This window comes from Triturus cristatus, chromosome 8, assembly GCF_964204655.1.
Source record: "Triturus cristatus chromosome 8, aTriCri1.1, whole genome shotgun sequence".
NCBI lineage: Eukaryota > Metazoa > Chordata > Amphibia > Caudata > Salamandridae > Triturus > Triturus cristatus.
This window is the reverse complement of record NC_140591.1, coordinates 190,509,407-190,581,495: the sequence shown is the minus strand read 5'-3', so window position 1 is coordinate 190,581,495 and position 72,089 is coordinate 190,509,407. Positions and strand designations below refer to the sequence as shown.

The window sequence follows — 72,089 nt, the reverse complement described above, 5'->3', positions numbered from 1 at the left end:
TGATGACCTTGTTCTCCTCATTACTGTGGGGTTGTGGGAAGTCTTTGGTCAATGTTAAAATTTTTCCCTCAAAGTAGTCTGCAATAGTGTTGCAGAGACTCTGTGAGGGGGGGATATCTTTCTGCATAGTTTGGGGGTTAATGAATGTAGTAACAATATTGAAAATTTCTCTTTGTTTGTTCTTACTATTGTTAATGGCTTCCTTGTAGTATTCCCTTTTGGCCGTTTTAATCGACCAGTGGTATTGGCGTCGGGCGATTTTGTACAAATCTTGGCCATGCTCTGTATAGTTGAGTCGCCACTTTCGTTCAAAAGCCCTAACTTTCCGTTGTTCCTCTTTTAGAGTGATAGAGAACCACGGGGCGATAGGTCTCTGTTTTCTCCTGGTCCTCAAACAGGGAAGGATGGACTCCTGGCCCTTTATGAGTGAGTTGATCCATTCCTTAAAGGCCTGACTGTCTTTGTCGGGGGCTCCCGACAGAGTCGGTCTAGATATGTCGGCTCTTATCAGGAAATCTGGTTGTCCTATCAGATCTTTCCAACGGGGTCCTTTCATGTCAGACCCTGGGAGGTCGTTGGTTTTCTTAGTCCGAGAATGAAATGTTACGGGGAATTCGAACGGAATATAGCTATGGTCTGTCCAAGTTAATATTTGTGGGGTATCTACCTTAAGTGTTTCAATATTGGAGCAGATGCAGTCAAGTATATGTCCCGCCTTATGAGTGGCGGAGGTGGTAAGAGTTTTCAGACCGAGTACATTCATAGTATCGGTGAAGCAGATTGTAGCCTGATCTGAGTGGGCGTCTAGGTGTATATTGGCGTCTCCCAGGATGGTAAAATTGGCTGATTTGAGGACTAAGTTGCATATGGCTTCACCGATACTATTAATGAAGTCAGTATGTGAGCCAGGTGGTCGATAAATCAGGGCCCCTGTAAAGGTGAAAGAGTCATGTATTTTTAGAGCAAAGCCAACATTTTCCGCCCCTTTGAAGTCGGGTATAAGGAAAGTTTGGCAATTCAGGGTGTCGCGATAGACAATAGCAATTCCTCCACCCCTCTGACAAGGTCTATCCTCTCTAGAGATTAGATATCCTGGGGGTAAGGAGTTTGTTATGTCAGGGTTACTATTAGGTGTCAGCCAGGTTTCCGTCATAAAGAGACAGTCAAGTTTATTCTCCATTATGAGATCAAATATATGTGCGGCGTGCTTTCCCATAGACCTGACATTGATCAGTCCACATCGTAGATTCCTAGCTTGTACGGGTGGCTGATTACTTGCTTTGAAGCCTAGACTGTACCTACAGCACCTGCAGGTCCACGAGCCAGACCAGGTGGTCAGGTCAAGGGATCTAGTGCAGGATGTTGGATCTGGTTTGATTTTTAGTAGGGCTTCTCTTGAATAGATGATTTTTTGTGCAGGGGGGGTGGCACTGGGCACGGGCGAGGCGCGGACGGGCGCAGACGGGCTTGCCTTTGGCGCGCCTTCGGCGCGCCGGCGGCGCTTCCGCTGCGCGACCGGAAGATGCACATGATTATGAGGGAGGTGGAGGGGTAGATGGGGGCGTGTTCACACTAAGGGGACGTGGCCTGAGGGATCGAGCGGTGATGGCGTGCGAGGTGTGCGAAGCAGGTCCTACAGCGGCGCCAAGAACCGCCACGAATCCCTGTTAGAAGGCGAGTTTGGAGCCCTAATTAGTGCCCAGGAACAAGGTAAAAACAGTTTAAGATACAATGATTGTGACACTCAAAGTTTTAAAAACAACTAGACTTACTCCCGGCTTCCGCCTCAGGAGGATACAGTTCTCTGACTGGTTCTGAAGTCGGAGACCCTAAATAGTCTCGGTAGGGGGCGTGTCCACACTAAGGGGGCGTGGCCTGAGGGATCGAGCGGTGATGGCGTGCGAGGTGTGCGAAGCAGGTCCTACAGCGGCGCCAAGAACCACCACGAATCCCTGTTAGAAGGCGAGTTTGGAGCCCTAATTAGTGCCCAGGAACAAGGTAAAAACAGTTTAAGATACAATGATTGTGACACTCAAAGTTTTAAAAACAACTAGACTTACTCCCGGCTTCCGCCTCAGGAGGATACAGTTCTCTGACTGGTTCTGAAGTCGGAGACCCTAAATAGTCTCGGTAGGGGGCGTGTCCACACTAAGGGGGCGTGGCCTGAGGGATCGAGCGGTGATGGCGTGCGAGGTGTGCGAAGCAGGTCCTACAGCGGCGCCAAGAACCGCCACGAATCCCTGTTAGAAGGCGAGTTTGGAGCCCTAATTAGTGCCCAGGAACAAGGTAAAAACAGTTTAAGATACAATGATTGTGACACTCAAAGTTTTAAAAACAACTAGACTTAACTCCCGTAACACTATCTAGTACGTTACAGTGTCTCCTACACGGAGATAGATACAAAGCACACAATAACTTAGCAAATAAACCACGATTAGAGTCAGGACAATGTCAAGAATTGCTGGGGACCATATAACCACCCAAGGTAAGTAGATAGGGACCCCACGGAGAGCGTGTGCAGTGTGTGAATACGGGTGTGTGCTCCGTACAGGCCTATGGGCAAGTTGCGGTTAGAGTTTTAAAGGTTAGGGACCCTTCCCAGTGGACCCTGAAGAAACTCCATGGAAGACAGAAGGTTGGAGAGCCACCCCACCTGTGAATACTATGGTACCCAAGTTACCTATCCAAGGAAGCCGGGTGCATAGGTGTGAAGTGGCGTCAGAAACCACAGTTGAACCCAATGGAGAACTTCAGGAAAGTGCCGCCGTTGGAGGAGGAGGAAGTGTCCGGAGGAATCCAAATGTGGATTCTTGAAGAGGAGTACCTGAAAGCAGAGAGGAGAGTGTCTATGTCACGCAGGGGTGCCCAGGAGATTTGGAAGACGGATGTCCTCTGATGTTGGGTGCTACAGATAGGATGACGGTGACCTTGACTCTCCAGCTGCGGGGTCCAGGTGATGCTGAGGACAACCAGGATCCATTTAAGCGCTGTCCCACAAAGGATGTCGAGTGCTGAGGGCTCGGTATCCAGCGTGAGCACCAACAAGCCTTGGCAAATGCAACCCATGCAGGAAGTAAAGTAGGTGCACGGTTGGGATCGGCAAGGTCCAGGAGACTCACCACATGCAGGGGAGTCAGGGCAGGCCCTGAGCAATTAGGGGAGCCCAAGAGAAATAAAGGTGACCCTCAATTGGACCCACAGGCCAAAGGCACAGGAGTTGCAAGAGGACCACAAGCAGCTCACAAAAGAGGCAGGTCACGATGCACACGATGCGGTGTGGCCAAAGATTCTGGTCACTGAAGATGCTCGAGGTTGGGGCTACTTGGAGCCTGAAGATCTTCTTGCAAAGATGTCAGCAAGCCTTTGCAACTGCAAATAGGATGGGGTACCTAGGGGTTTGGTTATTGCAACCCCCAAAAGGACTACTGGCCTCAAACTTGGTAAGAGGGTAGATCAGACCTCAGGAGCTGAGGGAAAACCACCACCTGTGTGCTCAGGATCTGCAGACCAGTCGACTTAGTTGCGGTGCCTGCAAATGCAGGGGAGTGACTCCTTCACTCCAAGGGAGATTTCTTTGGTTGTCCTTGATGCTTCACAGGCCTTGGAAGGTTCCTGTATGATGCACAGGCACAGACGATGCAGCAGACTGGAAGGGAGACGAAGTCAGGCCCAAACGAAGTCCAGATTGCCCAGACGGTGGAAGTGCAGTGGTTTCGGTTCTGAATCTTATCCCACGACAAATCTAGGGACCTACACCCAGGTAAGCCCTTAAGTACCCTAAGGAAGGGGTTTGGAAGATTCAGGGGACCCTCCCAGGGCAGGGTCTGGACCTGGAGAGGTTACTCTCATGTCCTTTGTCCGGTTTCGTGCCAGAGCGGGAGCCAACGGCTCCCAGGAATGGTTTGAACTGGACTATGCACAGGGACACCAAATGTGCCCCTCATGCAGACTTTCAGGCACTAGCAAGCACACCCACCCAGCCCTAATACACTAAATCCTGTCTGGAAGGTGGTCACACCTCCCTGTGACAGGGTGCCTATTGTTCAACCTTCTTCTGCTTGAGCTTGGCTCAGCAGCAGAAGGGCAGAAATGTGTCTCTGGTCGGCAGCAACCATTTTGTGCTGTCCGGGACTAGAAGTCTGGTATCGGGAACACTGAGAGCCTAGCGGAGGGCTCTTCCACTGCTTGGAATCATACCCCCCACACCATTATGGTGTGGGAGTATGATTCCAACATGTTTCATACCAAACATGATAGGATTCGTTGCAGCCGTTTTCGAGATGGTCATCACGTGATTATGCGGTGCCCCTCTATATAGTATATGGCTGCTTCACTGACAACCCGAGAGAATGGACTCCATAGGCTGCAGGGGTGTCCTGCTCATGCAAGGGAACCCTCTCACTTAGAACCAAGCACCCTGCCCTCAGGATTGTACAGGCCTGCTTTAGGGGTAACTTATAGGTTTTAAATGCAGTGACCCTTAGACATAGTAAACCTATATCTTTAGTAAGTGGTGCATGCACCAACTTACACAGGCTTCAATGGCAGGCCTGTAGTTTCATTTTGAATGGTCCCTCATGGGTGGCATAATGCATGCTTCAGCCCATGGGAGACCCCTGGGGTACCTATACCCTGGGTACTTGGGTACCATATACTAGGGACTGACAAGGGTACCCCAGTATCCAATCTGGGATGTACCTAGGTACTGAACACAACAGTTTAGGGAGAAAACAAATAGACTGGGGTCCTGATTAGCAGGATCCCAGTCAGACTAGTCAAAAACCAGCATAGCACCAGGCAAAAAGTGGGGGTAACCATGCAGAAGGATCCTACCTTCCAACATTATACAGTTCTATATTGGCAGACTGTAGACTGCACAGCTATCTCAATCCTTAATCCTTCTTGTTGCAAAAGGTAAACAGGCTGAGAAATTGGTTTCAATGAACTTGCCACCCCCCACCGCCGATGTCTACTAAATGAGGACAACATGCCACTGATGTGAACACTCATGCACCTCAACATAAAATCCTGTACCGCAGCATAAACAAGCAATAGAGAAGAGCAGGCACTAACAGTTGTGCACAGAAACCAGGGCAGAGGGAGACTGATTGGAGCAAGCAAGTGAAACGTTAAGCATTGGTAATTGAATTAGGTTTCGCCCATGTGATTAACAATAAGCTGTTTATTGTTGTAAGCTGTATCTTGCTGAGTAGTTGTACATTATAAGTTACAGAAAGTCTGTTAAAGTGTTATGACTTTTTTTTATTTTTTTTTTAACCTTTATTTATGCTTGAAAAACAAAACAATACAGAGATTTCGGCCGTGTGTTCAATAGATATCAGTTGGAGAGATACATTACGACAATTCCGTTCCCTAGACCATAGATAACACATAAGCAAGGCTCAGGGCAGCAAGGCCCCACCAACCAACGCAGCAATCCCATCCGTCCAAACCCAAACAGGAATACCTTAGAACAAGGACCCTCCATACGCTCCCCCATGCCACCCATACCCTCGACCTTCATATTTGCACTAGCCAATTCATGCACAACCCACAACTCCAGACCCGAAGTGAGGATGTCCACAGCGCTGCACCCACCCCACGACCTCCCCGAATGTGTAACTCCGCTGCTGTATAGCCTATCCAACCCCCGTGGGTACTATCCCCGAGCTGGAGTGTGAATGAGAGGAGCTCGGCAGGTTTGCGATATATGCTTTATATGGGCCCCAGATGTCTTTGGGCCGTGCCACGGTGGGGAGGAGACTGGAGTAAATCTCGCTGTTCGTGTTGCAGAAAGCCATGGCCGTAAGCCACGTCCTAGCCGTGGGAGCTGTTCTATCACCCCAGCGCCTAGCAATTTCCCGCTTGGCTAGCAGCAAGCCCAGAGACGCAAGCCTCCGAACTGTCTTGGGGAAATTTACTGTGTAGCCCAGCAACGCAACCTCAGGAGTGGGAACCAGCGCAAGCCCCAACATCTCCTCTAGGATCTTGTGCACCTGCGTCCAGAATGATTGCAATCTCGGACATGTCCAGGTCATGTGTGCAAAGTCAGCATGAGGTGCAGCGCATTTCCAGCATGTGTGAGGCCGCGTGGAATCAATGGAATGGAGTCTATCAGGGGTCATATAGCTGCGGCGGAGAAACTTATAGTGCAGGAGTTTATGACGACTATTGAGCGATATCGTGTTAGTGACCTTACAGCAAGCGGACCATTGTTCGTCCGTAATAGGCCTACCCAAGTCCGCCTCCCATGCCGCCCGCAACTGGTCATCCGCACAAGGAACCAGTGCAGCACATGTCCTGTACAGTTTAGAAATGATGTGTGCCCCTGTATCCTTGTCAATGAGGATAGTGAGGGGTTCAAAGGAAGCCGGCTCGAGGGGGAATCCCTTAATTTCCGACCTAGCCGCAAAATAAAGCCGGTTAAGGATGAATTTGTCCATGAACGTAGCCTCACTGAATCGATACCGAGAATATGTGCCCCCGGGGTATAAATCCCCAATCTTGGTAAGGTTAAACTTTGTTAAAGTACGTTGCACAAGTTTTCCGCCAGTGCCCGGTAACCAACCTGGGTTGGGAAGCGGGAGAGAAGAGGAATAAAGGATAGGCTGGTCCAAGTAGCGCGAAAGTCTATTCCAGGCCCAGCTGGTGGTGGATACCATTTGAATATCCACTGGACTCCTAGGGACACCCTTGGGCAATACCGCCGACAAGCGACCCGGGAGAACAAAGTCCGCCTCCGGACGAAGAAATGGGATCCGTGCGTCAGGGTGGTACCAGGCATAGGCGTGCGCACACTGAGCGACCAGATAGTATAAATACAAATCCGGTACTCCGAAGCCGCCCCTATCATGCGGGAGCGTGAGAGTCCTCCAACGGATCCAGGGGTGTTTTCCGCCCCAGACCAGTCTAATCAAGTGGGACCGTAGGGTGGCGAAAAAGGCCCGGGTGAGGGGAATGGGGATATTATTAAAAAGATACAAAAATTTAGGAAGTACTATCATTTTTATAATGGCTATTCTGGCTGACATGGAGAGCGGAAGCCGCAGCCACCCATCCACCTGTGCCTCAAGTTTCGCAATCGCGAGGCCATAGTTGAGGCGGATAATTTCGTCCGTGCTCAGGTGTATATGTATGCCCAAATATCGTACCGAGTCGGAGCACCACTCCAACGGAAACTCACACTGCCAAGGGGAGGTGCCGCTAGTCAACGGGAAAATTATAGACTTATGCCAGTTTATGCCCAACCCCGAATGGTGACCAAAGCGAAGGATTTCCTGTATCAGGGGAGCAAGGTTTACCTGTGGCTCTCTGACATACAGTATGGTGTCGTCCGCATAGAGGGAGACCAACAGGGTACCCGTCCGGAACTGGAGACCCCTGTGGAGATGTCGTTCCTGGAAGTGCCGGATTAAAGGGTCCATGGCAAGTATGAACAACAGTGGCGATAGCGGACAGCCCTTTCACGTGCCGTGAGTCAGAGTGAATGGGCGGGACAGCGTACCATTAATACACAGGCGTGCCATGGGACGACTATAGAGGAGCCTCGTGGTGGCGATGAAGCCCGCTGGCATGCCCATTCGATGCATTACGGAAAGAATGAAAGGCCATTCTAAGGAGTCGAAAGCTTTTTCGGTGTCGAGGAGAATCGCCGCCGTGGGTGTGGCCGGATTGATTCTATGTAATACTGTGAATAGCGTCCGCAAATTTAATGACGTCGAACGATGGGGAATAAAGCCAGATTGCGCGGGCGCTATCATAAATTCCATCAATTGGGAAAGTCTGTTGGCCACTATTTTGGCAAGGATCTTATAATCGATGTTTAAGAGGGATAGGGGCCTATATGACCCACACAACGCCGGGTCTTTGTTCGGCTTTGGGAGCAGAACTATGACTGCCTCACTAAGGGTAGGCGGGAGGGTCTCCCGCTCCAAGGCCTCTGCGTACACCTCAATGAGCTTGGGCGCCAGAAGATCAGAAAAGGTCTTGTAAAAATCCCCGGAGAAACCATCGAGGCCCGGGGCTGCGGAGCTCTGAAGCACCTTAATCGCCCCTCGAACCTCAGTCACCGTTATGGGCTCCGCCATGAATTCCTGCATTCCCCTGTCAAGGAATACTAGCGCGATTTCCGATAAGTAGGCCTCCCGAGAGGCCGAGGCGTCACCTAGCTTGGTCGTGTATAAAGCCGAGAAGTAGGCCAGGAATTCGTCCCGAATCTCGGCGGGCGTCGTGCGGAGTGTGCCGTCCTCGCCCCTAACCTCGGCTATAAAGGACTTATTATACGCGGTCGCAGAGCCTGCGCCAACGTGCGCCCCGGTCTGTCCCCCTCACCGTATCTGCGGGCGGTATGGTATTTACCTAGATACAGGATCTCCCTGTCTGCGGCCTCCCGATAGTCGGCTAGGAGGCGCAGACGCCTAGTAAACACGTCGTCAGACGGAGCCTGCCGCGCCTCAGCGTCAATCGAGTCTAGCTGAGCCTCTAGCTGAGAGATTGTCATGCGCAACGCCTTTAGGACCCCAGCATGTTTAGCTATGCAAATCCCCCTAATGTATGCCTTAAACCCCTCCCAGAGCACGGCCCAAGAGTCCACCGAGCCGGTGTTAATCGTGAAGTAGTCTTCAATCGCCTCGGAAACCTCGTGGACAAAGAGGTCGTCTAAAAGCGCTCTCCCGGGGAATCGCCACTGTCGCTCAAAACCCTCGGGCCGTGGAACGTCCAAACACAGTAAGACCGGAGAATGATCTGAGTATGTTCTAGGGAAAGTCTTCAGTGTACGAAACCAGGGGGACAGGCCCGGGGACAGGAGCCAGTAGTCAATCCTGGTCCAAGTGTTGTGTTGACCCGAGAAGTGAGTGTAATCAGTGGTGCCCGGATTGCGCCTGCGCCAAATGTCAGTCAGGGAAAATTGGTGGCAGAGGTCTAAGAGTGCGCGCTGCGCCCTGGGCTTAGAGTCAGTGGCCCCTGAGGTACTGTCCAACCCCACATCAAGCAATAGGTTAAAGTCGCCGCCAATTAGGAGCCTGGCCGGTTCAAGGGTTGCGAGCTGGGCGGCAAGCGTGTGGAAAAAATCCGGGGAATCAGTGTTAGGAGCATACACACATACAAGAATGACCACGTGACCCATCAACACCCCTCTCACTATGCAGTAGCGTCCCTCTCTGTCCCCTAGAAACTTCTGGCAATGAAACGGGACTCTCTTATGAATCAACACTGCAGCACCTCTAGCATAATTACTGAAATTGGAAAAGTATCTGTGTGCGCCCCAGGACGCCGCAAAGCGGGCGTTGGCAGAGGAGTGCAAGTGTGTCTCTTGAATAAAAGCAATGTCTACTCGGTGCCGATTCAAATAATGTAGCACCTGTTTGCATTTACGCTGGTTATTCAGGCCCCTAACGTTCCAAGACATTAACGATAGGTTGAAGTTTGAAGTTTCATTCAAGCCTATTTGAGCCATCTAAACCACGGAGCAAGCAGTGGGAAACAGAAATCAGTCGTATATCCATATATCAGCAAGTTCAACACACACCAATCAATGTTAATTAGATCAAAATAACCTACCCCTACCCCCCACCCCCCACCCAGCCAGATCACGCAAACGTGAGGCGAACCCAGACCTGCGAACCAAAAGAAAAGCTCCAAACAGCATCGCCAGTTGCAATCAAACAATAACAAGCGGAGCATCATAACCAAAAGTAGTCCCAGCGGTTTCCACCAAAGGGGGGTGACAACGACCCGATATCAACCCAGCACTGCAGAACAGTTGTATAAAAAGTGTTCCATAGTCCCCAGGTAGCAAGAGTTTAGAAGGAACGAAGCTTGGACGTAGGCGCTATCTCACCCGACCCCGGAGCCTGCAAACAAGTCCTGGCTGACCGCCGATCCACTGTGTGGGGAAGACTGCCCATCCTCCTCCCCCCTGGGAGGGCTCTTGCTTGGCTTGTACGTGCTGCAGAATTCCTGCACCTCAGTAGGATTGTCAAAGAGCCTAACCCGGCCGTCAATCTCAACCCGCAGCCGGGCTGGGTAGAGCATGCCATACTTTAAGCCAAGATTGCGGAGCGCAGCCTTCGCCCCCACGTACTTCCGTCGGGCCTCCTGGACCATAGCGATGAAATCAGGGTAGAACGAGAGTCTCGAGCCCTGCCAGGTTATATCACCTTTCTCCCTAGCCAGACGCAGGGCCGTTTCGCTGTCCCGGAAGTTCATGATGCGGGCAATCAGCGGGCGAGGCGGGAGCCCCGGATTAGGCCTCGGTCCCAGGGAGCGGTGCGCCCTCTCAACCACAAAGCCCGGTGTGAAGGATTCTCTCCCAAAAATGTCTGACAACAGTTTTTCCACAAATACGTCCAGTCTGCCCGTAGCCGTGGACTCCGGGACCCCAGTAATTCGCACGTTGTTGCGCCGACTGCGCGATTCCAAGTCCTCGTTCTTGATGGCCACTTCTTTCAAGATGCGTTCCATTCTATCTATTCGCTTGGTTTCTTGCACAGCGCTATCTTCTATGGCTGAGATCCGGGCCTCAGCCTCAACCAAACGCTTGTCATGGGCCTGGATCTTGGCCCCCATTGTCTCCAGCGTTTTATCTAGAGCGTCAAAGCGACCATCAATGGACTTGAACCCAGCTCTCATCTCCTGCAACCAGTCTGGGGATGGGGCACGAGCCGCCGGTCCGCCGGACGCGCTCTCAGCCGGAGCCGTCATGTCGGGGCGCCTCTCCGCCGGTTGCTCAGCGAGCTTTTCAAACGGCAGTGTTTTCTGCTTCGGGTCCTTGCGACCCATGCCCCCAAATGACCGACTGGAAACCAGCCAGCTCCCCTCAGATCAAAGGTGGCCCAAAGATGATGCAGCGGCAGCTCAGCAAGGCGGCCCAATCCACAACCGCTCGGCACAGCTCCTCGGACGGCGTAGCCCTCTCAGGGGCGTCAGTCAAGCCCCGACTCTGCAGTATTCCGGGCAAGGGCAGTGGCTATGTCCAGGCTAAGCAGCACGGCGACACCCCCACCAACTGGACAAGGGAGCACCTTCACGGAGCTTCAGGACCCAGGCAGGACAGGGGAGCAATCCACAATGTTGCCACCAGCAGCTGTGGTGCCGCGGCCTCTGCCCGGTGTTGGAGGATGGGGTGAAGGAGGACAGCCAGCACAGCCCGCGGAACACAGGACCCCCTCAGAGAGGGCCCGAAGACAGGGGCAGAAGCAGCCCGGGCGCCCGGCCCAGCCCGGAGTCCCCCCCGCCCCCCCCCCCGCCGCTAACAGGCCTTTCCACTCCCCCCTCGGCCCCCCTGCCCGGGTTAGCAAGGGGCCCAAGGGAGGAAGACGAGCGAGGCCGCGCCCGCAGCGCCGGGCCAACGCCGAGCGCCCGGCCGGTCCCAAACCAGCAGCAGCGCAGGGAGCAAGGCAGACCCCCGCTAGACCGCACCCAGGAGCTCAAACCCCCCTCGCAGCCCCCCCAGGGTACCTGTCTCCAAACCGGCCGCCGCCGCTCCTAGCGCCGCTCCCGATCGCCGATCCAGGCCGCCATCTTGGGGTCTCAGCCCGCCGGGTTCCAGCCCTCCGCCGGCCGCAGTAGAGACATTCGGGGTCCCATCTTCATCGCGTCGTGCTCCGGGGGGGTCAGGAGGAGTAACGGCAGCGCTCGACGTCCAGCGCCCGAGTCAGCAGGCTGGGGACATCCGTGTATGTGCTGGGTCGACGGCGGAGCTTCAACGCCGCGCGGCCATCTCAGCTCGCGGCTTGGCCACCAAGTGTTATGACTTGTTCATGTACAAAAAGGCAATATATTGTGCTGTTACTAGTGGTATAGTGCGGGTAAATAAGCAAAATTTTGAAAACTGAATTGACAGAGGGAAATAATAGAATTAATTAATGTAATAGCAATATTATGTGTTTAGAGTTGTTCCTGCAACATTAGGGCCCAGTGCCAGGGCAACGCCTGTACCATTCAAATCATGACCCTATTGCCTGTAAGGTAACTGTACTAGTGAATGCCTGTTTAGTTGTAAAATATTGCAATATTTGGTGTTTAGGGGGGTTTCTAGAATTGTGGGCCCTGGTGCCACTGCACCTGCTGCACCATTGAACTCATGACCCTAGTGCCTGCAAGGCAACTACATTTGTGACTGCATATTTAGTAGTTCAATATAGCAATATTTGGTGTTTAGAGGAGTTCTGACAACATTTGGCCCTGGTGCCACTGCACCTGCAACACCATTGAAATCATGGCCCTAGTGTCTGCTAGATAACTGCACTTGTGACTGCCTGTTTATTAGTAAAGTTTAGCAATATTCTGCTTTTAGTAGGATGCCTAGAGCTTTTGGCCTTGGTGCCATTGCAAATCAAGCCCCTTTTAACTGCAAGATAACTGCAATTGTGTCTTGCTATAAGGTAGTAGAATATAGCGATATATTTCGAGGAGGTCATGACAAATATTGGGCCCAGTACGACTGCACTATTCAAATCATGACCCTGTTGTCTGCTAGGTAACTGCACTTGTGACTTGTCTGGTCTATTAGTAAATTTTAGCAATAATTTGGGTTTATTAGAGCTTTTGACTCCAGTGCCACTGCACCTGTTGCACTACTTAAATCAAGTCCCTTTTAACTGCAAGGTAACTGCAATTATGACTGCCTGTCTAGTAGTCAAATACAGCTATGTTATGTGTTTAGAGGAGTTCTGACAACTTTTGGGCCCAGTGCTACTGCACCTGCTGCGCCCCTGAAATCATGACCCTGTTGTCTGCAAGGTAACTGCACTTGTTGTTGCCTGTTTAGGAATAAAATATAACAATATTAGGTGTTTAGTGGGGTGCTTTGAGCTTTTGGTCCAGGTGCCATTGCACCTGCAGCACTATTGAAATCATGGCCCTAGTGCTTGCTAGATAATTGCACTAATGACTGCCTGTTTAGTTGTAAAATATAGCAATATTACGTGTTTAGAGGAGTTCTGACAACTTTTGGGCCCGGTGCCACTGCACCTGCTGCACCATTCAAATAATGACCCTGCTGTCTGCAAGGTAACTGCACTTGTGACTGCCTGTTTAGTAGTAAAATATAGCAATATTTGGTGTTTAGTGGCGTTAGACAACTTTTGGCACTGGTGCCATTGCATCTGCTGCACCATTTAAATCAAGCCACTTTAAACTGCAAGGTAACTGCAATTGTGACTGCCTGTATAGTAGTAAAATATAGCAATATTCGGTGTTTAGGGGTTTAGAGGAGTTCTGACAACTTGTGGCCCCGTTACCCCTGCACCTGCTGCACCATTCAAATCTTGACCCTGATGTGTGCAAGGTAACTGCACTTGTTACTGACTGTTTAGTTTTAAATTTTAGCTGTAATCTGGGTTTAGCGGGGTCTCTGGAGCTTTTTTGCCCCGGTGCCACTGCACCTGCTGCATCATTTAAATCAAGTTCCTTTTAACAGCCAGGTAAATGCAATAGTGACTGCCTGTTTAGTAGTAAAATACAGCATAGTTCTTGTATATTAACTTTTAATGTACACTGTTTATTACAACATTTAGAATTTGATCATAATGATCAAATAGACTAAGTTGAAAAAATCAATCCGATAATGCCTACAAAGTGCAAAGAAAGGTACCGAGGCATGAATAGAAATGCCACAAACGTTCTAATGCTAAAGCATCTGCTTTACACAACTAAGTAATAAAACCCAAGCATTCCAGCATACTGTTAGAAGCTGCCTGCCTTTTCTGTGGGAAGAGATTTATCTTGACAGAATAGATCTTATTTGGACGGTGAATAGGGCTTAAACAGTGTGAACAGCTTTAGTAGAAGTATTGTAAATTGTGCAGCCTGGGGAAGATAACAAAAAAAAGTTCCACACAAAAGCGTATGAACACAGTAATTCGGTTCGGCTATTGGGAACTGATAAGAGCCCCCTTTTAATATTAAATACAAGAGATTTCACAAGCACAGCGCAATCGCTGTGCAGGCTGAACCTAAAAACGAGTACAGTGGGGTGAGTTAAGTGTGTGTGTTTTACCCTCCTGGCAGAGAAGTTGCATTTTAGTGACCTTTCCATAGTGGAATATATAGAAATGTAATTAACCTCAGACCATATGGATAGAATATGGACTTCAGGCTTGTAAGACATCTGGCAGAGACACTGGCAAAAGGAGTCAGATTAGCAGCTCTTGTGAAGGTGACAATGGTAGTAAAACTGAGTACACTACTAGTAATAACAAACGTGGATCTTATTGGTGCTGGTTGATACACTAAGAATAGTTTCTTCTCAATTAGCTATTGTTCATTGGTGTTTGATATGCTATGTGTTGTGATGTGGTGTAGTGGCTAAATTGCTGTGGGAACTTTTCAGGGATTAGTGTGTTCGTCCGATTGTGTGATTTAGAGCTGTTTACCAGAGATGTCCTAACACTTAAGCTTACTATTGGACTCAAAACTGATTATCAAGTACACCCACTTTACTCCTAGAGTTGTGAACTTGAACAGTTCACGGCTTACTCTGGGAGGTGGTGTGGGGTCTCAGAACCTAACAAACATCAAATAACAACCAGTAACTCAAAACCCAGCTAGTAGTTTGGTTATGAAAAAGAAAAGTACTATAATGCGAATACGCATTATGAAAAATGCTGTCAAGAATTTACAGTGGGTATTTATCAGTGGTGCTATTGGGAAACAGTATCCTCGGTAATCTGGTCGACAGTCTTTATTGGTAAAGTGCATTGTCCCTTGGCCCTGCAAGGGGGTATCTCAGTGAGACTACTGGGGTAGCTCTTGTAGTTTAGCTGACTCTCAAAATAGTGTTTCTGTCCCTCAAATAGATGTTCACTCATCCCTCCCTTCTAGGGTGCCATGCCACTTTACCTTTCTATCCTTAGTGGGAAGTGTGTTAAGCTTCTACAGGCAGGCACTGTCCTCAGGTAAATCAAGGCAGTACCAGCACCAGTTGAAATGAGGTGTGAGAGTGGTGATGTTGTTCTAGGATTCCTGGAGCTTAATGCTTCCTTAGGCCCAATCACTAAACCACCAAACCAAACAAGGCAGGTTCCTACCCTGTGCTGCAACGATGAACACTCTGTATGCAGGCACCCCTTTTAATGTCAGTCTTCTATTGGCACTTGCAGGTTCACAGTAGTCCAACGGTGATGGCAGTCGAAAGCTCTTTTTGTGTTATATGATGTGGCACAACTCACTCCCTGTTGATTCCACAACACCCTCTGCCTCAGGTGTCAGCATGATTGCTTAATCTGTGGAAACACCTCAATGCCCTAGGACCCCATCCCGAACACAGTGGGTTAGGTCTCGTCATGTGTCTCAGCACCTGGGCCGACATGTCTGACTTAGGCTCCCTTTAAGATCCCTCTCCTTCAGAGCAGCATCTTCTTTGTGCAGTGGTACCTCCAATGCCCCTCCTGAGCAGCCACTCAACACTCTCTCTCAAAACAGGGACAAAGTAGCCCCATAGTATACTACTTGAGTTTCCTCTAGGTTGCTAGTCCTGGCCCTGGCATCGTAGTTGGCCGTAGTTACCTCAAGCCTGGACATCAAAGAAATCTCCCAATCACCACTGAAGATGGACCCCAAAGTTCTGGTTAGGAAATCTTGGCACACTGATTGGATATTTCTGTCCCATACCTATATCCAGTTGCAGACAATCGTTTTGCATTTCATCATATCAGTTCTATGACCAGTTCTGAGCAGTTCCACTCTTTCGCTATTTCCACACAGATTGGCCCAGCGATGGTCTTTTTAGGTCAAACATCAGCGTGTGCTGTCTGCAAGACCTTTTGTCATCAATATTGACAAGTTTTTCCCGACTCCTACTTACCACTGGCTCCCTCCGATGTCGCTTTTGTTTGGTGCCTTCTAACTCGTTCACTTTGGCCATACGTCAAGTCCGTTCAAGGCTCAGGCGCACCGGCCAATCGCAGTTTCCTTATATATTCCCCCTTTAGTTGCTGTACAGGAGAACTCTTTTTAACTTTCTTCCATCACTCCTTGCAAAACCGATGATGAAAACCGCATTTTCGTTTTAATCAGCGCGGTAGCAGTGAGCACGGCACAGATCAGAATCCATACGTCAGTAGTCTTTCCATTCCACCCGTGCTCCGATCTCGGTATTTCCCTCCACCGGAACTTGCACAAACACTTTCTGGTTGTTTCCACCTAGCGTGTATTTTGTCCCTCATTTGAATGCAAGGTCGCACACACACTTTGTGGTTAGCTCAACCTCTTTAAACATTGTCTGTCAGCTTGTCTGCTTCTGTTCCTGTAACTGCCTCAGCACTTAAACGTTATTTTTATTTAATTCGACATGTAACTGCCTCAGCACTTAAACGTTTTTTTTATTTAATTCAACATGACGTGCACACAACAATGGAGCGTCTGTCGCTCGCAGCCCCCTCCCATCCTCGAGAGCAGTGCTTGCTTTACTCACTGATTTCACCCTCATATTGTACTGAAAACACTTGATAATGCACTGCAGGAGTGGGGGGAATGGGTTAATATTTATGGAGTGTGAGGGAGACTTGTTATTAACTGCTTTCTGCACATCGCTGTTTTTAATATTACTTGCTTTCCGCCTCCGCCCCTCGCCCGTTTATTAGGTCTCGGCCTGGCGAAAGCAGCACATGCGCTGCTCTCGCCATGCGAGGGCTTCTTGGAATCAATACGGATTCCGAAGCCGTGTCTCAGCTCCGCCTGTAAATTTGATTGGTATGCGTCGTTTGTCGTCATTTATTATTCTGATCCGACTTTGCTGATTGTCTCGGAGGGTTTGTAGCCACCCTTTCCTTCTTAGGTCACGCCCCACCGGATTTGATCTTTTACTGGCGGCTTGACACATTAGGCTTAATAATAACATGCTGCACTTTTGTTTTTATTTAATCTATTCCATGCGTTTCCGTGTGGAATGCTTTGCATGCTTGTACGCTACTGTGGAGCGAAAGTGAGGTCCCGGGTAAGTAGTCTACCGAGAGACCGCATCTTTGCGTTCCTTTGGACTTAAACCCCCGTTTTAAATGCGGAGCGTACCCCGCACTCTTTAGCGCCCACTTTTCCATGCGAGCCGTTTTAGTTGGGTAGTCTCCATTTTTTTTTCTTCTGGATATTGTACACTGTTATTGTTGTGAATTGACCCCGCTCCCCCAGGGAAATAACCGACATTAAAGTCCAAGGCCCTCGTTACACTTGGACCGGTACTCCAGGTTCGGGTGTAAAGTACACGTGTTTGCACAATCAGGATTATTATTCTGCACACACCTCTGGGGACGAATTTCTTCAGGTGAAACGCTGTGAAATGTGTGCACGAAAAAAGTGTAAGACGCCAGATCTGCGTGCTTTTAACGGGAGAAATCGTTCGTTACCGTCTTGTTCCACGGTTCGACAGGCAGAACTCTGGATCGGGAAGTAACGTCTCACCGTGGAAAACTTGAACACCGCGATTTTACCGCACGGTATTATATTGAATTAGAGGATGAATATCCTCTATAGCGTGCACCATTAATATTGCCAGGCTATCGGTCGGGGGTGTGGGTACAATGATTAATGCTGCTGCCCTGCGCACGTGATCAGTGTTCTGTCTCCGTCCGCATTTGTTCACAGCTGGAATTTGGCAGGGCGACTGAAAACTGTAGTACGCATCGTTTACTTTTTGTGTAATTTGAAGGGAATACCACCCCTCCACATAGGAAGCCTTTTTCTTTTGTAACTTTTGAAACTAGCTGAATGAATAGAAATTATGATAGGTTAGTAGCCATGAGAGTGCCTCGTTGGTGATTGACACAAGGCGCTTAATAGATGGAAAGCTACAGTTTTTATCAGATAAGACCGTAAAGTGCCAGCCCAAAAATATTAATAATTTTAAAAATGTACGGGACTTCAAAGTCATATTCATGTTCATCCGAAATATTTGCAATTCTTAAACCCTCCCCCTCCCGCCCTGCGGCTATCAAAGAGACCCCATGTGTGAAACTTCTAGCCCACCCTCCAATGGGAGATGTGCCCCCCTCAGCCCCACCCCCTTCAACATCCCTGCCAAAGGAGGCAGGAACAAATGGCAGGGTTTAGAAACAGAAGTATATGGCTTTACTGCCCTCGAAGGCACCACTGTTCAAAGGTTCACTGGAGGCCAATGACAACAAGGGAGGTCGCGGGAAGGGTGGGGTAGGGGATGCTGAGGAGTTCTTTTAGCGGATGCATATTCTGTATTCGCGCACAAAAATAAAAACATTAATGCTGTATAGGCAGAACTAAAACCCCACTTCAGATCAACGGTGCAGGATTTGTGTGCCCGGAAAACGAAATCGTTTGTCAGCGAAATTACACTGTCACCTCTCCCTGATTAAAAGGGAGACCCTCTGTTATAACTAAAATGCTGGAGTCTTTCACCGCTTAACGCCCTCCTTTCGTCCATAACACATGGTGAACATAATGTCAAGGAATAAATAGAGCACTCAACGCTTCTGATATTAAAAGGTGCCTCCTAGAGGCTACCACATATGGGCTCCCGGGAGTAGTAATTAATTTACAATCGAATACAGCCTACAAGCTGCTTAAACATTTTTATTAGCGTTTAAGATGCAACTTTCTACCGTAAGCTGGACCTGTGAGCCCTGAGCTACACACATTTGTGTCATGTGGACTCAGTCATTCAGCTTTTTGGGGTTCATTTTCACATGAATGTACGCCTTTGGAATGCAGAGGGACTCCGGTGGCGAGCCCACCTCTGCAGCCCTTTGTCCCCTTAATGAAGGGGCCCTTGCTATGTGAATTGGTTGCATGGAGTTCAACTTGCATCAGGAAAGGGGGGTCTGGGGGCAAACAAAACATTCTTAAGCTCCTTTGGTTACACCTAGGGACACAAAGGGACGCTGTGCACGGAGGCTAGAGAACCCCTTGCCGCAGCTCCATTTTACCCTCAGTTCACTTCTGCTCCCGCAAGAAGCAAAATGGACGAAGGGACGGGGAAGCGGCTGCCCACAGCGCGAACACTAATTAGCCAATAGCTGTGAATGATCTCGTGACATCACACGTGACACCCCCAGTCTCTCCTGGTTATGCAGAGAGCAGCAATCTGGGGCTAGGGGTTTCAATTTACCTTTATAAGCATTATGAAAAACAAGCATTGAAAATGCAATAGGTCTCGCCTTTGATTAAGTTGAAGCCATTTGCTTTGCTAATGGTATTGTATAGCAAAGCAAATGGCTTTAACTTAATGAAAGGCGAGACCTATTGCATTTTTAATGCTTGTATTAATTGCTTTCTACCCGTCGCAGTTTTTATTATTGCTTTCCGCCTGTCGCTGTTTTTATTATTAAGTGCTTTCTGCCATCGCGTTATCAGCCCCCCCCCCTCAACGCCATTCCTACGGTGATCTGACCATGCTCGGCACAGGCCTCATGGAACTGTGCTCCAGCCTTTACCATTTGCCTCACCGGTCTTCAGCTAGTTGGCTGCAGTGGCCATCCCGTGCCTCACATTCAGTACAAACTATTGACATTTGTAATTGTTATTTTCACAACCAAAAACCTGGCAAACAGCTAAGTTTTTTTGTCTTTAGTTCATTTTATGTTGATTTACTTTGCAAAGTCTTTTTTCCGCACGCAGCTGGCATATGGGTTCTCTCACTTTCGGTTTTGGCTCAGTCAGGCTTAATAAATCACTTTTTATATCGCCTTCTCATTCGTAATTGACATTCCGCTGGCTTGGCGGGGAACACGTGATGCCAGCATCAGCACTTAAACATTTTATATTTTGCCACCCGCTTCCAAAGCTCCATGTCTGATTTGGAGCACAAACCACCAACACCACTGAAAATGGACACGAGACAATGAATACCAAAGCTGCAGAGCAGCCATGCAAGGTGTGGAGGTCGATCTGACGCTCCTAGAGACCTACGCCACCAGCGCCAGCAAGCTCCATGAAGACACAGGGTTTCTTCTCCTTTAACAAAGGAAATGTTAAGTGGACTTTTTATTAAATTTCCTTGGGTGCTTGTGAGGGTCCGGGTAGTGGGTGACATTGCTGGACCCTGCACAGCGTTGCCTTAGTCTTTTTTTGACGCCATGAGGTGATTGGGGGAAGGGCGGAAAACGGACAGGGCATTGTAATATTGTCTAATACATTTATTTTATTTTTTCTGCCACGGTGCTTTCCCTGCACTGTGGCAGTTCACATGTAGCGGTGGGGGTGTCACACAAAGTACCGGACTTTTCAAAGGAGTATTTTTGCAACACCAATTGTCATAGGTGGCTGGCCCAATACCCCACACGCTTGAGTGCAGTGCTTGAAATTGAAAAATAGAAGTTCAGGTACTCTGCAACAGAGTACCTGCTTGTTTCTGAGAAGTACAGTACTCTGCAATTATTTATTTATTTATTTATACATTTATAGAGCACTTGGTTACACCATCGGTGTGTCCCCGCGCTAAGAGATGTCTCCGGGAGACGCGGCTGTTACCTGCAAGCCAGGCCGCGCTATAAGGTCATTGACCAGGCCTATCCATGCTGAGGTTGCACAAATAGCCAGGTCTTTAGTTGCTTACGAAATCTCCTTTCGCATGGCCCTCTTCTTAAGTCCAACGGTAGGCTATTCCAAATTTTTGCAGCGCGGTACCTGAAGGAGCATCCCCCCATAGCTCTGAAAACTCTTGGTACCGTCACCAAGTCCTTGTCTAGTGATCCTAGGCTACGCCCTGGTATGTATTTAGTTATTAGAGGTAGCAGATATCTTGGGCCTTTCTTTATCAGGATGCGGTGGCAGTGGCACATTGCCTTAAACACGACTCTCTTCTCCACTGGTAACCAATGGAGAGCTGTCAAGGTTTGCTTTGTGTTAGATCTTCTTGGCAGGCCAAGTACTAGACGAGCCGCCACATTCTGTACTCTCTGCAATTTGGATAGACCTCTCTTTGTAGTTTCCAGATATAGTACATTCCCATAGTCCAGTTGAGAGGTTATTACTGAATGTACAATGGTTTTCCTGGCATTTGATGGTAAGAGATCTAAGACTTTCTGCAGAGTTTTCATAGCATAATAGTATTTTCCCGCTACCTTGCGGATTTGGCTCTCAAAAGTCAACTCTGAGTCAAACCAGACCCCCAGATTTTTCACTTCTGCTTTTAGGGGTCAGTAGTTGGCCCAGAGAGTAAGGCCACCACGTGGTAGACCAGATTGATGGCATCTTGCCGACAATCAGTACCTCAGTTTTATTTCCTTTTAGCTTGTGGCAGTGATTGGATGTCCAGTGAGCTACCTCTTTTAGACATTCGGAGAAACGTGCAGCTGCTTGGTTCTTATTCTGTGATAGCAGCACAATAAGCTGCGTGTCGTCAGCATAAGATACAATTGACACCTCATGTTTCTCCACACTCTCCGCCAGTGGTCCCACATAAATATTAAATAAAGTGGGGCTCAGGATTGAACCCTGTGGCACCCCTTGGGACAGGGGAATATTATCGGATATATATATTTGTTGAGTGACTTGGAAACTTCGTGAAGAGAGGAACGATGTCAGCCAGCTTAGAGCCGTATGCCTAACGCCACACGTCTCTAGCCTGTGGAGGAGCAGTGTGTGGGAGACAGTATCAAACGCCACTTTGAGATCCAGTAGGATCAGTGCAGCTGTCTGTCCTTCGTCTGCATGTATTCTCAAAGTTTCAGAGGCCATGAGCAGTGCTGACTCAGTAGAGTGAGCCTTTCTAAAGCCTGATTGGGAAGGATGGAGTAAGTCATTCCTATTTATATGTTCCACCAGCTGTTTGTTAGTTGCTTAATCCGCAATCTTTGCCACAAATGGCAGTAATGAGATAGGGCGGAGATTTTCTAATATGGTTTGGTCTAATGATGGTTTCTTTTTAAGTGGCTTCACAATGGCCTGCTTCCATTTAGTAGAGACAGTGCCAGTTTGGAATGAGTGTGAGATAAGCTCCGATATATATGGCATAATTGCCTTGGCTCCTTCCATTATTATTTTAGGTCGGGACGGAACCCGAGTGTAGGAGAGTAGGATCTGATTCGCATGGGTACCCCCACTTTTTGCTGGTGTTTCCCTGTTTTTCGACCTTAGTCTGGCTGTGGCCCTACAAATCAGGAACCCAGCCTAGCTGCTTCCTCTCTAAAATGGTTTCCATGTACATTAGGGACATTTCTAATTGGATTCTGGAGCTCCTTATAAGCCCCTAGTATATGGAATACTATGTACCTAGGGCATAGGTACCTCAGAGGCCTACCAGGGGCTGAAGCATGTATTATGCCACCCCTGGGAAGCACTCCAAAATGGCACCACAGGTCTGCTACTGCAGCCTGGGTAAGGGTGTGCTTGCACCCCTTACAGTGGTATAGGCTACCTATATCACTACCATTGCACACACATATAAAACCTATAAGTCACTCCTATGGCAGGCCTTAACAATCCTGAAGGCAGAGTGCTTGGTTTTTATGTGAGAGGGTGCCCCTGCATGAGCAGAGCCCCTCTGCAGAGTTCGGAGTACCTCCTCTGATTCTGTTTGTGGTGCAGCCTGACCATATATTCTTAAGTGCATTATAAACTCGCGGTAAATGCTAACTTTAGGATGGCTCCACAGAAACATGTTGTGTTAGGTGTCAAACGCTTTGCAATACTACCCCCCACTGCCAGTTCTGGCGGCGGGGGTAGCATTCCAACCTTCTAGAGGGAGAGACATGTTCACACTGGTCTAACCCGGTAGGACTTTCTACAGCCCTGGCATCACAAAATGGATGCCTCTGCCACAGACATGGGTATGGCCTCCTACTGCTGACCGAAACTCCAGCAGGGGAGGCCTGGACATTAGGTTTCCTGTCCCAGGGAGGTGTAACCACCTCCCCAGACAGGCAGATGTTTATTGGGGCTGGGCGGGAGCACTCTCTGGTGCTTTGAAGTCCTGCACTGGGGGCACACTTGGTGTCCCTGTGCATAGTCCAGTTCAAACCGGTTGCAGGGGCTACCTGCGCCTGCTCTGGCGTGAAACTGGACAAAGGAAATGGGTGTGACCACCCCTCTTTCCAAACCCTCCCATAGGTGGGTCCCTAGAGTATGTCCAACCCCCAAACTTAGTATAAGTATGAGGAACCCAGTCCTTGCGACTTTAGATTACCCTGGACGAAACTCTGCAACATATATCCTGGACCTTCGATGTTCTACTTTGCCTAGAAGACTGAAGAAATCTTCCTTGGGGTCAAGGAGTGACTCCCCTGCTTGGCAGGCACCAAAGAAGCAACTGACCGGTCTGCATCGCTGAAGCTCCTGTCGGACGCCGAAGTCTTTGCATCACCAGAGGTGGATTTCCAGACTTGCCCGAGGCTACCCTGAGTCCACAGCAAAGCTGAGGCCCGTGGCTATCGTGGAACCGTGACCCCTGGACACAGTGAACTTTTGCAGGAACACCATCTTTCTTTGTCTTCCTCGAAGTTGTGCTTTGGGCTCCGAGTAGCCCCAGCCTTGAGCACCTCCTGCACCGAAGATTGCTGGCCTCCACTCCACGAGTGACCCATGGGCCAGTTTCAGGTGCGACCACTCGAGGCTCCTTTGCGATCGCTAGCCCATTGGCTAGTAGGTCCCCACGATGGCAACTCCTCTTCTGATTGGGCTTTCCTGGTTGCTCCAGACGTGCCCCGACTTACCCTCGCTGGGTGAGTCCCCCAGACCTTGCTGGTCTGAACCGCAGTCCTTTCTCTGATTCCAAGTGACTTGCCGTTGCCAAGGCTTGTTGGGTCCAATCTGGTCGCCGACACCGCAGCACTCGACAGACTTTGTGGGACAGCTCGAATCCAGCTTCTGGTCATCATCAGCACCTCCTGACCCTTGTGGCTGAAGAGTCAAGACACCTGTCAACTCACCTGAACCGCCCGACATCTGTGAGCATTGGTCCATCCTGTCCTTGGTCACTGGTAAGTGACCCAGACTCTGTCCCCTCTGCTTTCAGGTTCCTTCCATCCTAGATCCAGCCTTGGATCGCTTCGGACACTTCTCCTCTTCACGGCAGCAGCACTTCTTCGACAGCTCCCATTGAACACGACGATGCGACCCGACACCAAAAGACACCTATGCACCCGGCTTCCCTGGGTGAGGTAACATGAGTACTCCTGTGCTCCCGTGGGTGCTAGCCCTAGAACTTCCTAAGTCCAAAAGGGTTTGGTCCTGACTCGATTCTAAGTGTCCCTAATCTTTAAATTTCCAACCGCGATATTGCCCATAGAAGCTAACGGGAACCCGTGGCTGTGTTCACACACTGCACACGGCCCCCGTGGGTTCCCTGTGTCACTACCTTGGGTGATTCCCTGGGGTCCCAGCGATTCTACAGGCTCTAGGCCTTGTGTCTAGTTCAGTCGTGGTTCTTATACCACTTTATCGGTATATGGTTTGGTACGCCCCTAGGGCCCAAACGTGTATTTGTGCTATTACTGTTGATTGCTAACTTGTAAATTAAGTACTTCTAACTCTAGCCTCACAAAGAGACTAGAGGGGTGTGTTTTATCTTAAATACATATATATATATATATATGTGATCAAGACCGCTGTGACGGTCGAAACGCGTCAGAACCGGATTGAAGTTTGTGTGGAAATAAACTGAGCTAAATACCTGTACCAGCGCATTTGTGTCCTTGTCTTGCAGCAACACCGGAAAGGAGGAGTTCTCGATGGAGTAGGAGTTTCTTTGATATATATATATATATATATATAGAAATATCAAGCGCATCCTTCCACTTCCCAGCGGGCGAGGAGGAAAAGCACACGGACACCAGACGTGCTTCACAACGATTTATTCAGAAGTTAGTAACGGCGTGGCATGTCATTACGCGTTTCGGCCACCAGGTGGCCTTGATCACATAGAGTAACAACCTTACTGAATATCCTTTTATACAGCATTTTGAGATCACGTGATAATTAGTGTTGAACGATATAGAAAAAATACTCTTAATTTGCTTGTCATAATACATCAAAATGAGGGTGTACAGATACATGATCAATAATAAGGTGCAAATGCTTGCTGTTCAAAGTGCGTAGGTTAAAGTGCAAATTGCAATGATATTATGTGCAAAACATGCTGCAAAGTGCAAAATACAAATATTCGCATGAGGTATGTAATTATAAATAGGGGATGGCTGTAAAAATATTTGAAAGTACTAAATACATTTAATAAAACCTTCATATCTAATCACCTATAGAAAAATATCAAGATGTTTTTGTGCAAAATACGCAATAATTATATCCACATTGATCAGCAAAGCAAAGACTGTCAACCTGATTCACAAATGTTCATGAGTACAGGATACTAAATATCCATTCAATAATTGACAAGCAAAAATAAAAATAAAAAACATAATGACAATATATTGTTCATATAAATCTTAATTTTCAAAAGAAATATGAATAAGTGCAAAATGTGACAAAATAACAGGATAGGAGAACACAAGAAAAGAACCATTTATGTGTTTGACAATGGAGATTCTTGGAGTGCCACGGCCTGAACATCAAATAAGTCCAAAATCAAAATCCAATTTCCAAATATAGGGATTGGTTCAATGAGCGTCTGCACAAAAGCAAATGATAATATGAATTTCTTCAATCGCGACGTTCCCAGACATATGGTGGCTTGTAGACTTTGAAAAGGCCAAATTGGGTGTATCATCCATTGGTGATGTTGCAAACATCGGCACCAGCAAGGATATATATATATATATATTATCTACTGGCGGTCGCCAGTAGATAGTTATAGTTACAACCTAGTTTCCATAGGAAATCTCAAAATTCTATTTTGAATAACTTTGGCGCCGGTTGACGAATCCTCGCGAAATTTTCAAAACTAATGGGGCACTCCGCTCAGCTCCTACCCTGAAAGTCTCGGGGTGATTCGTCAAGCGGGGGCCGAGAAAAAGGGGGGGTCCCAAAACACGTTTTCCCCATGCATTTTTCCATAGGACCTTTAGTCGCAGCTACAGCCCGAACGGCTGAACAGAATTACGTGAAATTTGGCAGAGAGGTAGCCATAAGGTCAAGGAAGTGCCTTTTGCAGGTCTGGTGTAAATCTGTTCAGTATTTCCTGAGAAAATAGCATTTAAAAGCATATCAATATCTATACGCGCGCACCGTGCGCGCACTGTGCACGCACCCTGCCGTGCGCGAGCGCAATTCTGATTGGTTGTTAGATGTCGGTAAACATTCGAATCGGTCGAAACCAGGAAGTGTCGGCCGCCATTTTGTCTCTCGCAGTCTGAGGGGGTGAAAAAAAAAGGTTTTTCACCGTGCGGTCTTTTAAAAATCGCGGGGTGCGCGCACCGCGCGCGCACGGCAGGCACTGAGAACCGTGGGTGCTCGGTGCGCGAAGCGGACCGAGCACCCACAGCGCGCACACGGTGCGTGCACCTCGCGATTCTTAAAAAAACGCACAGTGAAAAACCTGAAAAAAAAAAAATTATAAATACATAACTTAGCATTTAAGAAACCGTACAAATTCACTGAAAAAACCATAGGTTTCACACACGTTATAGTTACGAATTAGCATTTAAAAAACCTTGCAAATTCACTTAAAAAACCATAGGTTTCACACATGTTATAGTTAGCTGGACATTTCACTCGTAAAAAAACAATGAAATTCCCCCGTTATAGTTAGTGCAGGCAACTATAACTCACGCGACCGCAATCCTCTGCTGATGACGTCCAAAATATGTCCCCTTTGGTGCGTTGGTGTCTCAACTTTCTGTACTAGGTTATGTGTCAGTAGGTCCCTACATATTATATTAGCTTCTTGATTCTGTTTATTATCGAAATGTATGTTCAGGTCTCCTAGTACCAGAAAATTCTTGTGACGGAGAGCTGGGTGTATTACTTCCTCTTCCAGGCTCGTAATAAATTGTGCTGGTGGTCCTGGCGGGCGGTAGATTAGAAGGCCAGCTATGGTGTTATCTTCTGTAGCCGCTAACGAAAATAAAAGTGCCTCGCAATTTGCTAGGTCTGCTTTTTTTATCACGCACTTCAGTGTGGATTTATAGATTATAGCAATACCGCCACCTCTTTGACCTTCTCGGTCCTGCCTTGCTATCATATAATCATGGGGGGTTGCGTCCAGAATGTCTGGGGTGGAGCATTCACTAAGCCAGGTCTCTGTCAGGAAAAGAGCATCCAGTGATCGCTCTCTTAATAGGTCATGGATCTCATATCTATGTTTAGCGAGTGACCTACAATTTAGTAATGCTAGGTGCAGCTTCCCCTCTGTTTAAATGACTGTTTAATTAAAAGTATTACCTTTTTTTTTTAGAAAGGGCATGTACTCTTGAGACCTGACAGTTCTGGTCCATTTAAAGCACTGCTTGTGTGATGTCATTTAGATGCCTGGAAAATATACACATCAACAGTTACTGCTTAATACTTCTGGCACAACCCATTTAAACCTTTGGTCGTGTTTTTACAACAATATATATTTCTTTGCTGATGCCATGGCGCACCACATCAGCTTACTGTTGTCATTGGCTCTGTGGTGCCTGTACCTACCAGACAACTGGTGTTGTGTCACATAGGAGGCAGCTCAAGGAGCATACTCCCAGCTGCCCCAAGTGACTCACTCCCTGTCTGGCAGTAGCATCTGCCAGAGTACCTTACTTTTTTGCTGTTTTAGTATACCTCTTCTGTAAAAACACCATTACTCTCTCTACTCACTATACCTCTCAGTTCTCTCTCCAAATATCGCTAACTGTCTCGCTTACTCAGCTCTCTCTCATTCTCTTTCTTTATCTTTATACTTTGTCTCTTTCTCTTCACTTTACCTTTCCAGTAGCAATTATACTTCCAATTTGTTTTGCACTCTATCCAATGTCACTTTAAATATGCTCTATCTGTATTACACGTCCCTCCGTTCACTTAATATTTCGGTTCATTTTGTCTGTTGGTCTTTAGCCTGTTTCTCAGTGACCTCCATAAGACATTTTCGGTATCCATTATCTTTCATTATACTTCTCTATGCCTGCTGTCCCTCAGTCTTCCGCGCTATGCCCCTTTCTCACTATAACCCTATATCTCCATGTCCCAATGCCTCAAGGCCTTGTCTTTCTACATTCTAGGTATGGGTTATTTGCTTTGTGTATACTGACTTTTAAACTTTGGGCCAATAGTCATTGAATTTTGAAAGACAATCATGTAATTGGTAGTGCTCTTTCAGTAAGGCTGACGTGCAGCGTGTACAGAGATGCTATCATGTTGGGATTGTGGAAAACATTTACGCAAGCAAAAAAAATCTGCCTTGTCGGAAGCTATTTGTTCATTATCTACGTTCCTATCTTTTAGAAAACTGAACTAGGAACCCCCAAACAAAAGATAAAGTGGATTTAAATGCATGCTTGTACTGTTTACATTTATTAGAGAAAAATCAGCTCATAGGTCCGCATTATTTTACAACATTGTTGAAAATGCGTTCTATTTCTTGTAAAAACAGTGCGAACGATGGCTTTAGCTTAAAAAATAAAATTAACATTGGTTGTGTTTAAATGCTCCACACATTCTATTTAAGCGCTGATTTAAATATTTTCTGTGTGCAAATTAAAAAACGTATTCTGTTTGCACATGATAAACACATGTTATGTTTTTGCGCAGCATGGTTGGGTACTCTGTACTGTATTTAGTTTGCACTTTTGGGTTTCAGTGCTGCCATTTCAAGTTTTGGAAAACATGATATGTTTATTTACTTTCAGTACTCCAGGGTGTGTTGGACAAGTTGCCTTTTTTTGGTTTTCCAATCAGATCCACTTTATGGAGAAAAACATTTATTAATGGAAATAAAAATACAACAAGCTTATATTGTGCCATTTCCTAATTTTAAACATGCGGTAAAAGTATTTAAAAGGTGTTATTTGCATTGCATACTCTGGATTCAGTTTAGGCTTGTGAGCTATGGTTGAACAATCATCATTGATTTTGGCCACATAATTACGCTCTACTCCATACCACATAAATACACTCCACAAAACTACACTCTGCCATGCAGCAACACTCCACATAAATACCCTCAACGCCACACTGTTCCATGCCACACTATTCAACTCCACACAAATACATTCCACACCACATAATTCAACAGCACACCACATAATTAAACTCCACTACATTCCACTCCACAATTATTTACACTCCATGACACACAATCCCACTCCACATAATTCCAGTACACTCAATACCACATAATTACTATCCACAGTTCCACAGCACACCATGCCACATAATTCCACTACACAAAACAACTCCACACCACACAATTACCAAAATCAATCCAACCCACATAATTCCACTACTTACCACATACATATACTCCATAACACATAGGTAAAAGACATTGCCAATTACAATGCCAATATCTGTAACTAAAACAAATGCGAGACCTATTGCATTTCTAATGCTTATTTACAAGTGTGAGCAGGAAGGCCAGGGAGCTGGGAAACTCCAGTTGGGAGCAACCCAAAATAACTACACTGACGCAAAGGAGGCTTCCTACATTACTACCAGTTAACCTGTGGGTGCTGTATAAAGTAACGGCCAGAACAACGGACCTTGTAACTGGGGAACGAAATTCGAGTATTGGCGGGAGGCTCAAGTATCCTGTGACTATGGGCAATCGCTTCATCCCCCAGTGCCTGAAAAAATGAATGTGCAACTGGTGTTCATTTAAATTCGATTTATATAAAACTGCAAAAACAAAAATACGGCCAGACCTGTGAAGAATCCTAGAACTTGGGCAAAAAATGGCAGGTATATTTCTGTGGGGAAAGTCTCGACCTTCCAAGCATACAGTTCAGATTAAAGTAATCACCGCCACCCCCCGCCTCCAAAAGAAACGTGGCAAGTCAACGCCAATGCGAGAACATCTGTATTATATTGATATTTATTCCCACATTGTATTTTCAGCCTTTCTACGTTGTTAGAGACGTGTGCATGTTTTGGTATTATTTCTACAACTGCTGGTGCTTCTTTTTCAACTGGTACCTGACAAAACTCATGAGTCATGCTGGTGTAAGGCTTTCCGCCAATCCGAGCCCTCCCTGCCTCCAGGACCCGAGGCAGCAAACTCGAACCCTCCTTTGCAACCGCTCACATTCTGCGGTTTACTTTTGCATAATTTAGACCGGGTCTCTGCTGACAGGTGCGTTACTGTTTGATTTCCTGGCACAGTTACTTTTATGACAAGTACAACTTACCTCCTCTATTGCTATACTTTGTGCGTCATGTGCATTATGCCTTTCTCCCGTGACTCACACGTTTATTGCTGTCTCCCTTTCTGTGATTTGTGTACCCAGTTGATTCAGTGCATTATGCTTCCGTCGCCTCCTTTCATTGCATCAAGCTCTCCATGTGCCTTTTGGACATTACTTATTGCCCCCCTCAGAGCTTAGTATTTTGACCTCTTCTGTGTAGATTTCCTGTATGCAGTTTCCACTGAACCGTGTTCCATTGCCTTTTTACCACATTATACCCGTTGTTTGATTCAGGACTCTGTCGCACCCTCTGTTTCTTTAAAAGAACGGCCTCCCTTATCCCTTTTCCTAGCATTGTGTGCTATCCTGCCAGTCCATTATCTTGTGGGCGTACGCCCAAGGCGCTGACCTCCAGAGCGGCGCTGGAGCTCTCAGTAGCAGTACCCCTACAACTAAGGTCCAAATAAGTGTGTTTAAACACTATATTTGAAGGCTACTGGGGCCCTTGTCAGTTTTTTCTTTTTCTTTTCACGGTGCTTCTTATTACGCTCCCTACGTACCTGCTCTCTTCAAATTTTCAATACATATACAATGGAAGCAGGGTAAAGAGGGCTAATGGGAAGGGCGCCAGATCTGCTTTCAACCAGGACGCTGTCTGAGCACAAGCATTAGCAATGCGCTCGGTCTCGCATTTGCGAGAGTTGGAGCTGTTGGTGTTGCAAATTACAATGTCTTTTACCTATGTGTTTAGGTTTGGAGTGAACGTATGTAGTGTGGAGTGAAATTATGTGGATTGGATTGGAATTATTAGTTGTGGAATTGTGTGGTGTAGAGTGAATTTGTTTAGTGAAATTATGTGGCATGGTGGATAGATAGGGGTGAGAGCTGCCCAGAATAGACCTGAAGACAGGGAGGGTTAGGTAGTTTGTGCACAAAGTGGTGAATGAACTCCAGACAGAGAAGCAGAAAGAGTGTTAGAAAGAAAGAAAGTGAGAGCAGGCATCAGATACCTAAAGAGGGAGCGTCTAGTCTATGTATGCAGAAGATGCCCCAAGAAGAGGAGAGCATGGGATTGAGGGGCAGAAACTTTGAAAAGGCATGGGAAAGAAACTGCGCTCAAAGACCTGAAGTCAACGTCATGAGGGAGGCAAGAAGAGTGTGTGAGAGGGCGATAGAGGGCTGAGAGTGTATGGAAGAGAAAGAGGAACTGATTGCTTTTCCCAAAGAAACCTTATTTTACAGACGGTGACATTTGAAGTGCTTGCTACCATTTGGTTCTCAGCGTGTGCAGTAACAAAGCACCCTCTCTCATATATAATTTAGTTCTCAGTTGAATCCCGTTTTATTGTATCTCTGATCTTTTTCTTCTCCCCCCCCACCCCCCCTTTAAAAAAATTTTTTTTTACCCCAGCAATGCAACTTTAACCCAAATTTTTTTTTTTATACTTATGGTTTAGTTCATATCACCCTGTTTCTGTGAATTAATATTTGAGAATATTACTTGTAAGCCTGTCCCCAACTTCCACACTGCAGGTCTCATTTATTTTTGAGTTTTATAATAACATGCATGTCGACTTTTAGTCAGTCACTTCTTGGTGCTATCTGCTTGGTGTTCATGAACCGCAGAAAAGATGAAGGGTAGCTAGACTGCAAGTGGGTACAAGGAGTGAAGGCCTTGTTTGGAGCTTCTGGATCAATGTGACAGGTTTTCAGTGGCTCAACAGCCTTCAGAGGTCTTGGGTTAAATGGCAATTAAATGGCTTGGGACAGAGGGTACCCAGTGATCCACAACGTTTTTTTGCCCAGAGGCCAGCTGGTGGATTATGAACAAATTGACCGTTGGAGGTTCCTGACTGAATGGAGTGGGGATCCAGATTATGCAACTAGCGAGCTCTTTTGTTCCAATAGGGCGTGTGAACAGTGCAAATTGAGCAGTGATTCCATTGGGTGCCAGCAGAGTATATTAATCACCGGTTTCATACGATTGTGCTTCTAAAGATCTAGGCATAGTTTGGCAGATAATACTGTAACATTTGCAGTCCATCTGAGAGGTTTTTTCCAGGAACCCTTTGTAGTTGAAGTTACAGTAGTCTAACCACTTCTCCAGTAGGACCCTCAACAACTTCACATCATGGCTGGTTTAAGCTGCTTAATTTTCCAGAGCATGAACAACTACAGTTAACAGCCTTGAAAGGTTTTGTACATGGTTATGAAATCCTGCCATATGTCAATTCAAAACCTGCAACATATTTATTAGGTAAAGAAAAATATATAATGAAAGAGTGGGGAAAAGGGGCAGCGAGTCTCTGTTGGTGGATGAAAGACACGAGGTGAAAATAAGACTACACATGAACAGTATTCAGCTGCTCCCATATTTGATAGCACTGGCTGCAGATTCTGAGCAAATCTTTGCACCTCAGCACTTATATATATATTTTTCCTACAAAACAAACACTTATAACGACACAGCCATCTTTGGAGCAAGATGGCTGTGCAGGACTGACCACCAACAGACGTTCCGAGGGAAGTTTCGATAGCTGCAGTGTGAAAGTGGTATGGAGGGGACCGTGCGTTGAACATTTCAGTACATTTCCACCTAGCCTAGTTGAAAGAATGTTTGTTTAAGCCCTGCTGCCCTCCTCAAGATCACCAAAATACTTTGTGACCGGTTACAAGGTAGCCGCCTGTTTGTTTTCCTGGGGAAAGACTACATCTGCCAAGTCGCCCTGCTGCCGTCCACGCTTAAAAGCGCGTCGAACTCCTGGGACACGCCCGGGCCAAGGGTGGGCCTGTCCACGCCCGTTGTAGCCCGGAGGAGGCTGGGCCCCCCCCCTCTAACAAGGGGGTTTGTCGTGCAGCCTCCTGCAGGGACTTATTTGCGGAATATGGTGAAGAGAAAGGCCACTGTGAGACCAACGAGTTGAGGTCGTCAACACGCTGGACTCTTTCCGTTCGAGAGCAGCGGATGTGCTGTCGAAAGAAATGGAGAGAGCAGATGGGAGGTTGTCTGGAAGCGAGGTGAGCTCATTACCCTCCCAAGCCCCCCATTTCAATGAGGAACTGTTGCCCTCAAGCTGTTCCCGTCTATCCATACCAAATGAGGCTGTGACAATGATACCTGGACAACCATTCAATGGCATGGACAGACAAGAGTCCCCTGACTCCTCTTAGAAGCCACTAGTAAAAAAGAAGAGGGGCGGTAGGCCCAAAAGACTGATTCGACAAACCTATGGTCGGATGTCCCGACCACCTAATCACAATAGGACAGCACATGGTGCAGTTGCATACTCACATTTCCCTATGGGAGCCTGTGCTATGGCCGTAAACCGGCGGTAGCACAATCTCCCATAGGGAAATGGGAGGTTGTTTTCATCACTGTACAGTGTGGAAGGCACCTCACTGTGCCTGCCACACGGTGCACTGATCAACAGGGGGGCATCGACTACCAACCGTAGGCTGCTGCTTGAAGGGTACCCACCCCCCCCAACTCGCTTTCCGACAGACTTTCCATGTCAGAAAGCCTGCTGGAAACCTAGCATCGTAATCCAGACAAAATAAAACGCCGTCCGTATGGATCAGGTGGCGGTTGCGACAGGAGCCACTCGGAAGCCAGTCGGAATGAAGGGCCGGTTTCACTTTCAACTGCCTAAAGTTTAATTAGGTGGTCGGAAGTGAAACAGACCATCTCAGTCGCAAAGCCTCCAACCTAGGGTCGAAGGCTTTCCAACCGAGATCATAATCAGCCCTTAGTGGAAAAGAATCCCTTTCCGCTTTTTTTTTTTTTTTTTTTAAGGTCGAGCTTCTATTAACCTGTTATATCTCTTCTGTGGGGTTTGGCACACCCACTGATTGCCATTGGTTGTTATCTTTGGCATTCAGAAATGATGGCTTGTTTTTGGTGCACATGTGTAAATGTCCCTCCTTTGTGTTCTTAGCTCCTCCACGGCTATTTCACACTGTACAGCATGTGATGGCCCCTCCTCCTTACTCTCTAACTTGTTTTAATGTGCCTGCCCCTACTTGTGTTTTTGCAGGCCTCCAACTTCCAAGCTCTCAGCAGCGCCTACCCCCACCCTACAAACACACACCAAGGAATGCAGAGAGGATTGAAAGTCATAAATTGAAATAATGGTAGATCGGAGTTATGAGCTATCTCTTCAGGGTCTGCCGTCCCAGTGCTGCCATCATTTCAATTTACGACTTTCAAACTTAGCTCGCCAGAGTTTTATAAGTGCATCGGTTTACTTTGAGATACAGAGATTGCCCTGGTTTCTTTTTTTATCTTATGTCGCTGCCCCCTCCACGGAGGCCACAAACATCTCCGGTTTGGGTTATTTTACACTTTCAACTATATTAAAAGCCTGTCCTATTTTCAACATGTGTAAAAACTCTAGGACTTTGTGTGGTGTTTCCACAGTTCTTCCTGCTTCTACAAGTTCAGTAGAACTTGGAACGTTTGTTTGTGGGGATTCTTTGTGTCAGTTACTCCAAGGTAGCTGATGGATGAGGTGTTATTAATAAACCTCTCTTCCAACTATATTCCTGTTTCTCTGGTATTTTTTTTTTTTTTTTTTTTTTTTTTTGAAACCGTTTATTGCAGTTTATAGAAGTTACAGGTATGGGCCTACAACCACACGGCCGGCCGCTAGAGCATCAAAAGCATATTACATACATACAGCAAAAACTTTCTCAGCGGTGCACAGTAGGAAGACAGGAGTGATCAATGGTGCAGGCCTCACAGCTCCATGCCCACAGTACGGTTCCATTTTCTTAAAGCAAAACAACGTGAACAAACCACAACCGCAAGGCAACCCTCGATCCAAAGTGACAACACGTGCTCCATAAGTGGGGGATCCAAACCAGCAGCAAAATTCTGAAGAGGGGGACGGGAGTAGATCAGGGACTGGGGGACCGCGCGCCCGCGGCCAAGGGAGGGGCGCCATCTAGGGAGACGGAGACGGCGAGGCCGCCGGTAGCAGCGGCGGCTCACAAATACCCCCGCGGTAGGCGTTCCAGGGGCCCCAGAGTTTCATCCACGCCCCAGGCTTACCCCTCGCCACATACACCACCTTTTCACGAAACATACACCAATCCATATGCTCTTTCCAGGCCGACACCGCAGGGGGCCTCTGGGATCCCCACAATTGGGCAATATCACGCTTGGCTATCATGTATCCCAGAGTCACCCACCGCGCCTGCGGGACCGAGTAGTCATTTGGTTCCCAGACATTCAGCAAGCATCTCCTCGCTTCAGGCAGCAGCGCGACACGCGTAACCATGCGTAGAACCTCATGCACACCACACCAGAATCGCTCCACCTTCGGGCACTCCCACAGTATATGCATGAAAGTCGCCAACGCACCACAGCCACGCTTACACATTCCATCACCGGCAAAACCCATACGTAAAAGCCTTGGCCCCGTCATGTAGACCCGGTGAAGGATCTTGAGCTGGACGAAACGAAGGCGAGCCGGGATGGCCACCTCTTTCGGAGAGGCCACCGCGGAGATCCAATCCTCGTCGTCCAGCTCCAGCCCGTCGGCAACCCAAGCCTCGCGGAGACTAGTCAGCAGACACGATCTATCGTTAATCAATTTTTTGTATATGAGGGAGATCGTGCTGTCCGGGACATGGCCATCTAGCACTCTGTCCTCCAGGGGGGAAGACTCCGGAATGGATGCAACATCCGGGAAGACGGAGCCCAGCGCATGGCGGACCTGTAGGTACCGAAAGTACTCACTGCTCTGCAGCTGAAACTCCGCCTGCAGCGTCTCAAAAGTTTTGAATCCCCCCCTCGTCCAGAGATCTCCCACCGTGCTGATTCCGATCGTGTCCCACTTCTCGAAGCCCTTCGACGTCCACAGGGAGCCCAGCCTCTCAGATGCATACAGCGGAGACGCTCGGGTCAAACGGTCCTTCCACCCCATAGCTGCATTAGCCGCGTGCCAGACACGCACCATGACACGCGTCGGTCCCGTCAAACGGGAGTCGGGCGCGCCAGAGTAGAGCGCTCGATTATAATCGGCACCGGGCAGAAGCGTCCTGTCCATCTCAAATGCCGGGTTCAAGGCGGGCCCGTAAAGGCCATGATTAATTGCAGCTAGTTGGGAGGCCCAGTAATACCGTTTGATGTCCGGGAGGGCGACCCCTCCATCGTACCACGGGAGCGTCAATTTAGCCAGAGCAATACGCGGCCTCCCATCCCAGAACAGGCGCCGCTGGAGGCCCTCCACCTCGCGAAAGTAGCGTGCCGGGACCAGGTCCATGGTATTCTGAAGGGCGTAGAGGAAGCGCGGCAGGGACATCATTTTAAATAAGGCCGCTCGGCCGAGCGGCGAGAGCGGCAGACGCCGCCAGCGCACCACGTCCTCCCTCAGACGCTGGAGGGGGGGCAGCAAGTTCCGCTCATAGCGGGCCTCCGGGTCAAGAGTGATATATATACCCAGGTACCGGAAACCCTGGGAGGCGATCTGGATCGGACAGTCCCGTGGCAAGACCGGGGCCTCCCCGGAGAGCACATAGACACAGGATTTCGCCCAGTTGATGACCAGGCCTGAGTTGCGACCGAAGGAGCGCAAAACATCAACCAGGACGATCAGTGACTTGCGCGGGGAGGCGAGATACAAAAGGATATCGTCAGCATAGAGGGACACGCGGTCCTCATGCTCTGGGGTCCAGCGGAGACCACGGATAGAAGGGTGCCACCGCAACCACTCCGCCAGGGGCTCCATGGCCAGGGCGAACAGGAGAGGCGACAGGGGACAACCCTGTCGCGTGCCCCGTCCCAGCGCGAATGGGGCAGATACTCGCCCATTCACCACCACCTGCGCCAACGGGCCCGAATATAGCAATTTGACCCAGCTGACGAAACCCGGGCCGAACCCAAACTTCGCCAGCATCGCCCAAACATATGGCCATTCGAGCGTATCAAACGCCATGGTGGCGTCCAAGGACGCCAAGATGGCCGGCTCCCGCACAAATGGGACACGCGCGAGCACCCCGTGTAAGCGCCGCAGATTAAGCGCCGTGTTGCGGTGTGGTATAAAGCCCGATTGGTCTTGGTGGACCAAATCGCCCACCACGCCAACCAACCGGTTGGCCAACACCTTGGCGAGGATTTTGGGCTCCGCGTTCAGAAGCGAAATCGGCCTATAGGATGTGACCCACTCACGGGGCTTCCCCTCCTTATGGATCACCACAATTGTAGCCAGACGCTGGTCCGGCGGGAGGGAGCCCTGCGAGTGGGCCGCAAGGAACATCGCGCGCAGGTGGGGCGCCAACACATCCGGGCGTAGCTTGTATAGCTCAATGGGAATACCATTGGGGCCCATGGCCTTGCCGGATGCAACCGAGCGAATAGCCGAGGCAATTTCGTCCGAGGTGGGCGGGGCATCCAGCGAATCCCTGTCCTCCACCGTAAGGGAGGGCAGTGCGATGTCCCGAAGCAAGGCATGGGAATCTTCCTCCGAGCAGGGAGAAACCGGGGAGTAGACTTCGCGGAAATAATCCGCGAAGCAGGAGACAATGGCTTCCGGCTCAGTGACGCACACACCATCCACGCTCTCAATCAAAGGCACCACGCGGCTCGCTCTTTCCCTCTTGTCCAACCACGCAATCAATTTGCCAGCCTTGTCACCCACATCATACAATCGCCCCTGCTGCTCTCTACTGAGGCCCCTGGCCGCCTCCGTGACGAGGGCCCGATAGGCCGCCTGCTTTAAGTGCAAAACATGCAACTTGGCGTCTGTTACCCCGCTCCCCAGGTCACCCTCCAGTTCTGCAATCTCGGCCTCAACCCGGGTCACCTCCTCCCGCTCGCGCCGCCGGGCATTGGAAATAAAGGAGAGAGCCTCCCCTCTAAGAACCACCTTAAAAGCCTCCCACAGGGAGATGGCAGACGGGACCGACCCCACATTCTCATCGAAATAGCGCTGTAAGGCTTTGATCAAGTCGGCACGAATGGTGGGGTCGCGCAAATACCATGCATTGATCGGGGCCACTCTGCCATCCCCCCTCGGGAAGACATCGAAATGCAACAACAATGGGGAGTGGTCTGAGATACCCCGTGCCAAATGGCGCACCTCCCCCACCCTCCCTGCCTGGGCCGCCGGGACAAGGATGTAATCAAGCCGCAAGAGGCTACCATGGGCCCCCGAGTGGAAGGTGTACTGTTGCAATACGGGATGCTTTAAGCGCCAGCAATCCACCAGGCCCAGCGTGTCTAAAAGGCCGGGCAGCCACGCCTGTGCCCGGGGGAGGTCCCTAGGGGGATGGCGATCCATAGACCCAGAGGCAACCGCGTTAAAGTCCCCTCCAACCACCAACAGGCCACCCGGAAGGTCCAGAAGGAGGCGCCCCAGGTCCGCAAATGTAGTGGCTTGTAACCCAGGCGGGACGTACACTGATATAAAGATAAACACTCTACCCTCCATTCGTCCCACCAGAACAGTGTAACGTCCCCTCTCATCATGGCGCACCTCGTCAATCTCCAACGGGAGCGAGTTCTTGACCATAATACCCACCCCCCGCGAGCCCGAAGTGAAGCCGGAGTGGGCCGCCAAACGATATCCCCGCCGATTCATTGCATGAAAGGTGTTACCTATAAGGTGTGTCTCCTGCAGGAAGACAACATCTGGAGAAATACGTTTTAAATACTGCAGGACCACACCACGCTTAATCCTATCCCCCAGGCCGTTAACATTCCATGACAACACAATCAAATCCCTACCCCCCATCATACGTCAAAACAATCGGTCGCCCCCCACCGAGCATCTTAAAAACAACAAAACGGTTGCGGGTTTGCCTTGCGGTGCTAACAAACAACACACCCCCCCCACCCCCCGGTCCCAACAAAACTCCCCCCTCCCTGCACCCCTGCATGAGCCCAGACAGCCCCCCCAAAGTGCAGTGTGCCTGTCGCCCCATAGCTAAGTACTAACTAGTCCCCCCGAGGAGGAGGGAAGCCCCCAGCAGACCCCACCCGACCTCCATGGGAGGGGAACATACGAAAGCAATATATGGTAAAGGAACAATATCCAGAGCAAGGCCTATACAGTCACCCCTCAATTCTGATCCGGCGGGCCCTCCCCGCCAGCCGCGCCCCCCCCACCCCGATCTCCAGGCAAAGTATCTAACCAGTCCCCAGCCACCTCGGGCCGGTCGAAGAAGTGCGTACGGCCATCCACCTCCACCCTCAGCTTAGCCGGAAAGAGCATTGAGTACTTGAGGTTTAGGTCCCTTAGGCGACGTTTAATACCAAGAAAGCTCTGTCGCTGCTTCTGGACCGCCGGAGTAAAGTCTGGGTAGAAGTGTACATCCATGTTGTCCAGCCTGACCGGTCCCTGTTGCCTGGAGGTCTGGAGGATGGCGTCTCTGTCCCGGAAATTAAAAATCCGGGCAATAATAGGCCGCGGCGGGGCACCGGTCTTAGGGCGGCCCCCAGGGACCCGGTGAGCACGCTCCACCGCAAAAAGCTTACTCAGCCCCCGGGGCTGGAGATGGGTCAGGATCAGTTCTTCCACGAAGAGATCTGCCGCCTCCGCCTCTCGGCCCTCCGGCACACCAATAATGCGAACATTGTTCCTCCGGGCCCGACCCTCGGAATCCTCCAGTCGCCGGTCCATCAGGGCGCTCGCCTGGCCAAGCCGGCGCACCTCCCTCTGGAGGGCCACCACGTCCGTAGTGAGGCTCGTTGTGGTGTGGGCCAGGGAGTCAACTCGGTCGTTCGTTTTTGACAAGTCTGCCCTCACAAGGCCCACATCCACCAGGACCGAGTCAATTTTTTGCGCCAAGGTGTCGAAACGCTGGTCCACTGAGGCCTTCATCTCTGCGATGGCGCCCATGACGTCCCGGAGGGTCAGATCCACCGGTTGGGCAGGCGCCTCCGTCGGGCCCACCAGGGATGACCGCGATGTCTCCGGAGAACCCTTCTGGAGCGTATAGCGATCCATACTATTGGCCTGGTGCGCCGTGCCACGGCGGGTTGTCTTCATCTTCGCCCGGTCGCCATCTTGTTTGGTGGACATGCTGGCCCTTCCACCGTCGTACCAAGATCTCCAAACGGGCCGCCACACCAAATCACGGGTGTCAGGGGGGGGGGCGGGGGCGACCACCGGGCCGCGGGTCAACCCACCGCCGGCGGGTCAGCCGGGCACCTGGACAAGGCAACACCACCGCACCCCGCTCCGCAGCCCGACCCCGCCTGAGGCAAGGAGGGCGCAAAAGCGAAAGTGAAAGTGCGGGGTACGCGAGTCGCCCAGCCCCGCTCGCCGCTGTTATTCACTTCGTCCCCGGATCGCCCCACTACTCCAATCCGGGGGGCCCGCGAGGAGAAGGCCGCAACCTTCAATCGATGCTCCCACCGGCGTTCGGGGTCCGATTCGAGCCCAAAAAACGGGTGGCGCCTCAGCTCGGGTTCACCGACACAGTCCCCTCAACAAGAACAGGATATCGGCAGGATTAATTCAGGAGGTCGCGGAGGTCCTCGGGAGCCTCGCACCTACGCGGCCATCTTGGTTGCGCGCTAGGCTCCTCCCGTTTCTCTGGTATTTAATGGACTTTTCACTTTGATGCCTCTTTTGGGTTGTAATCTACACTTCATGAAAAGCACCCTTCTGCTCCAAGTGCCTTTCGCCCATGCTGAATAACGCACTTTCGAGCCTCCTCCTTGGGTTGGTAGATATCGTGAACCTCTTGTTACAGCAGGGCACAGTTGCACAATGTTACAGCAGCCAATGGGGTCATGCACCATCTGTTGGTTAAAGAGTACCATGCCGGTTTCTTGTGGCTTGTTCTGTAAAAGCAGGACATCTAACACTTTGGGAACGCTATACTATTTCTTTTTTAAAACAAAAGTCGCACCGTATTGCTCTTTATGATCGGGCATATATTTGCAAGCCAGCCTGTCTGCTTATCAGGACCCTGTGACGTCAGGAGTGCACTTAATGACAGTAAAGAGCACGCGCGCGCCTCACATCTTCATATAGCACCCCTCTGGGATTAGGTGAGAGCCCTTCGTCTGTTTGACTGCTTCACAGTTGCAGGCATTGTTAAGTGGATATATGATAGCGCTAATCTAGAAATATAAAGGCATCCTGGCGTGTACATGGACGCCACTGCTTCCTGCTGCACAATCTAATTACAGAGGAGAGCTGGAAGATTGATGGGTGTAAGGACATTGGCTGATTCTGATTCTGTGACCCCGTGACAAGGCGGACAAACAGAAGAAAAGTATGTTGCATTCGTGGTAATGATTTTAAGGTGATGCATGGCCTGTCTGTGTTTGTAAATGAACTGATAATGTCACAGAACTGCACACAATGGCAACACAAAGGTCCCTGGTTGCAGCGCGAATGATTCAATGAGCTGGTATTCGGCCGTGACACAGGCAAAATATATTTCTGCTAAAATATGAACGTCTCTGGATGTGAAACATCCCCACAGTGGTCCACTCTCTAACCAGTTAACTCTCACCCACTCAGCTTAGCCCTCAAAATGAAAGGATATATTTTTCCTGTTGCTCCGTCTACCACCGACCCGTTCTGCCTGTGCTGCAGGTGAAAGGGCGGGGGTAGAACTGTTCCACTATGCAGCAGAGAATATGCACAGAGCAGACAGCAGCCACAAAGTATAGGGTCCTGTCACCAAAGTATGAGTTGCAACTCTCACACCCTGCTCCCGTCACACCTACTGTTTTTAGGTCTCGCCTGGCGTGGGCTGCGCACATGCGCATTCTCGCTGGCGAAATTTAATGATTTGGGGTATTTTCTGTAAAGGGCATCAAGCCCCGCCCCTCTTTTCCATTGGCCGGCGTCACCGTTTATGCTAAACGGTGGCCAGCCATTGGAAAAGAGGTGTTGGTGACGTTTTAGTTCGGCTTTCTGAGCCGTCCCATTTGGACGAGCTCGTCTGCCTTCCTTCTGCCGTCAAAGCTTTCTTATCTTTATGGGGCCATGTGTTTCAAAATACATGGCCCCATAAAGACAAGAAAGCTTTCACGACTGACGAAAGTGAAAGCGGACCGTGCTTGTTAGCAGTGTGACGTGGTGCACTCATTTCTCCACGTGCGGGTGTTTCACGAAAGTATGTGCTGATTGTGCCCTCGCCCTGTGACAATGTTTGCATTCTCACTGATCAATGCAATGGTTTTCATTCTCTGTTCTATGCATCTCTCTTTCATTCTCCCCCTTCGCTCTCTTTCATCCTTGTGTATTTTCTGCATCTCTCTCCCCCTCCATGTCCAATTCCTCTCATTGTGTGACGCCTTCCACATACATGCACAGTCAGAAAAGCATGGCATTTGATTCCAAACCTGCCCAGGGCAAACAAACCTCACATTGCGCGCATCATGCGTCCACCATGAATACCTATAACCCAAACATGGCGATCCTGTGGGAATTCATTTCAATGTGTGTGAAAGACACCCCATCAGATGGTTTCGGGTCAATGTGGCTGCAGTAGCAGGCAGTGTAATACCACATGCACAGTCCCAGCTAACTATGGAGTCTCCACAGCTATGATAAATCCGATAGTGTACTGAAACATACTGCCTGCTCATGGGATATGTCTAGTAAGAACAGCGTGGGGGCAAGCCTGGACCCCACTTCCTGTGGCAACCTCTTGCACTGCTGCCGAGCTGCGGGCGCTAAGCAGGGTGAGTCCCAGGGGAGTTGTTCCATTGAGGCAAAGGCCGGTGCCTGTTTGCTCATGCAGAAAAGCATGTACCACTGGAAGACATTGGGAAATGAGCATGTTAATAGCATCCTCGCGCTCTTGATCCCTCCGTATCCGGCAGAAACCACTCCTAGGTAGGCACAAGGTCTGGTTCTCGGCAGGTAAGAGGGACGAGCAGGAATCACAGCTTCTGTAGCTCTATAAACCCCCACACCGCGGCACTAATGTGCACATTCCGTGCCTCACTGAAATACTCTGCGGTTTGGTAAGTGCTTTCCCGTCTCTAACCATCCGTCTGAATTCCCCTTTCTATGAATTCCTGGAGAGTTTTCACGGAGAGAGCCGGAAAGGATGGTGACTGCTCTGCTCGGTTGATGCAGGCGGTTTCATCGTGTGTTGGCTTGTGCATTGTGCATATTTTCTTTCTTTTCTGGGGGTTTTGCAGTCATCATTTTCCACCGCTTGATCTGCACCGCAGACAGACTTTGACTAGCAGAAACGGGTGCACACGAATGGGAGGCATAGTGAGGCACTGGATCTGGGGCCTAGTTAATTACACAATCATTTCCTTAACCCCACCCATACCAGTGCAGCATAAGGTACCCCCGAAACACAAAGGATACAAAGCAACACCCTTCACCACAAAGAAGAACCACACTCCATTTTAAAATACAAGACTATTTGAGCCCAAAAGTGATTCTGTAATGTGAAAGAGGACAGCTGTGGCCATAGTCGCCTGTCAAATGTATTTCACGCTTGGCAAGAATCTCATTAAACAGGCTCATTCGCCTAGTACTCGAGAGCTATACATACCTCACTATACTATATATATGCATGGCACATAGGTCTGCTGGGAATCTTGCTTTAATTTTTCTGGACAGCATGTATTACGATTCTGCATTGGTTACTCTCCCTATACTGAAGTCATCTTTGGAACATTCCAGAAAGAGAGTCACTTTCAAGTAAGGGGCAAGTGCTTGCTCCAGGCCCGAGCCATGCATTTTTAATATTCTCTAATGCACATTGTCCATCTGTTTGCAGTTACCCTTCACTATGCCGAGGTTCAAGGACAGATGTAAAACTGGCCCACAGCAGGCATGTGCACTTATGATGAACGAACTGCGCAAACACCTGCCTGTGATTTTTAAGGGGTCCTGTTTCATATGAAGGCCAAACCTGATGCACGGATGGTTTGACAACAATACAGTCCTTGTTATGCTCAGATCTGTTCTTCCAGTGCTCAACTACATGACACAGGCTCCTTTTTAGGAGTAATGGATTTCCTGCCTGTGCACGTGCCTGTGTATCTAGACACACCACGCGGCCCTGGTCATATATAATAAATACTGGGTGCTCTCCCCCAGGGAAGCCACTCATCGGTCTGCTGCCAGTATCTCAGTACGTAATTGCCAATTTCCTGTGTTGTGCGCCAACGCCCATGAAGCCTGGTCCACGCTATAGAAACCCACTCATTGAAAGAACAAAAAAAAGCATTGGCATAGCCAATAGATCTCGCCTTTGGGACCTTATAAGTGTTTAGTTATCCAGCACAATATCCTTGGTGCAACCACATCAACTGTTGCATGGCTAAACACATATAAGGTCCCAAAGGCGAGACCTATTGGCTATGCCAATGCTTGTTTTATAGCGTTCTTCATATTGAAGTTCTACCCTGTCTAAGCACCGTTACCAACCGGTTTTAGTTCCTCCCTTCCCCATAATAATAATACTTGGTTTATCTAAATTGAACATATAGGCCCTCAGAGAGGGCTTATCTTATCAGTGGATATATCTCAGGAGGCGAAGAGTGTAGCAAGCAATATCTCTAGAGTTTAGCACCAGTGTCTGATGCTTGTCAGTCCATGGTGAGTGCACTAAATGGAGTCCCAGTTATTTCCCCAAGAGATGCCTTCTTCTCCACCCTCTGGATGGTTGCTGCCTGAGGGCGTGGAACAGAGATGCTGATGATGAAACAAGGGTGTGGACTGAGCTGGCAGAGATTCATGAAGCATTATTTGAGATGGGTTTGCTGTTAATGTTCAACCATGCAGTCTCCCATCCGACATTAGAAGATGTGAAATCCTTGATAGTGGTGTCAGGTGAAGCCTGGACACTGACAGTAGTAGTAACGTAGGCCGTGGGTATCAATGGCGGCTCCCTTAATGACTGAGGATAGTGCAGTGTTGTGACAAGGATTGCAGAAGTTGCTTGAGATTTTGTATTCAATTGTTTTGGCGGGGTGTGATTATTGAGTATTGGATACAGTGGAGTAAGTGCCAGTCCCCATAAATAAGTGCTGCTGCCCCTCCCACCGGCAACCACTAGCTCAAATTAAGTACTGCTTATTGCACTCTTTAACCGTGGTTTCTTCCTGGATACCACATCTGGAGCACTAGAGGGTGTTGAATTGCTGCTAATAAACCAAACAAAACACTTCCATGGTCGACCTGTACCTCTTGGCAGAGGAAATCCTTCTGTCGGTTTCAAGGTCGTCCGATATTCTAGCAGTGCCTTAAATATTTCAAAGGCAGTATGTTTGATTTATAGAACAATCATCCCGGTTTAGCTCAAACTTCTCTTTGGCATTGGCTTTGCAAGCACTTGGGAATAAAATCCGCTTTATATGGCACTGCGAGGTATTATCTTGCAGGAAATGATAATTAAACACCTATGAAGATTACTTGGACAGGGGATGTCATTACCAAATGCTTGCTTTTGTAGTTTTAGTTCAGCATAATGTTGTATTCGGGTGGGAGCGGAAACTTTGAGAGATTCCATAGAAACATCAGTGAGCTGAGCTGGCAGGGAGTAAAGAAAGGGGGAAGGTCAGCCCCCCCAAATCTAGGGACATGTTTAGATCAAGTCTAGAGTCAGCGAGTATGCACTGCTCTGCGAGGCATGCTATATTCTCTGTGAGGTTTGAACACACCAACTTAGCTAACAAATATTGGCAAAACCAATACCTCTAGCTAAACACTTATAAAACCTCAAAGGCGAGACCTATTGGCTATGCCAATGCTTGTTTATCAAGAGTTTAAAAAAATTATATATATGCTCTGACATTTCCATTTGCACAATCATGGTAACATTAAATCGTTCTGAGTACGGCTTGGATGTAAATTAAAGTCAGGATAGCAACTCAATATGTAATGTGAATGTCGATTTTAGTTTCTGGCCTTAGTCACTGCAGACACCCATGCCAATATGAACCCCGACTTAAAAGAAAAATCAGGGAATTTCATTGTTTTCTTAGGCGATAAAAAATGCAGTGGTCAACAGTGTCTCTTGCAGTAGACGTAGTCCTACATCGTGACCAACGCAGGCCCTTTGCGGTATTCTGCTCTAAAAACTTTTTGTGCTTCCTCCAGAATGTCTTTCTCCTTCTGAAAAAGGGGCACATACGTGTAGCAGCGTAGTTTTCAAAAAGATTTGCAGTGGCCAGCAAAGGGAGAAATTAGTAAAAACAATTAGGAAGCACAAAAGAATCGAGGACATGCTTCTTCAGATGATGAAGTGAGATTGCCATTGCTTTAAATTTGACTGGAATAAATACCTGCAGCTTTGCATAGCTGGTCGTTGGAGCAACGAACTCGAGCTGGGCAACCTAAAGCAAATAAAGCCAGTAAATGGCCAGAAAATGGGAGCTACAAACCACTAAGCCAATGGTAAGCAAGGGGCAGAATACATTCCTATGTCAACTTCCTGAATGTCTCCACGATGTCTTTAGCAAACCCGACAGCACAGGCTGCGACCTAACAAAACCAGAAGCATTTGTGTTAAGTCACTGTGACACTTTATTGAGATAGTACCTAGGGTTTTCCATTCAGCTCTCATCGGCTCATCTTTCTTTAAGGATCAATATACAGGGGAAGAGGAGCAAGGGCTTTCACATCAGTTCAGACTGAACTTCAAGATCACAGCTGGTAAACACATCCTGGGTCAAACATGAGGGTGCCTGCTAAGAAACTATTTTACTGATAGAGAGAAGTGTGGTTTTCCAGGCATTGCAGTATGAGAAAGCCGATCTATGCACATGGAGAAAAACTTTGGTGTGGACAAAGGGGAGTTATGTAATTTTGAAGTAAACTTTAGCAGTGTGCGGAGTAGTGGACCAGAGAATCCAAGCTTTCCCCTCTTACTGTTAGTGGAGGATGCAGGCCAAAGAGACTTCACCCACATGTTTCAAAGATGTTTGTTTTTCACAGTAGATATTCATTTCAACTTTTATTGATTGTGGTAATTAATAAGCATTAGGTTTTATCTGGTACCAATGTTCTCATCAACTCCAATGAGGAAGCCTTGACTGCTTAGCTACAGTTACCACTGAAAAGCTTTAATTAGTCCAATGCAATCCTAGGAAGCAAAATCCAGGCCTAGGAGGAATATCATCATGTTTCATCTGTGACATTATAAGATGCTCACTAGCAAAAACTAACAGGGTGTGGAGAAAACTTCTGTCAATGATTCTTTGGTGGAGTGTTTGAGAAATATCAACGTTCCTAAGGCCAGGATATTTCCTTCACAAACTTCACTGAAAAGGAGAGGTGATTAAAAAAAATTAAATTAAATCTAAAAAAAAAACATATGTACGCGCCACATAACTGAGCTAATCCTCACTCATGACCAGCACCAACAGTTTGCTCATCACATGTTAGGAACAAAGGCTGCTTCATAAGCTTGAACTTCCTAATCAAGAGTGCTTACTTGTGAAGTAGCACCAACGCTGACCTTGGGGCTCCGCAAAAATGTGGCAGTGGTGTCCTTCTCAAGAGTCAAAAGCAGCAGACACTTTACTGGAGGCGGCAGAGGGCAAATCAAACACTGCTTCCACTAACGCTGAACAAAAGCTTTTTTTCCCCCACACATGTACTGTCATAAGACTCAATCGGCAAAAAAAGACATCCAAGTGGCATAGGGCACATCGTTGGGTCCGTAGGTGGGCTCGTAGAATATAAGCCACAATTTAAGAGGACTAACTTAAAATGCACTCCCAAAAGAGGCCAAATTATTTTAAATGTTTCTTTACCTAATAAACATTTTAAGTTAGGATATTAGGGTGGCACGACCAGTGTTAAGCTATGGCACTCTTATTGAGCAATTTGTGGCTCTAGATGAGTTCAAGTCACCAAACTTTACTTTGCCATGCGGAGTGCCACAGGGCTGGTCATTGAGCCCAACCCTTTTTCATATCTATATTGCACCGCTGGCTAGGTTAATCCGGTCCCTGGGTTTCTCTGCTATTTCATATGCTGACGACACCCAGATTGTAGTCTCGGTGACGGGCTCGCCTGCTGACACTGCTGCACAGTTTCACACCTGTCTTCATCAGGTCGGTGAATGGATGGCCACCTATTGCTTGAAACTGAACTCTAGTAAGACCGAGGTCTTGGTCTTTGGCGGCCATACTAATTTTTGGTCCCCTGCTCTGTTGCCTTTGGAGCTGGGCCCCTTACCGACTCCTACAAATAAGGTGAAAAACTTGGGAGTCCTGTTCGACTCTATGGTCTCTTTCGAAAGCCACGTTAACCAGGTTACATCCTTTTCCTTCTACACATTAAAACTACTGAGAAGGATTCTCCCATTTATTCCGGCTGAGCTGCGAAAACTAGTGGTCTCAGCTCTTGTTCTATCTAGAGCCGATTACTGTAATGGGCTTTTCATCAACCTGCGAACGAAGTGCTTATCCAAATTGCAGATTGTGCAAAACACTGCTGCACGTCTCTTGCTAAACATTCCAAGACTTAAATATGTTTCACCGGCGCTCAAAGAATTACACTAGCTGCCAGTGAAGAGACGGAACGAGTTTAGGATTTTTGCATTGCTTTTAAGGCTACACATGACATAGGGTCTAGCTTTTTAAAACTGAATCTACAGCCTTACCTTCCTGCTCGCCATCTTCGTGCATCTCATGCCCATAATCTGATTGTTCCCATGTTCAAAAAGTGTACCTTGGGTGGAAGGAGTTTTCTGGTCGGTACAATTAAATTGTGGAACTCTCTACCACTTAGGCTAAAACAAGAAACTCACCTGTTGGCCTACAGTAAGGCGTTGAAGACCTGGCTGTTTAATCTTTGATGTGTTTCTGCACTGTCCAGTTAGTCATGATTGATGAGCTAGCGCCTTGACACCTTCGGGTGAATGTTTAGCGCTCTATAAATTTCTTTTTCATTTCATTTCATTTTCATTGCAGATAGTTACGCGGGATGGGCTTGTATTCAGAGAATTTCAACTGGTCGCTAAAAGGAAGAGATTATTTTTGTTTTGTAGGGCCTGCAGTTCCCCCAGGTAGGCACTATTCGGACCAACCTTACTCAGTATGGTACTCTAAGCTAAGAGAAGAGTTGGTGAAAACCCTAAAAACATGCAAGTTTGCACAGACTCAAAAGGGCATTCCAACCCGAAAAAGTTCCTTTATATTACCTTCAGCCCCAGTATGTAGATCTTCAGAAACGTGGCAACATAAGGGAATTGCTAGTATTCAAACCCCACTATGGTATGAGCCCTGGCATATTTGGATAGGCTATTTCAGAGCTCTTGTATAATGAGATTGCTGCCATAATTTGTCGCTGCATTACATGGCACAAAAGGGACGAGTGGATTTTGTTACAGGACAAGTAGATTTATGAAGCAACCTTCCCCATCGACGAGTAGATATTTTATTAAATTCCACACCCCTGAGTTATGCTCCTCAAATTTAATGCAAATCAAAAACCGATTTCAGTTGCATGAAAGGGTTTCATATTGCTTTTCAGATACACTGTATATATGTAAAATATTGAACACATTGATTTCCATCGTTGTGCTATACAATTTAGGGATTCTACATCAAATGCAATTTCAATACATTATCTGTAATACACACACACACACACACACACACACATGAACCAAGATCGTTTTTTCCATGCTTTCTAAGATGAGGCTATCTTCCAAAAGCAGATCAAGACCCAAAAGGAAAATGTAATTATGCTTGTTTTAAGTGAGCAGTACATCCCTGATCTGATGCTATCAACCTTGAAAGAACACCTGTCTGAGGCCCGTCAGAAGTAGACTGGCATGTAAGAGACTGAAGGCATACACACGAGTAAACGCATGCAATGTAGGGAACACCGAGGAAGCTTGTTTAAACCTCGGACGTCTTGTAAATACCTAAATAATTGAGATGGAAAGAGGACTTTAAGTTAAATGTCCCTTTAACGATCGTCTGTCAATGGTGGCCATATTGCGATTGGATGCAAGCATGCCTTTATAGGGATGGGGAGTAACAAACAGAGCTGCCGACTTTGGGCCTGGGGGAATGAGGTTTGAGTCCTGGCGTCTGCTCTATTAAAAAAAAAAAAATGGAGATGGTAACAATTTAATTTAAAGGTATCCTGGATAGTGTGAACAAACTTTCTGGAGCAAGAGAAAACAAGGGGAAGGGAAGTGCATGAAGCAGGTGCCCTCATACGACTCTCACAAGAAATGCAAATGTCGCTCGAAATCCAAAGCAGGAAGGTAAAGTGCATGGAACAAAGCCCTGGGACTGCGTCAGATTAGCAACGCTCTCCAACCATGTCTGATTATCAGGACACAGAGGAATGCAAATGCTGTATGTGTTAGCTCAAAAAAGGGAAAAGTCAACCAAAAAAAGAATGCCCCCAAGTTATGGTGCATAAGATGAAAGCGTAACCGCAACTGTAATGGGGGCAGTCCTCATGGATAGGATACTAAAGACAAAAAGGCGGAACTAGAGACTATATTAGCCAATGAAAAGCAGCCATTTACAAAGGGCAGTAAAAGGAGCCAATTAGAAAGATGGGTGTTGCTTAACGCCCATATCCTGAATACAGCAAGTCTCGATGAGACCGCGCATGCGAGGCCTAGGCGAGACCTTAAAAAGTGCATCCATCTGGAATTTTGCATGCATGGGTATTGAGTTTCACAAATCTTCCCAAAGACTACTAACAATTTCATTTGGTTCATCTTTGTTACTGGAATGCATTCTATGGGTTTCCTCTGCAGTCCCACTGGATAAACAGTTAAGTACTATTTATCGCGGGAGGTAAAACGGATCATACATTGTTTTGCTTCAGTGACTTTAACACAGGCACTGTATGTGGTAGCAGGACTAGGATATCACCTTATCCAATGGGTTCCCGTCAACCATAGAACTGAGTTTTTGCAGGCCTTTCCTGTTCAGGTTTCCTACTTTAGGAGGTCTTTTCTGGTGTCTCCTTCCCACCTATAGTCCACACTTTCGCCCACATTTAGTGCATTGTTCGCACCTGCCTTTGGTGGTATGCATTATTCTTTAACAGTATTTTCTTTCTTTCCCATTAGTGCTTTGTTGCCTAATCATGGCTAGCACCAAAGTGGCAGTGGTGACCGGAGGTAATAAAGGCATCGGATTGGCAATTGTGCGGGCTCTCTGCATGCAGTTCAAAGGAGACGTGTACCTGACTGCCCGAGACCCCAAACTGGGGGAAGCATCTGTGAAAAAGCTGCAAGAGGAGGAGGGTTTGACGTCTCATTTCCACCAGCTGGATATCACAGACTTGCAGAGTATCAGAACACTGAGGGACTTCATGAAGAAAGAGTATGGTGGAATAGATGTTCTGATCAATAACGCAGGAATTGCTTTCAAAGGTAAATTGCAGTTGATTGCTGGTATTGACTCTTCGATGTGCCAGGTAGGATAATCATAAATTGCAGAAGGTATCCAAAACTTCTGCATGTTTGTGTTATAGGAATGACACTTTGATCTCGGTTTTTGAATTGTGATCTGAGCAAGAGGGAGAGAGGCACAAAAGGGAAAAACCGGCATTGGCAAAGCCAGTAGGTCTCGCCTTTTGGCTTTGCCAGTGCTTTTTGCTGACTCTGTTCAGCATTTATAAAAACAGTGGTGTGCCGCAGGGGGTGGAAGGTATCTCACAGGCCACCGCACGTGAAGGGGAGAGGGTGAGAGCACCAGACTCGGAGCCTCCTCCGAGCAGGTCGCGGCATCTGTGGACCACCCGCTTGGGACCGGTCCTCCCTGGGCTATGGTACAATGCAGCAGGACAATGGGAGGGGCCAGGAACAAAGGGAATGCGGACAATGGGAGGGGGGTGAGAGGATGTTGAACACGGACAACGGGAGGGGGTGGGAGTAAAGAGAATGCGGACAACAGGAGGGGGCAGCAGCATTGTGAACAGGGACAGCAGGACTGGGGCGAGAGCAAAGTAAAACACAACAGGAAATTAAAAAAACAAGCTGGGGCAAAAGAAAAAGCAGTGTGGGTACCAAAACATATGGCCCGTATGGAAGGGATCCATGCAGCAGGGGCAAACGCGAGGGTGGAAACAAAACAGCCACAAAGTGGGACAAATTTACTCCATCCACGAACCAAAACTATAGCATTTAGAAAGGTGGACTAAGTAACCAATTTCAAGCGGTGGGTGTCTTTTAATTTCCCGAGACATTACAGCATGCCTCGCAGAGCAGCGCATGCGTGTTTCCTCTAGACTCGACCTTACAAGGAGGCAGAGAGAGATCGGAAAATAAGAACAAAAGTAGAAAGCAACCACAGATGACCAAGAATCCTCAAGTGTGAGATCAAGAGAGTTTATAGTGGTAGAAGAAAGATGTATGGAGGGGAATCAAAATTAGGCAGCATTGCTATTTGATAACCTTTGCAGTCAACACATCTAGCAATCACTTCTGAAGAAAAACGGAGTCTCTGCATTTATGTTTTTTTTCAAAGTGTAAAGTACCAGTGGCATGATGTACGACCATTCCGTTTTGCAGGTTGCAAATTGCGATTTAATGTTTTTTTGTTTTTTTTTGCGACCTGCATAACGGAATGTACTAATGTGTCTCGGACACATTTAGCGATTCCCAATAGGGTTGCAAATGACCTGCCTCATCAATATTGATGAGGCAGGTAGCAATTTGCGGACCATTAGGAATGGTCAGCACTCCCATGGATGGTGGCCTGCTGGAGACAGCAGACAGCCATGACGTAAGATTTATTTAATTTTTTTTAAGGATATGGGTGCTCTGTGGGACCACTGCCTGCTCTTAAAAAAAAATATTTTTGCAGAAATTCGGGAAGTGGATCCTATCGGGTCCCCTTCGCGTTTTTAACTGGCTTACCACCTACTTGAAATAGGTGGTAAACTGCGATTGTTTCTTGCATCCTCTGCGACTCGCTATTAGGAAGGGATGCCCTTGGCACATCCCTTCCTTATAGTGATGTGCAAACCCTATTTTGCGAGTTGCTAAAAGGTTACTGACTCTCAAAATGGGGTTTGTACATACTACTAGGATGCTTGTTTCCAGTCCAGGGAGGACCTGGCTTGGCTGTTTGGGCTGGATTGTTCCCATGAGGCACAGGGTCAAGACTGATTTGCATATGGCTGGGTTCAAACTGGAATGGCATGGTGAGCAAAAAAACGATGGATTTAGGCCCTGATCTCTGTACTGGGGTGAATGTATGACATTGTTCTGCATTCTGTCCATCAGCTGTTGTTTTTGCATTTGTCACCCCGAGTGGGACGGGTATGCCCAGACGTGGGTCCCGTGCTCTCCATGCCACTGGAATCAAGCTATCCTGGCTGAAGAGGGTTGAAACCCCGAAACCGGTCCTAGGATGCTTGTTTCCAGTCCAGGGAGGACCTGGCTTGGCAGTTTGGGCTGGACTGTTCCCATGAGGCACAGGGTCAAGACTGATTTGCTTATGGCTGGGTTCAAACTGGAATGGCATGGTGAGCAAAAAACAATGGATTTAGGCCCAGATCTCTGTACTGGGGTGAATGTATGACATTGTTCTGCATTCTGTCCATCCACTGTTTTTGCATTTGGAACAAACATGCACGCATGTATTTACACATGCACGAGTCTGCCATGCAAGTGCAAATTCACTTGTTTAAATTTGTATTTATTTTTTCGTAATGGGAAAATATTGCCTCATTGGAGAAATTCCTTTCTCTGTGCCCCCACCTTCTTGGGAAGGAACTACCCACCCTAGAAAAAGTTTTACTCACCCTTGTCTGGATTAAATTGCTGTTCTTTTCCACTGTGGGGAGATGGTGAGTAATCGTAAGCATATTTATTTGTGAGTGTAGACACTCACACAGGGCTTTCCAGCCCTGGAACTATCACTTTTGTACTTCTTTTAACTATTTAGGGTCGTGTGAGTAGGTTCGCTACAAAAACTCAAGCATTTACAATGCAATTGGTCTCGCAATTGCTAGATTTTGAGCTATTGGCATTGTAAATGGCAATGCCTTTTATATTAATAAAAGGCATTGCCATTTACAATACCAAATGTTCAAACGTTTGCAAAAACTATACCTATTGCAGAGCGTGGTATCCCTGAAGCGGGCGCTGTGCTCAATATGAAATTTTCTAGTTTTTTAAAATTTGAAACTAAGCACGGGGTACGTAAAGCTGGTGTCGCGCTCAGCATGCAGTTTACAGCGGCATATCGCTTTACAAGAAAAGCGGCTGCCATTGTCCTGTGTGGGCGCTGCAAATACAAAAAAGCAGCCGCCATTGTCCCCATCAGTGTCAATAAAAAAAATAGTGCTCAACGACTTATAATGCAGGTTGTGTAACAAGCCAAGTAAAAGGTCCAGTCGTTATGGGAGGTAACAGATGCAGACAAGGAGGTATCCAGTAGGGACTAACAAGCCTAATATTGAATCGGAAGCCAGTGTTTACGAAGGACAATGACACAAGCCAATTAAAAAGATGGGCGGAGAGTGGGCAGGGCCTCCAGTGCATACTCTAATACAGCATGCCTCGCAGAGCGAGCAGTGCACGTGCGCGGCCGCTAGGCTCAACCTAAAAATCCTCGTATGATTGTGAAACTAACTTTTGCATGTGCAGGTCAAACTTCAATGTGTAGATGAGCCTTGCTGTTTTGACTCCCAAAAGACAGTAATTGCTTTAGCTCTTGGTATATGCTCACAATTATGGTAATTAATGGAACTGTGGCTCAGTGAGAAGAGGCAATCTTTTCTGGGCAATCTCCTTGATGCTCAGATGGCAACACAGGCACAGGACCAACAGTTCTTCTGTGATGAGAATACAAGCCTAAACAGAACCCACTCATAAACCTAACCTCTGCATATGCAGAACTTGTAAACATGCAAATATTTGACTGAAAGAGAGCCCTGATGTGTTCAGAGTCTGGCATTATCAGAAGGGGGGCAAAATGTGAACTTTGATGTAGACTAAATCTTGACAATATGATCCCTGCCATAATTACTGAGGCTACTATCAGAAAATATGAGATTGATGCCATCATTTGACACTAAATGGGACAAGTTTTTTTTAATGTTTTATATTTTTTAACAGAACAAGTACATTTCTGAAGGCTTTTGTCCCTTGGTCATGACGTTTCCCTTCTAAGTACAAAAAGATTGATGGGCAGCCACCATCTGTCTGTTTTGACAGTCATTCTCCAAACCTTTTAAACATTTTTAGGTCTCGCTGAACCAGCGCATGCGCTGCTCTGCGAGAAATGTAGTGAGTGGCTTTTGAAAGTGCTACCAGAGGCTTTTGCTGGCCTCAAGCTTGCGTTCACACGCGCGTCGCAGCCGCCATGTGGGTTTCTGTCAAGGCTCATTAAGCCTTGCATGCGCCTCGCCGCCTTGTTTTATTTACTTTTTGCGCACACCACTCCCGGTCGCGGCGAACTTCTTGCTCGCGATCACTTTCGCGCGTACCATTTGCTTGTTTTCAGCTGTCTCCCATCTGGGTTCCCTCTCCCCTCCCCCCCGTGTTACTCTTTGGTGTTTCTTCCGGCATGCATTGCTTTCGCCCCTGTTCTTCCCCCTGAGCTCCATGCTCTCTCACCCGTTTGCTTTTCCATCTGCTGTCTACATTGCTCTCTTTCATATTATTTGCTTTTCCTTAATCTCTTATAACCACCCCCTCCATGTTGCTTCCCCCCACCAATGCCCCCTATGTTGCTTGCGCCACTCCCTTGGCCCCCGCTTTCCTTCTTCCCTCCTCCCCCTTGTTGTTTCTCCCCGCCCACTTACAAAAAAAAACGCTTTTGCACATAAATAAAAGTAAACCAAATGTGTGTGTGTAATTTTTTAGGCTCACTTGCGTGGCTCGCACACCTACAAATTGACGTGGGCAACCATGCCATAGACATTCTTTTTCTGCACAGCATTGGGAATACTGTTCAGTATTGCTAAAACCCATTGGAAAGGCCAATAGGTCTCAGAGGCAAGACCTGTTGGCTTTGCCAATGCATATTTTATCATGTGCAACTCTCACTTGCTTACTGATGTCGCTCCGAAGGATGCATTACTTTATTTCAGGTATCTCTACGGAACGAACAAACTGCCTTAACCTTCTAGCGCTTTTGCCTTGAGAAACAAACGTTGCTACCAGGTATTATCATTTTACCGTCGCTACTGAAAATGAACTAAGTTCATTCAGGTCTTTTTCTTGTCCAAATGAACGTGGTGGGTTTGAATACATTAATTCTAATTGAACAATACTAAACACTGATCCAGTTATAGAACCAACCTGGCACCTACAGAAACAGGCGGAAGGAAGACCGAACTGTGATAGCCACCTTTTCCCGTCTCTTCGTTTTGCTATGGCAACCACCATACGTGCGTGCCCACGTTATCACTGAATCTTTAATGCTGATGGTCTGATAATGGAGCCCTACCCCCAGAACGAATCCGTGCCCCCCACCCCGTCAAAGTGCTGGGGCCCTGCAAGACGAGTGTATTAATAGCCCGAGCTTGGAGTTGCTAAAGAAAGCTGTAATTGTCATCGTCTCAGTGTGTGTTTATTAGTGGGTCGTCCAGACTTTAGATGTTTAACTTACTACAAAATACAAATGCGGAAGTGTAATGAAAATGCACATATCAAAAGGCTCCATAAATAAGTAGAAAATATTAGGGTCAGGTGTAGTATTACGAGTCGAGGAACCCATCACTTTGATTTGGGGTTTACAAAATCTGACAATGTGGAGAGTCATGAGAAAAACATGAACTCCCAGGTGAATGTCTGACGGTCAGCTGGAAAATTAACGCTGCCTGTTGGTGGTTTTAATTCTGCCCCCCTCGAGATGCCAGTGAGATGACGTGAAAACGCGAAAAACCTTAACTTTTCAAACACCTTGAGGGGAATGGCTGTAACTTTCATTTGCCTACCTGAATCTGCGTTTCCATCTGTCTGCCGTGAGGGGAACGGCATCGAACCTGCTACAACTCCGTTAGCCCGGACTTCAAATCCCAGGGGGCATAGCGCTTTGAGCGCGACGGAGGACACCAGAGGGCGCAGGAAGCCCTTAAAAGCTGCGTGCGTCTCCCGCAGCGCGCGGGCCCGTCCTTGCCCGTCACTGCCAGGAACAGACTGGGATGGGCCATTCCCCTAACGTTGCCTTTTAGCCCGTGGACACAAGGTACTGTTGTGCTCTGTAGCTTGTAGGGCAAGCGTACAGCTTGCTCTGTTTATGTTGTATTGCTATAAGGGCCTTTTATCCTGCTAACATAGCAGGTTACTGTGTAGCTTGTTGTGTTCCCTTGTTTCCCTGTACTGTTGCTATTTCCTAGAGGTGGTTAACATTCTATTGTTTGACCTGGGTGTGTTTTCTGCACTAGATGACGGGTAAAGGGAAGCTTACAGGAGGGGGTGGGACAGTGTCTGGTACCCTGGACCAATTCATAACTAGAGTCGTTTCTGTTTTAGAGCATGAAATTGCTATCACGGAGAGGCGTCTTTCTACTGAACCTATATATGCTAGACGCTCATCCATAGGGACATTGGCATTAGCAAAATCCCCTAGTAACTCATTGGGGCAGGGTACTAGTGATCTGCCACAGCAGAGGAATACTGGTGACAGCCCTACTACTCCACAGGTTAGTGACAAGATCGTGGAGGCCCCTGGTGAAGTTGTCTCTATTACGGATAGCTCCCCAAACCATGTTGCAGTCTACCCCCAGACAAGGGCCAGCAGAAAGGTTATAAGACCTTCCAACTCGAAGAGGAAAAGAGTTGGGGTTGCTCAAGGGGGGAGGCAGGCGAAAATTCCTAATGTTTTGGAAAATGCACCTAGTGTGTCGGGTCCTATATTGGCTGACGATCATTTGCCCTTGGGCGAGACAAACAAATGCCCCTTTGACCAGTCTATAATAGGAGAAATGATCCCCCAGGTTGAGCAGGTGGTGAGATCGTTAATACTCCCCCCTTTTAGAAAGGGTAAAACTGGTCAATGAAAGGGTTGAACGCCTTGAGCAAACTATCTTGGATAACTTTTGCTCATTAAAAAATGTTATTAAATTAGCCACTAAAGATAGAGATAAGCCAAACTCTCTCTTCCAGTGTTTATACCATCCCCACTTCTATACCAACCCCTCTTGTTGATTCTGTTGTGATAACCGAGGCTACTCCAGGAGTTGTCCTCTGTACGGTTCCGGTTAAAGATAACTCCAACAATCCAGGTGCAGGCCAGAAAAGAAATGTCCTTGGGGGCACCACTAATACCAATAGCGTAAATAGGGGGGCGAGTGAGGGTGAAACTCGAGAGATTAGCGACAAAATTATCAATTCCCCCACGGTTCACATCCATCTTCCACCGGAATCCTTTCCTTATGTTGCTGTACTGACTGGTGTCCCTGAACTAAAAGGTGGTAAACCGGAATCCTACCAAGAACTTAAAAATAAAGTAACATTCTGGTTAAACAAGAATAGACTCATTCCCAACTATATGGATGGGAAGATCATTTTTGCTAGAAGGGTTAGCTGGGTGGGACCTAGAACAAAAGACGTCCCGGGTGATTCTATTATTGTCAACTTCGAAGACAGACGCATAGTGCGTTTCATCTGCGACCACCCATCTTCCAGGGACTGGTCGGGGATCGGGGTGCACGACCTAAGGTATTTTTATAATCTCACCTCTAATCCAGTCGAAAGATCTAGACCGGATTGGGCAAGATGCGGAACTTCTCCCCCAGACTACTCTAATGGTCTGTGTAACCCTGTAGATTTGGCTTGACCGGGGACAGAGGGGTCGATCTCAATAGTGTCCAATAATGGAAATATCACTGGAGTTGCGCTCAAGGGTGGTGTAGATGCAACTTGTTTTGTATCTCCCAGGGTGCCTAACCCAAAAGGGGTACTAAACCGAAGGCTGGATATGGAATATTTGAGGGAACATGAAACAAGCCCTAATAATCCCCCAACAGGCTGAAAGGTATGGACCAGGGGCGGCCTCAATGATTTCTTGGAATGTCGCTGGCTTGAAGTCAAAAATGGATTCCCCTGAATGGGTTGAATTCATTGGTGGTTTTGATATTTGCCTCTTCCAGGAGACCTGGTCTTGTGAGCCCCAGTTTATGCAGGGATATCTGAATTTCTGTGTACCAGCAACTCAGGGACCCAAAGGGCGTCCTATGGGTGGCCTGACAATCTGGGTGCGACAGGATTTATCCTTGGTGGTTAATGTAGTGCCAACTAGGTCCCATGATATTCAATTAGTTAGGCTATCATTGGGCCCTCTGGGTGATTTGGACATCTACAACCTGTATATGAGAGGGACCAAGGGATCTGGATCACGGGTCTTGGCTATTTTGGACTCCCTTATAGACCAACACTCTAGTGAGAGGGGAGTGCTTGTCGCTGGGGATCTGAATGCCACTTTGAACCTCTCCTGGATCCTGAACTTGGGTGGGGTGTCGCTCTTGAGGAAGATCAGTTTTGGGGAATACCTGGGCTTGACCTCGATCCAATTAAAAGGTGGACCGAGACCATTGTCCAGGTCAATACTCTTTGTTACGAGCATGGACTGATGGCGTTGAATGGCAGGATGCCGGGTGACAAACTAGGGGCCAATACATTCGACAACGGTCGGTGCTCTAGTAGGATCGATTATGTGCTTTGTAGTTTGAAGCTATGGCGATCTATAGTGGACATGGTGATCGAGCCAAGAGTCGAGAGCGACCAAAACCCCATTTGCGTAACTCATCGCTGGTGGAAGAGTAGCTATATAGCAGTAGAGGACAAGGAATCTAAGCCACCCGAAGTTGTCCTCTCAAATGATATGCGCAGACTCAAGTGGCGTGAGGTCAAGTTTAATGATAAGGCACTTGCCGATATTAACAACAACCTAGCCGGAGCCATATCGGAACTTGAGGGTACACTGGCTAACGAGACAGGTAGTGCAGTGGCCACTGGGCTTCATTAAATGTTGTTCGAGGGAATCAGTTCACCTTTTACGAAACCAGTGAGAAAATCCAACAAGGTCCCACTTAAGCGGCTCAGATGGTACGATGGTGACTGCAGGAGAGCTAGGGCCGATCTGGCCTCAGCCCTTTCCATTGGCCACAATGATTGCGTTCGTAAGGCTAGACAATCATACAAAAAAATTGTTAGATTGGCCAAGAAGAAATGGGACGAGCACCACTGGCTTGATCTGAAGGGAGCGTGTTATGCTAGGGATACCTGACTATTCTGGAACATTATTAAGTGGGATAGAGGAGGGCGGCCTGATAGGCCCTCAAACCATGTCTCTCAAGAAGAATGGTTAAAATATTTTGAACCCCAATATGCCTACAACCCAACACTTAATTTTGTTTGGGCTACAACTTATGTTTTTTATTCCCAGGGCTCTTTTAGCTCACAAGATGCTTTGATGGCTCTGGGTTCCGTTGCAAGTGGGTGTGCTCCGGGTCCAGACAAGGTTCCACCCGATGTCTTCCTCCACAACAAAGTTTGTTGGAGCAAGTACATTACCTTACTGGCAAATGCTGTGGCTGGAGGTGCTCCAGTCCCAAAGTCATGGGGGGGGGGGCAGTAATAATCCCTGTGTTCAAGAAGGGAGATAAGGCACTCCCAGGTAACTATAGGCCAATTTGCCTAATGGATTCCATCCAGAAGGTTATAGGGAGGATGGTCTTGAACCAGATATTAGAGTGGATTGAAGCAAATAACATCCTGTCCCCCTTTCAAGCAGGTTTTTGCAAGCTAACCAGTACAGTGGACCAGGTTTTTCGCTTTGTCCAGCTCCACTGGAAGATAGTCATTTTGGGAAAAGGCAGCCTCTATGCCGCTTTTGTGGACTTGAGAGCTGCCTTTGATCTCGTGCCTCGTTTACGGCTATGGGCAGTGTTAGAAAAACTCGGTCTCCCCATAGAAATTTTGACCCTGGTAATGAGGCTACACGAGTCTAATTTCGCCAGGATACAGTGGGGTGGGCTTGGTGACGTCACTGCTGAGTACCCGGTAGAGCGTGGTGTGCGACAAGGTTGTACCATGGCACCCACGCTCTTTTCACTGTATATCAACGGGATAGTTGACCATATGCTCTGTGCCAGTACTGATGCCCCAAGGTTAGCTGGAGTTTCCATCCCAATATTGATGTTTGCGGACGACACGCTCATTGTATCCAAAACCCCCAGCGGCTTGCAAAGAGCATTGCGTGTGTTTGATGATTTCTGTTTTAGCCACGGGCTGGAGGTAAATGTGGCTAAAACAAAATTCATGGCTTTCAACCCGCATCCTAGTTATAGAGGGAAAAAGCTACTCATGAATGGACAGCCATTAGAGATGGTTAATAATTTTACGTACCTCGGCATGCATGTAGTAAACAACATCAAATGGAGCAAACACATAGAAATGGCCACCCTGAGATTTAAGCAACTAACAGGAGCCTTAAGCAGGGAGCACAAAAAATCTTTCACAAAACCAATACATCCTGTGCTCCAAGTCTATGAGGCTAAGGCCTTAAGCTCTGCGCTCTATGGGGCAGAGCTTTGGGGCTTTGAGCAGTTAACTCCTCTAACCAGAGTGGAAAACACATTTTTTCGAAGTATAACTGGCCTTCCCCAGAGTACTCCTCTGATACCTTTAAGATACGAACTAGGTAGGAAGGCCATCTCGGACGTAGCAAAACTTCGACCGGTTTTATATTGGCGGAGACTTTGGACCACTCCCGAGCTTTCCCATTATACTAAAGGTCTCATGGACATCATAAAATCAGATGTGTTTCACAAGATTGGATGGTTAAAGAACCTCCATGAGACATTGAATGATATGGGTATGGGGGGGTTATGGAGTGACCCGGAGGCTGCCTTGTTCCCCACATAGAGACTCCTTAAAATGGCATACTGGGAAAGAGTTGAGCACCAGGTATGGAGCCGAGCATCTGGGCTGTCTGGCTGTTATCTGGAGGCAAAAATTACACCTGCCCTAGAACCTTATTGGGACCTGGTTGAGAATAGAGTTTCCTGTCTCCAGGTTTGGCAGTTTAGAGTGGGCTCTTTGCCTCTTAGGTCCTTCACAGGAAGGTGGACCAGGGCGCACGAGGTATCATGCCCTGCTTGCGGGGCACAAGTAGAAACAACCGCCCATTTTCTGTTTGTTTGCCCGGCACTTGCTACTCCAAGGCGAGTTTGGTTGTCTCCTATGTGTAAGACCATAGGTACCAGGAGTAGTACTGTGGCATTAAGAATTTAGCGCACAAGCACTTTATCAACTATCTCCATAGCCATAGCTAAATATCTGGGATGGGTGTGGTTTTTACGGAACAAAGCCATTAAGCAAATCCTGGAAGCTCCATAACAATAAACAGGGGCTCGGGTTTCCCTTTTCTGTATCACGATGTTTCTTTTTTTTTTTTCTTTTTTCCCTTTTGCAGTAGACAGAAGCTGTCTTTTTAAACTATTTTTATCTATTTTCCAGTCTCTTGATCTGTTTAATGTATTTTGTTTAAAAAATGTAAGTATTTATTGATGGTCTATCTTGTGGGCACAAAATGTCTAAGTTTTTTTGTTTCATGTTTGTGTCTTTTATGATTCTTTTAAATCGAATAAAGACTGATGATGATGGTAATTTTATGATGCAAAAGCCACATTTTTATGTGTTGCAAAAACTTAATTTAAAATCTAAAAAATGTTTTATTTCGGTGATAAAAAACACAAGTTAAAGGGGCGATATAGTTAGCTGAAAATGTTAACTTAGCTTTGAACGAACAAAACCACTGAAATTCACCCCTTATCTTAAGTAACTATAACTCATGTCCTAGAGTAACTATAACTTGCCCCCCCTGCCATGGACTGTGTTATCAGTGATGTCGTTTCAGATGCTGAAGTGATGTTATCAATGATGTCATAAAACATGTCATGAGTGTTGTATATGTGAGGTAATTAGCAGTGCATGGTGAGTGCATGATTTATACCTACTTAAAATAACTATAACTGATGAATTTCAGTGTTATGGTTTGTTCAAAATGGGATGGTTTAACTGACATTTTCGCCCAATTCGAATGTTCCTTTAATCTTTGATTTCTCAGTTAATTTTTAAGGTTTAAAAAAAAAACAATAAGGTATCACAATTCCTAACTATAACATCCCTTTAAATCTTGTTTTTCCAGTGAATTTCCAGCCAACCCCCACTGCGCATGGCCCTTCGCAGTGTGGGGTTGGGTGCAGGACCTGGCCTGCAGCCAGGCCCTGCTCCCTACCCTCTGCTGCAGCAGCCTTTGGCTGTGTGGGGTTGGCTGCAGGGCCTTGGTTGCGGCCAGTTGCTGCACTCCACCCCCCCCTCAGGTGCCCTAGCCAGTGGGCGCCCACAGCATACTATGTAAGAGTGTAAAGGATGTAATTTTATGTAATGCTGTCTTACTGACTGTCAAACGGTCAGAACACCAAAATATAACCAGCATTGGCATTTGGGACCTTATAAGTGTGTAACCATGCAACACTTGATGTTGTTTCACCAAGGATATTGTACTGGATAACTAACACTTATAAGGTCCCAAAGGCGAGACCTATTGGCTATGCCATTGCTTGTTTGTTTTTCTGAAACAAACTCCAAAGTGGGAGTTTGTTTCTGAAAGCAAAATCCCTAATGGCCCCTACACCCTGGGAGCAACCTCCCACAGTGTGTGAGGGCCATTATTTGTTTTTTTCTGTCCCTCACCGCCAATTTTGAGCTGGTTGTGATGGACCGAAAAAGTGACCTTACCTCATCTACCCTTAATAGAGCGGTTGCTTCCTCAGACGGACCAACTCCATCAGAGGAAGCTTTCTGTCAACTGAACCAACAGGGGAGGGCCTTTGTTGTCGGAAAGCTTAAAGTTCACCCATCTCCAAATGTTGCAGGTGGACCGAGGGTGTGGTTGGCAAGGTACTCAGTTGCATTTGCGATGTAGTACCCTGCCCCCCAAATTCTAAATCTGGCCCAATTTCACTCCTGTTCTACAACTAACATACCAAAATGCATTTGGGAAATACCAGGTTGACCAAGTAGGTCACCTCCTAACTGTGTTAATTTTCTCATTCATTCTGTCCTACTTGCTGGCATGATAATTGGCAGCAATTCTGGAATGTGATAACACATTGCGATAATGTTGCTTACAAAATGTTGCTGATGGCGTTTAGGGGTCCACCACTCGCCTTACTATGCCCGACTCAGGATTCCAGATAGTCTGCACCCTCCACAGTATATACATTTCATTTATTTTACTACTGATTTGGTAAAGGTGCAAGAAATGTCAAAACTGAATACTCAAAAATGTGATCGTAGGTGTAAATGAAAATGTCAAAACTGCTCTGTTCCTCGTTCTGGGCATTGTCTCCTCACTGCACTACTGTCGTCCCCAGAAGGGACTCCTCAAATTTAAATTCTTGTTAATCAAATTATAATTATCATTAAGGCTTCCTCTTGAGGTCATCAGCGTCTAAGACACTGAACCAGCGAAATACACGATTCTCTGCCAGTTGTGGTGAAAGTATCCCCTGATGAAGGGCCATACGTGGTCCGAAATGCATCAGTATTGAGTTATCAACATGTTACGTCGCCATATTTGGCGAGTCCAAAAGTGATAAAGAATTTGCAAAAAAATTGGATATTCACAAATTTCTTCAAAGGATAAAATAGTTTTGTTGATGTGATTGATGACTTCAGTAGAAGCCTTAACGATAATTGCAAATTGATTAACAAGATTTCCAGTTGTGGAGGAGTCCCTTCTGGGGACAACAGTAGTGCAGTGATGAGACGCTGACCCAGACGAGGAACAGTCCACTTTTGACCTCTTTATCAATGGGAGTCAGTTGGTGTACACGTTTAATCTTTAACATTTATGTAGAGTTAAAATGTCATCACACATTGTTAAAATAGTATTGCTATAACCGCTATAGATGAGAAGCAGAAAGAAATATTATAGTCCAGTTTAAGATTAATTTAAAAGCTTTCAGATCCAATTAAAAGTGAAACGGTATTCAAGCTCACAATTTTAAGCTCCATCATAACCTAAAACAATTTATTTTGCATTCTGCTAAAGCCTGGGTTCTCAAACCTGCAGTGATTTAATTGGGGAGTGTTGAGCAATCTCTTCAATGCATTATCCGTTCCATGGGGTAAGATGAAATGTCAAACGCCATTTTAGGGAGGAATCTCTAGCGTTAATAACCTCCTAAGTGAGCCACGTTGTCCACACTCTGCTCGGTGCAAAGGTTATTTCTTGCATTGAGATGAAGCGAATAGAGTACCACCCTGCTGTGCAGAACAGATGCGACAGAGGCAGTGGAGCAGAGAATGTTTTTGCGGAACTATCCATGGTCATGAATTACAACAGTTAGTGTTTGTGCACGTGCCTTAAGTCTCAAGGAACTTAAATTGTTGTTTGTGTCGATTTTGCAGCTTCAACACGGTGTACATATTAAAACTCTTCGACAGTTCCCCATAGCAAATGATGTAAATTATTAACTCTGTATAAATACGTCTTTATTTAGAATTCTAATTAATTCTTTTTTCTTTCCTCTTCACAAACGTTCAAAAAGTCGCTGATACTACACCATTTCATATTCAAGCGGAAGTTACTTTGAAAACCAACTTTTTTGCTACCAGGGATATCTGCACGGAGTTGTTACCGATCATAAAGCTGCACGGTAAGCTCCAACCTGCTAATACTGTGCGTATAAATGGATGTGCATATCCTATTCCTTTCACTCATGTTTTGAGCAGACATGTGCCAGCCGATCCCTGTCAATGCTGACTTACCCTGTGTTTATTTTAGTGACTCTTAAGAGGTTATGTCCTTGACCATGCTCTCAGTTGTATAGGGTTGTGCCATTTACCATGTATTTAAATTTGATATAGACCTCAACTGAGGTCAACAAATATACATACATAATTTTAAAACATTAATCATAGTGTTCTAAGCATTTATTATGTAAACACAGTGTCAACATAGCTTTTAAAACCGCTTTAAGAAAAAACTCGTTTAAGAAATATACAGCTCATAACAGATTTATCCGCTGGTGATTTAGGGCTGTGGGCAACTAGTATCGACAGCTTGCAGACCCTGCAAATGGAAACGTTTCAGATGTGTCCGAGTCGCTTGCGTGGGTGATTCACGTGTGTGCTTCACTGCCTTCTTGTTCCTTTGCCAAAGAAGAGTCTGATGTGCTTGAAGTGTTCTCTTCTACCAACAAATCCTCTTGTGTAGCTCGGCTACCCAAAGGGAACGTTTGTCTCTGTGATGCTTAAATGGCACTTAATGTCCGATGCTGAAACCATTTTCAGGAATTTGTGCAGTGTGAATTTGTTTCTTTCCAGCAGTTCTGCAGTAATGTAAACTAAGTGTAAGAGATAATGGGGCGACCCGGTGTCCCTCAGAACCTGGGTATTAGTATTAAATAGCACAAATGGTTCTGTCGGGTAATGTAAACGAAGGCAAGGGTATTAACATGGTACAGTAATTAATGCGTAGTCACAATTCAGCATTCAGTGTTGGCTGGTGCACTAGGAAAGCTGGAGGTGGCCCTAGGGTTGCTTTCAGAAATGAACTCGCATGTGCTAAATGTCCAATTAAAAGAGGTACAACATTTAACAAGCATTGGCATAGTCAATAGGTCTCGCCTTTGGGACCTTATAAGTGTTTAGATGTTGCATGGCTAATCACTCACTAGGTCCCAAAGGCGCGACCTATTGGCTATGCCAATGCTTGTTGATTCATGCCCCTGTCTCAGAACTCAGGTGACAGGGAAGAAACAGGAGTTAGAGCCAGCTTTGTGGGAATTTCAAATGGCTGTGCCATTTCAGCATTCCATACATTCTGCGAGTATGCCACCAAATATAATTCTGCAACTTTTTACCTATGTGCTGAGTGTCTCCGAACCAACAGCGCTGCATTGTGCTTTGCAAAAATACCAAAAAGGTACACGAGTACATTCCAAAGTTCGTCCCTAATGACAGCAGCCACCCTGCTGCGGTTTTTCTGTTTTAATCATGTTCAGAATTTCTTTCCAGGTGTAATTGCATAACATAAGTGACCCTGCTGGTACATGGAGGAAGCAGATGGGATTAAAGAGGCAGCTTACAGAGGTGTGCAATGTGTACACAGGGCAGTGCACGGGGTAATGTCCACTGTGACTAGTCTGGCCAAGTAAAATCCAGGTCATTAGGAACACAGTCTCCAGTCCTGAGCTTTTCTCGAAGAAAGCATGTTTTCTAGATGACTCTCACTGATTGGTTCAATAAAAGTAAAGCAAGACTACAAGACCCAGATTGCACTGGTTTATCTCACATACATTTAGGATTGGAAACACTCCACAATGACCTGAAGATAGTGGTCACTCTATACCAGTGGTTTCATTGGATGGGAGAAAGAAGGTCCATGGTCACCTTTTGGAAAAAAACAATTATTTATTCTTAGCATTAGTCAGCCTTATTGCTTATTAAATGTAAATCCCTTATGATGAACCGTGCAGTCTGAAAGAGCGGGCCAGGGGGTTGGCATCCATACTATTGTTTTCTACACTCCAAAGTATGTGAACTCTGCAAGGTTTCAACAACAAATGAGAAATGACTGTGTGTGGTTGTAAACCGATGGGCCATTTCCTGCAGTAGTCCACCGTGTCTTTTCATATGTGCAGTGATACACAGAGGAACTAAGTACCCATGGGAGAAGTAAACATAACGCCCACAAAGAGCGAAACCTCTCCACGGACACCCCTGTAAATGGGACTCTGCAGTGAGTCCCTAGGCCCAGTGACCAAAGCAGTGGGATGTAGTATAAGTTCATTGGCACAGTGATCAAAGCAGAGGGGTGCAGTTTGTGTCCCTTGGCACAGTGAACAAAGAAGTGAAGTGCTGCATGAGTCCATGTGCATATTGTTCAAAACAGGGTTATGTAGGAGACCATAGGCAAAGTGGCCAAAAGCCGTGGGGTGTAGTACGAGTCCATAAGTATACTGACCAATGCACTGGGGTGTAGTGTCTTTCCACAGGTCCAAAGGTCAAAACATTGAGTTTGAGTCCATAGGCACAGTGACCAAAGCAATAGGGTGCAGTTTGTGCCCAAAGGCACACTGACCAAAGTAAGTGTTCACTTTGTGTCCATAGGCACAGTGATCGAAGCAGAGAATAGTTGTATGAGTCCAAATGTACAGTGACCAAAGTAAATATGGTGTATGAGTCCACAGGCACATTGACCACAAAAGTGGGCTGTAGCATCTGTCCGTAGGCACAGTGTCCAAAGCACTGGGGTGCACTTTGAGTCCATAGCCACTGTGACCAAAGCAGTAGTGTGTATGAGTCCATAGGCAAAGTGGCCAAAACAGCAGTGTGTGTCAACATGCACAGTGACTAAATCTGTGGATTGTGGTATGAATCCCTAGGGCTCAAAAAGTAGAGCAGCAGGGAACAGTCTAAGTCACTAGGAGCAATAGCAAAGAATTTACATCTTACAATATGAAGGAAATGACGAGTGGAAAACATGGGCTATAAACGTGTACACTTCCGGAGGAGCAAATCAGCTGCCATTGGTTAGCTCGCCTGGGTCAATCCAGAAGCATTTCAGAACGAATCCGCACCTGCTCATCAAGTGGAAGAAGCAGCGCGACCCCTCTCATTAGTAAAACACCTGAATGAGGGTCTGGACGTACGCAGTGATTCTCGGGGTCGCTGGCCACACATTACCTCTTCAGGAGTATGTAGCAAGCGTGTCCACCAGATGGCAGCACGTGGAGTCAGTTGCAGTGAACGGCGGTTGGATGAAAGGTATTACGAGGGGAGAATTGTGAGATCAAAATACCGATTAAGGTAGTTCACTTCTACATCCTGACTAACTGGAGCGGTGGGCTAACCTTCAACAGGTCTATGGATAAGAATAACTATTTTTATAGCATACAGCAAAAAATTATCTTCAGGCAATACAAACATTGAAATGTTACTACTGCCCAACAGCAGTTGCTTTTACCCCCATGCGATACTAGTTAGTGCACAGCTTCTCCTAGGAGAACTTCCCGCGGGTGTGGGGCAAAACCGGAGGGGGGGAGGGCACATATGCATGCAGTGCATCATAAAGAAAGGGCAGCCTTGAAGCAAATGGCAGCTGCCAGCGCTCCAAAATAAAAACTGAGGAGGAAGGAAGCAACAGAGGAGTGGGTTGAAGGTTTGGGGGTTCATGCCAGTGTGGCCAAGTGACGGGAACAATGGAAAGTGGGGGGACTTGAGCATTAAAAAAAAAAGCCGGAAGTTGAGGGCAGGGGAAGCAACGGTCAAGCTGGGTGGTGACAGAAGGAACATAAAGAGCGCAAGGCGGGTTGGCATTTGAGTGAGGCAGCAGCACAAAAGGCAGAGTGTGAGAAAACTCATGCACTCCAATGGAGTGCTGCCAGACAAAGAAACCAGCCCGGGAGTGGTGCGTGCGCCTGCTTCACTTTTCAAGCACTGCATTCGTACTTGTGGCGTGCCGCTGCTCGCTCCTGCAAGGTGGATGCCGCCACAAGTGCAGTGCTTGAAAAAAAAGTGAAGACCGATGGCCAAAGGCCCTCCTAGAGCAGCGCATGCGCGCTGCCTAGGCAAGACCTAAAAACAATATGATCAGTATGGGAAACCAAACACAAATTAATAAATATGTAAGTGTTTCCGGAGAAAGGTCAATCTGTTCTTATATGGGGGTTCTGTATAGTAAAAATACAGACCTGCCAAGTCACGCAGTGCCACAGCGAGACACACAATATCCGCTTCCCTCACACGAGAAACAACCTGAACACCACTGTAAACTGTGAGTTTCCATTTGTTTTCAGAGATCCTCGCTGTGCCAACGTCCAAAAAGGGGTGTGAAAACAGCCTCAGTAAGCTTTTATATTTTTGGTTGGGGGGGGGGGGGGACGGGAGGTGGTTTGGTGCAGAAGCTAAAGTGCCTCTTACTTGCCTTTTACTGTTGTCATAGCAACAGTGTCCTGCGATTCACAACGGACGCTCTTCACCTGTGCCTGAACTTAAAGCGTGCTGTGATCCATGCTGTAAGAGTGGTGAATGAAGGTTCATTACTGTCAGCCTGTACCACCACCTTGTTGTGAGAAGAATCCCATGAACTTCAGGGTTCCACCCCCCCTCTTTGCCTTACGTGATTGACCATTCACAAAACCGGTGGAGGAGAGTGATCTGGCATGGCACACAGATGCGTGAAAAAGAGTGTTAATATGCATGAGAGTGAAAACATACATAAGGTCAGAGACCAATGTGAGTTGAAATGCTGCCACAGGGTTTGAGAGAACGACATGGGTAGCAAGAAGGGTAAGGGGCACAGGTGTAACCTTGATATTATGATAGTGGAGCATCAAATTGGAAGACAGATTAGAACATATCTTTGAACTGGGAGGCGTATGCAGGAGTGTTTACCTGTGTCAGGCTGTTAAAGCTGGCAAAGTGGTAAACCTGGATCTGGCATTGAGAGAGCAGGAGGCAGGCATGGCGGGGTTGTGCAGCTCGGCAGGGTAGCAAGCTCAGAGCAAATTGTGGTGAGAATAGAGCTGATATTAGGAAGCCGAGGGTCAACCTGACAGGCAACAGATACGGCATTTTGGTGAGCGAGCAAGGTGCAGAATAGGAATGGTGGAATGCACACGAGAGGAATTGGAAGAAACACAATTGACATAACTGGGACCAATTTGCTGTTAAGAAAATACATTTAACCACAATTCAGATTTTCTTTTTTTATAATAGCATATGCCTAATTTCATATTCATTTACATTCTTCAACTCCATACTTTTTGTGAACAACTAGAACTTATTACACTAGTTTATTTAGCAAGGTATTTTAGTAAATGTGTTTCCTGCAATAATTTGAACTTCCTATAATTTTAAAGATTTTTTTTTTTCTTCATACAGGAAGAGTTGTAAATGTGTCCAGCATGTCTAGTCAGCATGCTTTGGCCAAATGCAGCAAAGATCTCCAAGAGAAGTTTCGCAGTGAGTCCATCACAGAAGACGAGCTGGTAGCACTCATGGAAAAGTTTGTTGAAGACACCAAGAATGAAAATCACAGCAAGGAGGGCTGGCCCAACACAGCGTATGGGGTGTCAAAAATTGGAGTAACAGTCCTATCCATGATTCAAGCTAGGAAGCTGACTAAAGAAAGGGGAGCAGATGGAATACTCCTTAATGCCTGCTGTCCTGGGTGGGTCAAGACAGACATGGCAGGTGACAAGGCCCCCAAAACTCCAGACCAGGGAGCTGAAACGCCGGTTTATCTAGCACTCTTACCCAATGATGCTGAGGGGCCCCATGGTCAATTTGTTAGTGAAAAAAAAGTGGGAAAGTGGTGAAACAACCTTTTGGTGTTCCCTGAATACATTTTCTATAGTACCTATTATTATCACTATGACCGAGACCACAAAACGCTATGCATGACTTTTAAACACCATTTGTAGCTAGTCACATACGGTGACCCATAATCCTAAATTGTTCTTTGGTTTATATTGTGAAGAAATATATAACTGCCATTGTACACATGTCTCATTTTCATGTCCCTCAAACCCCAGTTCCTGCACACAAGTGCATTTAAAGTTTTGTGGATTTTATGACAGTATGCAAGTGATATGTGTGCCTGTGGCTCATCCAGCTGCAAATAAAATATGAACTATTGACATGATCTCAGAAATGTTATGCCTTGTCTGTCTGTGTAATACCTTATTAGATCAATGGATGCATTGATTCGCTCTGTTTCCAAAGTGTGCTAGTTGCGATGTAGTGTAGTTCCTATTTCCCTTATAGGCTCTGCACATTGGAATAATATACACTATAGTTCTGTACATAGGACTGAGGTCAGTATGCTCCTATCGAGTATATTAAACTTAATTACAGCTAACTCAGAGGTCACTAGAAACTTCTCGAATGAACAAGAAGGGATTAGTTTCTGACAACCGCATAAACATGACAACTTTGTTTCCTTTCAGAATCGGAATGTGTCTCAGAATCGTGGAAACAATACATAACAGTTTCACTCAGTCA

General features: G+C 47.2%; 1 protein-coding gene across 1 annotated transcript; it reads left to right on the top strand.

Moving 5' to 3' along the window:
- Positions 1-29,959: 29,959 nt before the first annotated feature.
- Positions 29,960-71,730, top strand: LOC146801811 (carbonyl reductase [NADPH] 1-like). The gene is made up of 4 exons (XM_085621297.1): positions 29,960-30,124; positions 51,171-51,476; positions 65,627-65,734; positions 70,968-71,730. The coding sequence occupies exons 2-4, from the start codon at positions 51,188-51,190 to the stop codon at positions 71,402-71,404; spliced, it is 834 nt and encodes a 277-aa protein (XP_085477423.1). The 5' UTR covers positions 29,960-30,124; positions 51,171-51,187; the 3' UTR covers positions 71,405-71,730.
- Positions 71,731-72,089: the final 359 nt, after the last annotated feature.

What these genes read in the sequence shown, in the direction of transcription:
- LOC146801811 (XM_085621297.1), top strand. Translation starts at nt 51,188, where the DNA reads ATGGCTAGCACCAAAGTGGCAGTGGTGACCGGAGGTAATAAAGGCATC. An exon ending in CGCAGGAATTGCTTTCAAAG is followed by an intron (nt 51,477 to 65,626) that starts GTAAATTGCAGT and finishes ACGTTCAAAAAG; the next exon opens with TCGCTGATACTACACCATTT. An exon ending in ACCGATCATAAAGCTGCACG is followed by an intron (nt 65,735 to 70,967) that starts GTAAGCTCCAAC and finishes TTCTTCATACAG; the next exon opens with GAAGAGTTGTAAATGTGTCC.